The 61,906-nt window shown below is 43.4% G+C and overlaps 1 protein-coding gene and 1 pseudogene across 1 annotated transcript; both read left to right on the top strand.

The window, feature by feature from the left end:
• The first annotated feature begins 30,660 nt into the window (after window positions 1–30,660).
• LOC148086608 (mucin-2-like) lies at window positions 30,661–44,486 on the top strand (annotated as a pseudogene).
• Window positions 44,487–49,580: 5,094 nt separating this feature from the next.
• LOC148086607 (intestinal mucin-like protein) lies at window positions 49,581–52,006 on the top strand. The gene is made up of 6 exons (XM_087783002.1): window positions 49,581–49,827; window positions 50,459–50,557; window positions 50,653–50,781; window positions 50,855–50,894; window positions 50,970–51,084; window positions 51,802–52,006. The coding sequence occupies exons 1-6, from the start codon at window positions 49,612–49,614 to the stop codon at window positions 52,004–52,006; spliced, it is 804 nt and encodes a 267-aa protein (XP_087639128.1). The 5' UTR covers window positions 49,581–49,611.
• The last annotated feature ends 9,900 nt before the right edge of the window (window positions 52,007–61,906 follow it).

Genomic DNA, 61,906 nt, shown 5'->3' with positions numbered 1-61,906 from the left:
GTGTTGGACCCTGATGAGTAGAGCTGAGTCGTCCCTCGATCATGAACAGACCGCGACGAGGAGGACGACTGGCTCGCTGCATGGAGTCGACCATGAGGTGTGTGAGAGCGATCAGGTAAGTATCTCTTGCAGACACATGGCCCTCCAGCAGCACTCGACGGGTTCACCTGAGAGAGAGGTGTTAGTGTGCATGTGTTTCCGCCTGTGAGGCGTCATTAGAAACTTTTGCCGCTAATGCTAAGCTAACATGCTAATGTTAAGCTAACATGCTCCGCCGTTCATAGACGGCGAGAGTTTCCTCTCAGAACACATTTCGGAGGAGGTTTTAAACACCTTCGTCCGGGTCATGCCGAGACTGTAATAACGGAGTCTGTCCACACGAATGAAGGACAGACTCAACCATGTGTTTGTTTCCAGATAAGCAAATGTCCACGAGACCGGCTTGATCAGCTGTGTTTACTTCACTTCCGTGTTCACATGCGCTGACGGGGTTTGACCGCTGATGAGCGTTGTCAAAAAATCCCGGCGCCATGGATGACGTAACGTTTGGCTGAGAAACGCCATGGATGACGTCACGTTTGGCGGAGAAACGCCATGGATGACGTCACGTTTGGCGGAGAAACGCCATGGAACAAACGCACCACGGAGAGGAATGGCCCTGCAGGAGGCGGCGCAGGAGGTGGCGCATCACCTGCATGGCCGTGATGACGAGGCGCGACGAGGATACGGCGCTCGTAGACGGAGATCCCGTTCGTCTGCCTCATTATCTGGTGCTGGGGGGAAAGCGTCACCAGAGACCAGCCACCCCAGCAGCACCAACAACATCGGCAACAGCGCCGGCGGGTGACGAGTGAGCGTCACCAAGATCCGCAGCACGAGCCGGAGAGCCAGCAGCCGCAGCAGAGTCGTCAGCCGAGGGCTCCTCCCCCCTATTCATTCAAGGGCATGTGTCGGGAATAAAACGAGAGAACGTATGACGTTTCTGTGGTTCGTTCTGAGAGAGATGTTAGTAGTGTGCATGTGTTTCCGCCTGTGAGTGTGACGTATTCACAGGTGTCATTAGAAACTTTCGCCGCTAATGCTAAGCTAACACGCTCCGCCGTTCATAGACGGCGAGAGTTTCCTCTCAGAACACAGTTCGAAGGAGGTTTTAAACCCCTTCGTCCGGGTCATGCCAAGACTGTAATAACGGAGTCTGTCCACACGAATGAGGGGCAGACTCAACCACATGTGTTTTATTTACAGAAGCGCAGAGGTCCGCGAGACCTGCTGAGTCAGCTGTGTTTACTTCCGTGCCCAACAGAGCTTGACAGCTGAGGTGAGTGGAACTAGTCCGGACATGTCTGTTGACCGGAGGTTGTTCCTTCCCCCACAGCACTGTCAACAAGCACTGGCACCGTGGAGGACGTCACGTATGGCGGCGGAAAAGAGAAAAAGCCATGGAACTGACGCAACATGGTGCTTTTACGCGGAAGTTTTCTCGCCGTTCTGAGACCAGGCGAGGGCAAGGAGCTTTCGCCCCTTCTGGTCGATCAACTGGAGAGGTGCGTGGTGGTCGGATCTCACGAGTGATGAGGTCAGGACCGCCAGTGGAGCTTAAGAATGTACTGGACTTGGTGAGTGATGCGGTGCCGACGCGCACGCGACCTATTCTGAACTCACATCAGCTCTGGTTTAATTCTCCAGCACATTCCTCCACATCGCGGGTCTTGTCCGCTCCGGGGACACTAAGAAGTGCCCAGGGAGTTGGGAAGACTTCCGGGGGGGAAAGGGAACACGCACGACACGCATCTGAGGTTTCTCACGCGCCCTTGCGCGTTTCTCCCACAGAGCCGGATTTTATGTATGAGAGTGGGGGTTCTAGTGAATCCAACTCGAGTACATGCTCTGTTGATTCAAGAGATAGAGACGCGGCTTGTGTGATGCCCTTTCGTCTACGGCCCGCTCGAAGGACAACCCAAAGTTCGCCAGGGCTGTGGTTCTGACAGAACATTATTCGGCTTGGAGTCGCCTGGTTTTACTTCATTCCAAGAGGCTGGGGGGAGTAATCAGGCGGGGCTATGCGCTCCAATTTGCCTGTCAACCCCCGCGTTTTTCAGGGATTCTCTGGACTCGTGTGGCGGAGCAGGAGAAATTATCCTGTTTGAGAAACAAGGTGTCTACTCTGCTGCAGAAGGAGGTCGTAGAACTGGTTCCTGCAGCCGAGATGATGACAGGGTTTTACTCCCGGTACTTCCTTGTGCCAAAGAAGACCGGGGGTTGGAGGCCCATTCTGGACCTCAGCTATTTGAACAAATTCATAGCTCGTTTCGCATGTTGACGGTCAAGAAACTGCTCTCAGGTCCAGGAGATTGGATGACATCTATCGACCTGACCGACGCGTACTTTCACATACCAATAGTCAAGAGACATCGAAAGTACTTGCGTTTCGCCCTCGAGGATCGTGTGTTTCAATACACTCGACTTCCGTTCGGCTACTCTCTGGCACCCAGGACCTTCACCAAGTGTGTGGAGGCGGCACTGGAGCCACTAAGAGTGAGTGGGGTAAGGATCTTGACCTATCTGGACGACTGGTCGATCATTGCCAGGTCAGAGGCAGAAAGTTACGCTCACACACAGAAGGTGTTGAGCCATATTGCCACCCTGGGGTTCACGGTGAACCTCAGCAAGAGCGCTCTAACTCCAGTTCAACAGTTAGTTTACCTGGGGGTACAACACAGTTGCTGGAAGCTCGGTGTCATGTGACAACAGCAGGCACTGTTATGTCCCTCCTGGGGCTCATGGCAGCAGCTCACACGGTAGTTCGGCTGGGCTTGCTGCATATGAGGGAGATTCAGAGATGGTTTGGTCGTCTCAAGCTAGACCTCAAGCGGGAACAAGGTCGGAAAGTGCGCCTTCCCGCTCGGGTTTTGCAGGACATCCAGTTTTGGAACTCTCTAGCCAACCTCAGACGGAGAGTTCCATTGGGTTGCGTCCTTCATTACACTCAGGTGTTCACAGACGCTTCTCTGACAGGTTGGGGAGCAGCAACACTGTATTGATAATGTGCCGATACTGTGTCACAGAATACTGATATCTGCTGGACGTTATGAATCATTACAAGCAACCTAGTTGAGAGGCTCAACTGAGACTGATTTGATGACACGTATACAATAATATAATTTAAGTCATTGTATTTCACATTGCATCATTTTACATCAATTTGATACACTAAATAAAAATATAAATATGTACATAATGTAAACATGCAAGTGAATGTGTTGAGAATGAGGTTGCTTGTGCACATGTTTTTGTGTTTTACACATTTTTGTTCAAAAAAGAAGCTTCTTCAGTCAGGATGAATTTCAGCAGAACCTCATCTGGCACCTGTTCCTGGAAGCTTCATGGTTAAAATGAGACAATAAAGTAATATAAATTAATTATGAATGAAGCAGTCTTGAATGTTTTGTACAGTGGCTGTTATACCTGAGTTCATCCTGGATGTTTGTGGGACATGTTCGTGCCTGGCCCGATAGTGCCTCACATTTTATTCAAATACGTAAATACGACAATTCTGTCGAACGGATTCAAAACATAACCTATCGAAAAAAAATATGAATAGTTAATACTCACTTTTTAAATTAATTTGAAATAAAACAGACCAAGGGGAAACTTTGAAAAATGAAAACAAACACTTTATTTCCTGAGCCCAGATCAAAGTGGTCCCACACGGTGGAAAGCTTTCTTTTATTGTTGGGTTGCTCCATGATTTAATCTGTTTCCACGCAAACGATCTGCGATCAGTTTGGAAGAAGCATCAACAGATGCGCTTCCTTCTAAACAGTTTGGTGCGGTGACGTCAGAACGATACAGTCCGGGTATCGGTCACGTGACTTTCTTAAAGCGATACACGCACCGACACTGGTGTTGCTCTCTGAGCTAGACACGTGCTTCGATGCATCGGTGTTGCCGGACCCATCACTACTGTTCGCTGTTTATCCTGGACTGCTTTTGACGATCCCTCTGCCTGCTCCTAAATAAACTGTCAAGTTTGACGAACAGACACTTTCTGCTCCTAGGTTTCCTTCCGCACCATGACACAGATGCGGAATTGGAAATTGTCAATGCCGAAAGACAACCAGCAAGACAATCATATATGACAAGTTATCACAGAAACCAAATGGAAATGTCACAGGCATGTGATGCTGAGCCATCCATCCCACCAGTAATAATTCCTAAAGAAATGCCAGCGTCTGAATCCAATGAATCCAACCAGCCTACTGTGTCACAGCCAATCTGCAAAATTAATCTGAAGAGTCATCTGATGATGAGTTAGCCCAAGCAATAAAAGCCAACCTGGAAGATCAAGCGTAAGTGCTGTTGTCAACCTAGTATCTAACCATTTTGGATTTACAATACATTTTTTTTAACCTTTTACTCAACAGGACACCTGATATTCCACCTAAGAAGCTGTTGGGATGCCAAATTGACACAAATGAAAGATGCAGGTTCAACATTAATAGACAGTGTGTCATAGATGGTGCTTTGCATGGCTTAAGGCGTGTGTCATACAGACCAACACACCAGATGTCCATCAAATTTTATGATGATACTGGAACCTGGAAGGAGGCAGTAGAGCTTTGAGGCCCCCAAATATAGTTTTTAAGGTTGTTAATGAAATCATTGGCATAATCTCCAATGTTTGAAGGAAGTGATGGAAAGCTTAACTTGGCTCTGGAAAGTGCAGGTATATTTTTTACATAATCTACAATATTAATGGTCAGCATTCATTGTCATTGATAATTTGTTGAACCAATTTCTAGTAATCTTGCATTGTCTCCATATTCTCCCTTTGCCTGGGTGGTTTAATCCCAGGCTATCTTTTTTTAAATTTAATCCACTTCTGATCTTTTCCGATGTCTCTTATATTTTGTCAGCATTGATAGACGATCGCTATTATTTTGCTGGTCCAGCCCTCGGTCTGCCCCTTTGCTGTACTTCCGCTTGGTTGGCAGAAAATTGGTAAGGCCCATGTTGGAGGATATTGCAGACACAGATCTTCGTGTGAAGGTTAAACTGGTAACAGAGACACACTTATAAACACAGTTCTATTCAAAACATTAGGCACTTTCCTTACTCACTGCCTTTCCCTTTTTTGATTTATTCCTATGAATCGTATCAAGGAAAAAATGAAAAATAACTATTTAAATTCCTCAAATTAGCCACAATTGGATTTCATCTATTTTCTTCATATGAATCTAAAATAGGACGATTAATCGCATATATAACTATTACAAATAATATTGTAAAGAAAATGTGATAACTATATCGCAAGGGTTGCAATTTCATTTAATTGTATGTTCATTTCATTTTCAAGCCTTCATGTCATCACGTGACTTACGAGCAGCGCTAAGCCGAACAATCAGAGAGACTGTATATCTGCTATTGTTATGTATATCTAGTACTGTACTTAGTTTCTTCTTCAAAGTTTTGTTTCTCTAGCTTTCAGAATGCAAGTCTTTGGAGGAGTTTCAGTTAGTGACGGCTTCTCTACAAGACTACATGGTCACATCAGGATGTCTCAGGCCACTGAGATCTGTTGAAGACGATGTTCTTGTGGAAGATATATTGAAAACAAATTTCTAAGAAAAAATTCTTATAATGTTTATTAAACCTTACAGTCAATCTTAACGTTGCAATTTGTATGTGATGGCAAGTAATCATTATATCCCTTACTATGAACGACTTCTTCAATAAAAGTTGTTAAAAATAAATCACACCACGATAAGCTGTGTAAAAAATAAAATAAGTCTACTTGGGTTTTAATGATTTAAAATAAATCATATTTTGTTTGTATATAAATAATGTCTTCATATATAACATTGTCATGACTTTTTTGTATGGGACAAGTTCTTGTCTTTATAGCTGATGTCCATTTTTTGTGTTAAGATTTAAAGAAGGAATGAAAACCCCTGAGTTATCTTCATAAACTCAGGTTCTACGAATTGGTGCAAAGCCCTCTAACCACTTCGCTATTGCTATTGGTGTATCCTCGAGGCCCCGCCTCGTCTCTGAGAAAGCTTATAGAACTCGCCACCCAGCTGGGTGCAGTCCACTTCCTATAAAGGCGGGAAACACCCGCCGCACTGCCTCCAACTGAAAACTCAGCGAGAAAGGCGGCTGCTGGGCGACCAGGTTAGAGGGCTTCGCACCAATTTGTAGAACCTGAGATTATGCAGATAACTACTCTACTTCATATTGATGCTCCGCCCTCTAACCGCTTTGCTATTGGTTTAAACCCAAGGTGAAGCCCAATGGTATCAATGTACCCCCAGCTAGACGCCGCTCCTGACAGCAGCATCACTAGGGCCCCGCCGGCCCAGGATCCAAATCCATTGGGGCCGCGGGCCTGGGGGGGAATGGAATCGCTCAAAAACAGTATGAGCTACTGATCCTGTTGCCATGTCGAGGAGATAGGCTGAGGTGGACGCCCAAGAGGCTCCCAAGACAACACCCCACGAAAGAGCCACTGAAACTGCCACACCACGGGTGAAATGTGCCCCTAATTCGCTAGGAGCAGATCCACCCGCTGCCTGGATAATGGCTGATCTCACCCAATGAGAGACCTCTGAGGGAAGACCGGCTCACCAGGCCAACATCTACCGTGTTAAAGATTAGGGCATCAGAGCGGCCGAATGAGGCCAGGCGCCGCAAAACAAAACCCGCAGGTGAAGACGATCTTGACCTGGGTCCAAGTGGGGCGGCGGTTGGAAGGCCCAAAGCTTGACGAAGGAAAACTGGGATCGGACGCAATGACACTGATGACTCCTCGACTGAAGGAATACACTCAGGGCTAATGGGGAGAGCACAAGCTCACTCGTTCTCTTCATGGATTTAAGGTCCAGAAGGAGTGAAACCTTAAGACAAAATGTCACTCATTTGCAGCAAGTCCAGCAGCCTGTGAATGTCCAGTTGGACTTGCTCAAAAGGCTCAAATGTCAGCTCTGCGAGAGAATCCAGCACCAGCTGGAGATCCCGCCGAGGGCTGGAAGGCCTCACCAGAAGTTGAAGCCTGTAGGCCCCAGCAAGAAACGCACCACCAGAGTATAGGTATGCGCCGAATCACCCGACGTGCCTTGTTGCTATGGCTGATGCGAACACTCAGTGTCGCCACAGTCCGCCTATTATCTGTTAACGCTGCAGGAAAAAACAGAACAGCAGAGACCAATCAGGAGCTGTGGTCCAGGGGCCTGTCTGCACACCAGTGAGAGAACATCCCTCATTAAGAATAGAATAGAATAGAAAGGCTTTATTCATCCCCAGAGGGGAAACACACTTTCACAACAGCGCAGTTGGAAGAAAATAAAGTGCAAGGAGAAAGAAATAGTACAAGAGATAATACAAAATAAAATAAAAACGATCTTAAAAATATACAAATTATTTACAAAATTAGAAATTGACACTATTAACAAAATAAAATAGAATAAAAAATAAAATAAAATAGAAATAAAAACGGAAAAAAAATAAAATAAAAAGCACACAAGAAGAAAACCACGCTACGGATTAGCATCAGGATATTTAAAGTAGAGAGTTAAATATCCTGACACCAGTTGGGATGAAGGACCTTCTATAACGCTCCGTCCTACACTGGGGGTGCCTGAGCCTGCCACTGAAGGAGCTGGCCAGCTCCTCCACGGTCAGGTGCAGTGGGTGGAGAGCGTTGTCCCTGATGGAGGAGAGTCTGGAGAGTGTCCTCCTCTCTCCCACCTCCTCCACCGAGTCCAGCGAGCGGCCCAGGACAGAGCCGGCCCTCGTGACCAGCCTGTTCAGTCTCTTCCTGTCCCGGTCCGTGCTGCCTGCTCCCCAGCAGACCACAGCGTAGTGGATAGCAGAGGCTACCACGGAGTCATAAAAGGTCCTTAAAAGTGGTCTGCACACTCCGAAGGACCTCAGTCTCCCCAGGAGGTGGAGGCGACTTCGGCCCTTCTTGTACACGGCGTTGATGTGTGTGGACCAGTTCAGTTTATTGTTGAGGTGAACACCCAGGTATTTGAAGCTGTCCACCAGCTCAATGTCCGAACCCTGGATGCTCACCGGTTGATATGGTGGGGACTTTTTCCTGAAGTCAATCACCATCTCCCTTGTCTTACCGGTGTTTAAGCAAAGGTAGTTGCTCTCACACCAGTCAACAAAGTCCTTGATGACTGACCTATACTCCAGCTCGCCCCCCCCAGACACGCAGCCCACAATGGCCGAGTCGTCAGAAAACTTCTGGAGGTGACAGCTGCTGGAGTCATAGGTAAAGTCCGCCGTGTAGAGGGAAAAAAGGAAAGGTGACAGCACTGTCCCTTGAGGCACCCCGGTGCTGCAGATGGTCACCTCAGACCTGCAGTCCTGCAGCCTCACATACTGCGGCCTGTTGGTGAGGTAGTCCATCGTCCATGCTGCCAGCTGTGTCCCAACTCCTGCGTCCTCCATCTTCTTCCTTAGCAGCGCCGGCTGGATGGTGTTGAAAGCACTTGAGAAGTCAAAAAACATGACTCTCACAGTGCTACCGGCGGCTTCCAGATGAGACAGTGCCCGGTGCTGCAGGTAGATGACGGCGTCGTCCACCCCCATCTTTGGCCTGTAGGCGAACTGCAGCGGATCCAACGCAGAGCTCACCGTCGTGCGTAGCTCGCGGAGTACCAGCCTCTCCAAGGTCTTCATCAGATGGGAGGTCAGGGCGACTGGTCTGAAGTGGCTCGGCTCCTTCGCGTGTACCGCCTTGGGAACCGGAACCACACAGGAGGTCTTCCACTGGACCGGGACCTTCTCCAGTTTGAGGCTCAGGTTGAAGATGTGTGTGACCAACTCACAAAGTTGATCAGCACAGTCCCTGAGCAGTCTGGGGCTGAGTCCATCTGGTCCAGCAGCTTTCCTGATCTTCAGTCGCCTTAATTCTCTCCTCACCTGTTCCGATGTAACAAAGAGAGGTGGCTGTGGGGGGTTGGGCAGCTGAGGCAGTAGGGCTTGTTGGGGTGGAGAAAGGTGGCTTGGAGGTGAGAACAGTTGGGGGGAGGGGGCTGAAGCAGGGGAAAAACAGCTTTGTGAAGAGTGAGGGGCAGAGGTGGAGGGTGGAGGGGGGCCCTGATCAAACCGGTTGAAATACTGGTTCAGTTCAGTGGCCCATCTTTGGTCTCCCCCTGCTGTGGCTCTGGCTCCACTCTGGCCATGACCTGAGATGTTCTTCAGGCCTTTCCACACATCCCTTGTGTTGCCCTGCGCCAGTTGCTCCTCCAGTTTCCCCTTGTATTCGTCCTTGGCCATCCTGATCGCCTTCTTGAGCTCTCGCTGGACCTCTTTAAGCTCCTCTCTGCTCCCTGAAGCAAACACCCTCTTCTTCTTGTTCAGCAGAACTTGAAGTTGAGGGGTCACCCATGGCTTGGTGTTGGCAAAGCACCGCACCTTGCGGGTCGGTGTGACGTTGCCCTCACAGAACTTTATGTAATCTGTGGAATGGTCATTGAAGGTGTCGATGTCATCACCATGAGAGAACACGCTCCAGTCCGTAGACTCAAAGCAGTCTCTCAGCCTCTCCTTGGCTTCATCATTCCACATCTTAACAGTTCTTTTCTGTGCAGGCTGTCTCCTCACCATGGGAGTGTATTCAGGTCGCAGACGTATCAGGTTGTGATCAGAGCGGCCGAGGGGGGGCAGGGCGGTGGAGGTGTAGGCACCTTTTACATTTGCATATAAAAGGTCCAGAGTCTTGTCCTCCCGGGTGTGGCACTTCACGTATTGTGTGAAAGTGGGAAGAATGGAGGAAAGTGAGGCATGGTTGAAATCTCCGTTAATGAGCAGGAGAGAGTTCGGGTGTTTGAGCTGCAGGTCCGACACTGAGGCGCTCAGCCTCTCGCTCGCTGCGGCTGCGTCCGCAGAGGGAGGAATGTAAACAGTGAACACAATCACATGTGAGAACTCCCTCGGGATGTAATACGGGCGGATGCCCACCGCAACGAACTCTATGTCCTTAGTGCACACTTGTTCTTTAATGGAGACATGAGCGGGATCGCTCCATCTCTCATTAATAAACACCGCCACTCCTCCTCCTCTCCTCTTTCCATCCATGTCCCGGTCCGCACGCACCATCTTGAACCCCTCCGGGGAAACAACAGAGTCTGGGATCTTCTCCGTCAGCCAGGTCTCCGTGAAACATAGAAGGCTGCTCTCCCGGAAGTCTCTCTGATGCCGGGTCAGCGCAGCGAGCTCGTCCGTTTTATTCACAATCGAACGTACATTTCCCATGATGATCGATGGAATAAAGGGACGGTACCTACGTTTCTTCTCTTGTTTCATCCGACCTGCTCTGCATCCGCGTCTTTTTCTCTTGATTTCCACGGGAATCGTCCATTCCGCGCTGAGAGAGAGAGCGGTGTTGCGCAACCCCAACAGCTGATCCCTTGTGTAAACAATAGACCCGCTGAGCGTGTCTGCCGACGGAGTTCCCAAAAGTGACGAAAATAGCAGAAAACCGTATGCAAAAGTTGTAAAAGTGGTCTCGTTTTGTGCACAACGGCAACAAGATCCGACCACTCTAAAGAAAAAATTAAAAAGACGCCAAAAAAAAGGAAAAAGTGTAATAAAAAGTAAGAAGAAAGAGGGAGCTGTTGTAACCAGCTGCTGCTCGTGAGGCATAAGCCTACGTGTAGACGGGGGGGGGGGGGGCGGGCATTCTCCAGCGTGTGGAGAATGTCTGGGTCCAAAGTCCCGCTCAGCTTGTCCCATGCAAGAGCCACACTTTGAGAGGCAGACCCAGCACCAGGGGCGCCGTCAGAGTCCCCCCTGCCCGGGGAGTACGGTGCCATCAATATTTACCTCAGACTTCCCCGCTTTGCACCCCGAAACAAGGGGAGGAGTCGCTGCTTAGGAGGGAAGGCAAACAATAACCGGCAAGCCAACTTAAGTCCACGCCTAGTGGGGGGCAATCAGAGGCCCTGAGGGAGAATCAAATGTCTATCGGAGTTCTCCTTTTTGGCGTAGAGGTCCGCCACCGTGTGACCGAACCAAGACCACATCTTGGCAGCCACGACTCGGACAGACCCCATCCGTCCTGGACAGCCCCTCTTGACAGTCTGTTTGCTACTACATTCAGCGCACCCGGCACATGCTGAGCTCTAAGAGAGAGCAGGTGACGGTCTGCCCACAGCCAAATCTTCTTTGCCACACTCAACAAGGGCTGGGGATCTGACTCCACCCTGGCGATTCACGTAACCGGTGGAGCTCTCTGATAGCACTAGGACGTTGGACTGTGACAGTTGGGGAGAGGGAGGTGAAGCAGGACGTTGTGAATTGCTTTCAACACTAGCCAGTTGAAGTACTTAGTGTCATCGGAGCTAACGAAACCCGATTATATGGAGGGATGTGATGGAGAATTTACCCAGAGCTGATGTGAGTTCAGAACAGATGGCGCGCACGTCGACACCGCATCACTCACCGCATCCAGTACATTCTCAAGCTCTGCTGCCGACCGCCACGCACCTCTCCAACTGCCTGACCAGCAGGGGCGGCAGTTACTCTCCCTCGTCTGGTTTTGGAACGGCGGGAAAACCCTGCGCGTAAAGGTTCCATGGTGCGTCTGTTCCATGCCGTTTCTTCGCCGCCAAAACGTGACGCCATCCATCGGGATTTTTTTGACAATGCTGTGAGGGAAGGAACAACCTCTGGTCAACATAGACATGTACAGGTCTATTTTTACTTACCTCTTCAGCTGTCAAACCCCCTTCAGACCAGCGCATGTCAACACGGAAGTGAAGTAAACACAGCTGATTAAGCTGGTTTCATGGACATTTGCTTATCTGGAAACAAACACACGTGGTTGAGTCTGCCCTTCATTCGTGTGGACAGACTCCGTTATTACAGTCTCGGTATGACCCGGACGAAGGGGTTTAAAACCTCCTTCGAACTGTGTTCTGAGAGGAAACTCGCAGTCTATGAACGGCGGAGTATGTTAGCCTAGCATTAGTGGCGAAAGTTTCTAATGACGCCTGTGAATACGTCACACTCACAGGCGGAAACTCATGCACACTACTAACACCTCTCTCAGGTGAACCTGTCGAGTGCGCTGCAGGAGGGCCATGTGGCCTGCAAGAGATACTTACCTGGATCGCTCTCGCATACCTCATGGCCGACTCCATGCAGCGAGCCAGTCGTCCTCCTCGTCACGGTCTGTTCACGATAGAGGGACGACTCAGCTCGACTCATCAGGGCCCAACATCTCATTTTCTCATCACGTTGGAACGTGAGCTTGTCGAGTGCACCGCACAGGACTGCCATGTTGTTTGTTTTTCTTAAACAACATTGTTTTAACCTGTCATGATCATAATCATGATCTCTGAGGCGGTGTGGGTCGACAAACGCCTCGAACGCTTCCCGTCACTATCAAAAGCCGTGGGAAGCGCTTGGCGGGCCACATAATCAGTCATCGTGTGATTCGAAGCAGACATGTGTCTCCCCTCTTCTGGCAGTCATTCATGCACACACATTTGTTCGCTTCAATATTCGTTCACGATCATTACATTCCACTGTCAGGAGCTTTCTGCAGAGTTGTAAAGGAGGAAGTGCGGTGGATGTTTCCCGCCTTTATAGGAAGTGGACTGCACCCAGCTGGGTGGCGAGTTCATTAAGCTTTCTCAGAGACAAGGCGGGGCCTCAAGATGTTGTGCCTTTTTGGAGGGATTACCTGCAGGATGTGCAAGGTAGTTTATTTAATTGTTTAATTGGAAACACAATTGTGAGCTTAATATTTCTTCTTGTTTTGAAATTTAATTCATTTGTCTTATTTAACAGAACAAGATGGGACAGAAAAGTTGGGAGAAATCCTGGCTTTTACCACTGGGGCAAATGCCATCCCAACGATAGGCTTTTACCTGGATCCATCAATAGAATTTCTGCACAACCATGGTGAAGACTCCAGAAGGCATCTTCCAATCTCCAATGCCTGCATCAACTGCCTAAAATTACCCCTGCCTGTCCTGAATAACATCTGCCTCATTAAATTGGAGTACCCCTCTTTGCCACAATTGCAGTGGAGTTTGCCCGCCCTGTGTTGAGAGGCCATGATTATTCCACTGTTCTTTAAATTCGGTCGCTGCTCTTTGAACTCAAGACAAGTAAATGTAGTGCAAACAAAACAGATGAAGTTCGTCAGTCGAATCAAGTAGTCCTTCCTTTTCCATGTTGGTGAAGAGATTGCCGAAGTGGTAAGAGACAACTTTGTTGAGTTCAGCCCACAGCCTTTCAATTTGTTTATTGTGGACACTTCCAGTTATCACACTACCTCCGTTTAGTCCTCTTCTCTCAAGCATACAGTATATCGAGCGACACATGTGTTCTCCATTCCATGATCACATTGAACTCTCGAAGGAAGACCATAGTTCTGGACACCAATCGAAAAAAGTGCCAACGCACTGGAGGCTCTGTTGTTGTCGAGGCATTGAAGGTAAATAATTGTTCGGTTGAAGCCATCAGCGCATCCGTGGAAGACCATTCTCTATCTAACCAACTTAAGGTTTCCATCACTATGCCTGTAAAGATAAACTTGATTTAACTGCCACTTTTTTGCCTGGCTTCATTGTGGTGTATACTCTTAATGCATTGATTGGGAGTTAGAACATTGTATATTCTCCTTCTGATTGCCCGTCTTCGACTTCGTTGAACTCTGTGTCTGTACAAAGTTCTCCTGTTGATTCCAAAACAAGTTACGATTCTTTGCCAACTCATTCTAGGGGCAATAGATATGCCATTTGTTTAGATGCGATGTCAAATCGAGGCCGTCCAGGGTGGCCAGTTCTCACAATTGGTGGTAGTCTTGTAAACAACGCATTTTGCCACATTTCCAAAGACCTAGAGCGCCGATACAAATCATTCACAGAGCACAGACGTGTAAAGTTCCTCCAATTCGAATAAATGTGGGCTAATGGCACTGGATAGTTCGTTGATCCAAATAAACATATTCACCGTACGTCTGGACTCGTTGAGCTCCCAGAATAATCTATCCAGAATCATGATATCATGTCTTGGACTGTTAATTTCCCTCAAAATAGTGTGAAGACACGTAATTGTATCAATGAAAAAAAAGACGATGTCTTGCTCATTAGTGTCTCCAAACAAAAAATGGAAAAAAATGAGAAAAATGAAGGAAACATTCCTCAAAGCCATGACTAACCTCGTTTTGACAAAACGTTTATGCTTTTTACCAATGTGCTCTTTGCTCAAGATGGCTTTGTGTTTGATCATTGCCGATTATCTTTCACATCCGGCTTGTTGTGACGTCATTTCCTTTTCGCTTGCGCACAATGTTTTGCGTCATTGACTCCAGCCTGTCAAAGACCGAAAGACTGGATATGCGTCGTTCTGCTCGCAACTTTTTATTAAAAAGAAAAAAGTAAGATAACTTGAAATAATTGTATATCTAGTTACCTCTGACATTCTGTAGCATAACTTATAGTATAATATCTATATTTATATTTGTAAATCTAAGTGTCTACTGTAATATTAACATGCAAAAACGTTGAATTATGTAAATTAATAGTAACTCCTGGTGTATACTAATAGTGTGATAGTATTTGCGTTAGTTTTTATTTTAAAATGTTATTTTTATTGTTTATTGATCTTGTGTATGTCTTTCTAACAATGGTTGGTTGTTCTACACTGGGAGCAATCAGAAATACTGTGTAAAAAAGTGTCATGATCAACCTGGGACTGGAAATCATTGAGGTTTGAGATCCACTAGGGACAAGGTTGTTGCTGGCTGTTACTGGACAACTCTCAAAAAGTAAGTGTGGCGTGGCTCGTCCCGTTCGAAAAAACGATCACAAATCTCACATATGGCAAGTCAACTGTGCATTTATTTTCCCAGTCCAATGGTGCTCGATATATATATAGAGAGGAAACCAAAGAAAATCCAAAAATATTTACGGAATGGTGTGTGCTAGGTGCATGATCAGTGCTCTACAGCACGGAGGAACTACAAGACGTTTGTGTTTATCACCTACCACGTACAGAACATCATTGTCCAACACAACAATTTCTTTCCCCACACAGTTTTCTTTTGCCTCCTCAACCTTGGCAAACAAATGTTTTAATGTACCATCTTCCCTCTGCAGTAAAGAGATGTTCTCTGGCACATTCCACAACCCATCCGTTTTTAAAGAATTAGGCTCTAACAGCTTCAACTGCTTCTCAAAGCGGCGCTGTCGACATGACTTTTTGGGGCCCTTTGTCCCACCATTAAACAGACTACGGTCAAAGTCTGAAAACGGATGGACGGAAGGGTCAATGTCAGTGGTCTTTGGGGTGTCCTGCTCACACAGACCGCTGTTATTGTCTGTGAGTGGTGGGGCACCCACCTTAGTCATCGATCGAGTTAACACAGGACAGGATGTATCACCATTACCCTTAATATGTGTTTTCCCAAAAACATTTAGCTTATTTTCCCCCAGCAAGGGTAACAACACAGGAATGTCTACCCCCAGGAGCGCTGCAACCGGCAATTGTTTCACTACTCCAAAGTTCATTAAATAGGACTGGCCATCTACTTTTACTGTCAGTTCAGCGGTAGAATATGTATGCTTATCCCCATGTACACATGTAACCTCCTCTTGCTGGCTATAGTCCAGACAGCCTACAGGGACGAAATCCTGTCTAATTAAAGATTTGTAACTACCACTGTCCAAAAGTGCAGTTACCTCTTGCCCATTCGCAGTAATAGTTTTATAAAAGTGCAATTGCTCAGTCTCATTAGTTTCCGGCCTTGGTTCATAACAGGCTCCAGTCATTTTTGTCTTTCTCACTGGGCACACAGATGCTTTATGGCCCGGTTGTTGGCAATAAAAGCAAACAAAGTCCTTACCCGAGCCACGTTGGTTTGGGGCAGAGTATGGGTTACCTCGTGGCTCCTGGCTCACCGACTCCCACCTCGCAGGATGGTGCTGTGGTGGTGGTGGTGGTGGTTGTTGTCTGGATGCTGCCCCGCTCGCCCAGGAAGCTGGTACTCTCCTACTCCAACTGGCGTTGAGGTACTGGAGAGCCAGTGTAGCAGCTTTGAGCCCATCCGGTGGTTCGTGCTCCTTCACCCAGGTCCTTACATCCGGAGACAGAACACGAAGAAGCTGTTCCAGGATGATGATCTCCCTGACCTCCTCCTTGGTGTGCTGCTCAGGACGAATCCAGCGTCGGTAGAGTCCCTTCAGGCGATGATAGGTCTCCGTGGGGTTTTCTCCTCCTGGCCTTGCCACCGTCCGGAACTGCTGCCGGTAAGTCTCTGGTGAGATGTCGAACTTCAACAGCAAAGCTGCCTTCAGGTCTCTGTAGCAGTGGGCCCTCTCCTCATCCATCGCGGTGTAGGCCTCCAACGCCTTCCCAGACAGAAGTGGAACAAGCCGGCATGCCCACTCAGTCTCTGGCCAATTCCAGGTTTTAGCGATGCATTCAAAACGCAAGAGATAATTCTCAATGTCCTCCCTGGTGTTATAGGGTGGTATTTTGGGGTCACTGTAGTACCTGTGGTTGGCTCTCTGCTCCTCAAGTCTGCTACCGGAATACATACTCGCCGGTGGTGCTTGAGCTGCTGACACTCTGGCATGTGAAAAAGGTTGGCTGGTCCCTGGAAGGCCTGCTTTGATGTTACACAGCTCTCTTAACAGTCCTTCTTCTCTCCTGGTTTGGCCTTCAAGGAAGCCTCTCATCAGAGTCACCAGCTCAGACTCTGGCTGACTCCCTGATGCGGTGGCAAACTTGGCTCTGCTGCCTCCCTCATCTTCAGACGACGAGGGTGGAGCGGTCTCCCATGCTGGACCACCACATCCTTCCTCCTCTTCTTCTTTCTCTCTCTGCTGAGACCGACGTCCAGTGCGGCGTCTTGGCCGAGGCACAGTTTTCTTTCAACTTGCCATATCCCACTTCTGACACCAACTGTGGCGTGGCTCGTCCCATTCGAAAAACGATCACAAATCTCACATATGGCAAGTCAACTGTGCATTTATTTTTCCAGTCCAATGGTGCTCAATATGTATATAGTGAGAGGAAACCAAAGAAAATCCAAAAATATTTACAATAAGACAGAACAAAAAAACATAACCTGATCCCAGTTCTTCCGTAGCTAGGGTTCACCAACAGGTTTGTAACGTTCTCCTCATTAAATGTGGTTTAGATCCTTGTTGCTCCACTGTGCAACTCAGGAGAAAGAGTGACCTCTTCTGCAGCCGACATGCTGCTTTTAGCTGTTAAGCCCATCCCAGGGGTGTGGTTGAAATAATTCCCCAATCATAAATCATTTAACAATAAATGGTAATATTGGGCTTTCATGATGATTAATTATCCTTCATAAACTAAATAAAGACATGTTCCAAAACCAATTATGAAATCATTTACCCGTCAAAATAAAGCAATAAATAAACAATATGACGCCTCAAACCCACGACCAGATTTCCACTTAAGCCCCTGATTAGCTCCGCCCTGTCTTGCCAGTTGTGACTTCTGTGGCGTCATGCCACCAGGTAAGCTCTCTGTGTGTAGTGATGGCGAGATGAAGCCTCATGAAGCACTGAAGCCTCGCAGCCGAGTAGTTCATCTTTGGAGCAAAGCCTCATGAGGCTTCATTTGCACGACCATGCCATCATGTGGACAATTGGGAGCATTGCATATTTTGTGCTCAAATGATTGTGATAATAAAAAAATGTGCTTGACTAACTTGTTTTCTGAAAAACCTATTATTTTTTTATTCAAAAAAAGCAAAAGTGCTTGGCTTCAGTCTTTCTTTTATTTTTTATTATTATTTCACCAGCTTTAGAAGTTCCCGTGCGATTACCGAACCGGTCACGAGATGGTCCGGTTCAAGCAGCGCTGCTCGAACCAGTCACGTGACGGTCCGGTTCGCGAGGCCTCGAACGTCATCACTACGTCACCACCTACGTAACCAACACACGCCTCTATACACGCTTCATGAAAAATTTCCTGCATTACTCGACACACGCTTCGAAGCCTCGACACAGTCGGACACATCACTATCTGTGTGTGTGTGAATGTTTGCATGAACACTAACCAGTCCAGGTGTGCACCCCTAGCTGGCTATGCTAACTGTGGAGGGAGGGAAAGATGAACTTAGTGAGTTTGGTTACGATGAATAAGGAGGGGACAGAAGGAATGAGTGTGTCGTGTATGTGTGTGCATGTGTATCATTGACCATAGCTCTCCGCTTCCTGTAGACGGAGGCACTCCGTCACAGTAAGTAAGTAGGTAAGTTATAGTTGCTGTGGAAGACTGGGTAAGAACTTAAGCACAGTAACTGTATAAAAAAAATGTAATGTCTAATAAGCTTCTTGTCTTTTTGTTCGTTTTTTTTAACAGATGAGGAGTTGTCATCGATGCCAGCTCAAGAACCCCATTAAGACCCAGACACCAATGTTGCATCCGATCAATGTTGTGTACATATTTTTTTTATGAACAAATGCAACAAAGGTGTTTAGATATATTATCTATATTTTTAATAATGAATAATATTCCACTATGTTAACAAAGCTTGGGATGGGTTGACTTGGACCTCATCAGACCACTCCCAGACCTCTGATGACAGATCTCGACACAAAGTGGGCTGTTGCGAGGTCACTGTGCAACAAAAGTGTGAGTGAAGTGTCTTTGCCATAGTCAACAAGCTCTATTCCTATGGTGAGGTCAGGAAAATCATCACTGATCATAATAATGGTTGATTGAGTTATTGATAGCAAAATGAAATGTTGACATCCTGTTGTGTTTTTCAGAGCTTTCCTCAACAAACCACTGTGGAGTCATTAAGCTATGGTAAAAATTGAAGGGTAAGAGGACTTTTCAATCAGCAAACCTATTTTTATACCACCGCAGAAAAACCAGGAACGATCACTTCGGGCATTTCCTTTAATTTGTTTTTAGCGTTATATATTAATTTTGGGGTGAAAATAATTAGAATGTGTTTACTGTAGGATCACTCAGGAACTGTACTATGGATTGATGATAACCAGGTGTTTTCCGCAGGTAGGTGAGGATTCCTTGGTGCCACTGCGTGATGAGAACAGGAAGATGCTGTGACGGGTCTGCTGAATGAGGACGTTGAAGATGACAACTTTTTGGCCGGAGGTCCTTTCATGTTTGGACAGATGGTCGACCACCATTTCCACTCAGCCATGGCCCAGGCTTCCGCTCGTCAGGGAAATGATATATGCTACTCTGGTATGTTTGGTCGGGAATGCAGCAGAGTTCAGTTCAAAGTGCAGGCTGCACTTAACAAATCCACTCACTTCACCAGATTCACAGGATAAAAGAGGCGGGCGGTTGAGTGCGCCGGTGGATGGTGCTGAGACGGCAAGGACGGTGTCTGACTCAACGGGCAGCGGCAACGGGGTAGCCGGTGTCGTGGAAGTCCCGGCAGCGAGGGCAGGCCCGGGGGGCAGAAACTGGGCGGAGAGCATATCTATCTGTTCACCCAGAGCTTGGATCTGAGCCGCCATGGTGGCCACTTGATGACCTGTGCTTTGTCTCAAAACGCATACTTGCTTACTCAAAGTTAGTATTTTTAACAAAAACGTCGGTTTTATCCGACCCGGGTCACCCAGTAATATACAGAGCACTCCCCGACGTCGGATTCAAAGGACCGGGTTACATTTGACGCGTCGCCCGCCTCTTCGTTGCCATGCTCACGCGACGTTACGTGTCGCTGTTGTCATTTAGCTACCGTAATTCTAAAACTGTGAAGCGCACTTGAAATGTTTAATGTTAACAGTGCGATTCTACCCCCGATTGTGCTTAATGACCTCGAACCACTTTGAGGTCGTACCATAAATCGGTAAAAAATGCTTAGTTTTTTTTTTTTTTAAGCTTCGATTGTTGAGTCCAGAGGCTCTCACGCATTAATACATGCTCAAAAGGTCCTGTAAAAGTGAATATATTGTATATTTTTAGGTGTTTCAACTCCATAATGTTGACATTGTTTAATGAATGAGTAAAATAAAGTCTGGATGTGCTATTTCGCTTGATCCTCTTTATAATCTGGTGCGCTTTTCTATGAAAATAGAACCTTTCATTGAGATTGTGTTTATGGACATATGTTTTCTTTTTATTTAGCTGCGATTATGAGCGTCTACAGTAATCGCGATCCTGCAGAGGTGACGTCACACACGCTAATAAACTGATCATGCAGGAATGTAGACCCGTCACACCATAGGAATAAAATGAGATATTGTGCTTGTTTGTTTAAAAGCGATGGAATACAATTGTAGATGTGTGCTTGTATAAAGACCGAGTTAAGTTCTGTAATTTCAGCGTCAGCTAAAAAGATTTAATACTGCCGCACACGCAAAACCTCCGAATGTTGACATAACTTGTTGTTACTCGTCTCAGAACATGCGTTTTTGTCCTAACGTTTGTGCAGTAACTTGACGGAACCAGGTGCGCGTCACTCATCTATTGAGGTAAGATATAATTATTGCTTTAAGTCGACTCAGAAATAATGTTTCATTGCGTGTAACTTTCTGTGGTGCGTTAACACGAGAGCTAGTTCGCTAAAACGTAGCCTTTTAAACTATAATGCATTTGACACACGTATTTTGTTTGTTATTTTGAAAGGACGAAAATATATTTATATTCCAATAAAAAGTTTGCTATATTGGTAGGTCATGATAGGCGATTTATTTATTAATATTCAAGATATTGATTTCATTTATCACTTCCGCATATCAATACAGATAACATATTTAACGTATTTAAGTATATAAGTATACGTTAATTTTAACCCTTTTGGATGAGGGATTTGATCTGTTGTTGTTTTCTTTAAATGAATTAATATATATAAAATAATAATGAAAAGTATTTTAAATTCCAGCATAAAGAGGTAAACCAGATGGAAACACCATAAAACAATGGATGAAGGAAACATGGAGAGCTTATCTCTGAATTATCAAGTATACTTGCTTGTATTTATTTATTTATTATATTTAAAAGGGAGCACTTGTATGTTTTTTTTTTGTTTTTGCATGGAAGTGACCTGCAAGAACTGCCCAGAACTCCAGACCTGCTTGACATGAAACCTTTCTCTCTGTGGTTCCTGCCAAATGATTTCAAATGTGAAGCAAGTGAGTAAGTAATATTTGTAAGCATAGTGAACACAAACTTGTAAACCTACAGCACATCCCATCATGGAAATAATCTAAAATGCAATTCTATGTTATTTTCTAGGTGAGATGGAGTGCTGCATATTAGGTGCTGGACTAACCACTGGCGGTGGAAGGGGTCAATGTCATGTCAAAAGCAGGTGAGGTGGTTACATCATACACACTTAAAATAGTCATGTTTGGTAATAATGTTAAATAAATTTCTGTGGCAGGACGCACTGACATGCTGACGCTTATGGCCAAGGTTTTCTGGGTTCTGTTGTTGGAAACACTTGGCCGTGCTCGCCAAGGTGGTAGATAAACCAGACTGAATAATCTTTTTCAGTAGATTTTACACTTCAAATGATCAGAATCATACGACTTCATTAATACAATGTTTTACAGGTTCTGTTGACTTTTGGACAAAGAGGATTCAACGTTGTTATGGCAATAAGGAGACGGCTCGGACTAGAAGCTACTACACGCAAGTCTTCGCTGAGGATGAGACCATCAACGTCGTGCATATTGACTCTGATGGTTATTTGTGACATTTGTGACGATCTGTGAACAATTGTTTGATATGACACCTGTAATAAAGCACAATTTGATGTCATTTTGAATAACGCTCCTATAGTATTCATCCCAACATGATCGATGCAGTTGTAACTTCAGAGATGCCTATAATTGATACCAATGAATGCTTAAAAAATTAAAATAAAGTTTTTATGATAACAGTTCATATATTTTATAATGACAGGGTGATAAAAATCAGCTCATGTACAATATTCATATTGGAGTTAATAGCTTATCCAGTGTCAAAAGTTAATAGTTTACTACAATTGGAATAATTACATCTACAATCACACATAATCAATATGTATTGCATAAGTACATACATAATCATACATTAGTAATCAATAACATTTACATGAATTAATCAGAGGCTTGATATTGAGGCTAGTGTGAACTATCATTTTCAGACCCCCAGGTGCCCCTGGGTATGAACTGGGGCCAAAAACGTGTTTTTCATGACTGTTGCTCTTTTGCTCTTATTTGACCTCTGTGACCCTCAGACATATGAAACTTGGTCTGTGTGACCTCTGACAACTTTAAAATCATATGCTGGTGGAACCATATTGATAACTCCTCCCAAACCGGAAGTATAACCTCTAAAAGTTTCAGATAATTTAAATTAACAATGGTCGATTTATAGAGCTTCAAAGTCCAGATTTCTCCAAGTTTCCCATGATACCATGGGGCAAAGAAAGTTCAAAACAACATCAAACCACCACAGTTCAACTCAGAATGGAGTCTAGAATAGCATATCCAAATATTAGCTCTGAGGTCCAAGTAGAAAAAAAAGGGAGTGCTTTGTATATTACTGGGTGACTCGGGTAGGCTCTAACCAACATTTTTTCCCCCCTATACCGTCACCCTAATGCCACCTGGGGGCATTGCACGGCGTCGGATGGTATGACGCCTCGGGTGTGAGGACGTGTTTGGTCTTCTACATGGGTGGAGGGTGGGTTCTTTCTTTGTTTTTGTATTCTACCTTTTATTTTATTTCATTTGTGTGTGTGTGTGTCAAAATGTATGTCTTACTATCTAAAAATCAATAAAAAGATGTTTAAAAAAATAAAATTACAGAAGATGAACTTCGATCAGCAATTAAAAGATTAAAAGGAGGGAAATCCCCGGGGACAGATGGATTTACCTCTGAGTGGTACAAAATAATGCAAGATTAACTAATTACTACACTCCTGAGAACATTTAACTGGGTTTTGGAACATAAAATTCTACCTCCCTCATGGAGTGAGGCGATCATATCTGTCATTCCCAAAGAAGGGAAAGATAATATGGAATATGGGAATTACCGTCCAGTGAGCGTTTTGAACATTGATTATAAACTGTTCACCTCCATACTAACAAGAAGAATTGAACCAATCTTACCTAAATTATTTCATGAGGACCAGACAGGTTTTGTTCGAAATAGACAAACGCAAGATAGCATCAGGCGAGCATTACACATTATAAGACAAGATGGGAATCAAAATTTAGAAACGGTGTTACTGAGTCTGGACACAGAAAAGGCGTTCGACTCTGTAAGTTGGTCATTTTTATATAAAGTTTTGTCAAAATTTGGATTTCATGAAACTATAATTGATACTTTTGCAGCATTGTACAAAAAAACAACGACTAGAATTAAAAATAAAGAAGATTTAACAAAATCATTTGTTCTGGAGAGAGGAAGGGGTGTTGTGCGTCGCCACTATTGTTTGCCATTTTCATAGAACCTCTGGGTAAATGGATAAGGCAGAGGACAGAAATTCAAGGGGTCATGATGTCCACGGGGGAGCAAAAGCTTGCGTTGTTTTGGCTGATGATTTATTGTTGACCATAACACAACCTACTCAGACACTCCCCAAAGTGATGGAGATGCTAAAAGAATATGGTCTATTACCAGGCTACAAAATTAATATTGATAAAACCCAAGTTCTAACACTGAACTATGACCCACCATCAAAAATCAGGACTATGTATAATTGGAAATGATTTGCAAAATTCATCAAATATTTAGGGGTGTCACTACCTAGAGACTTGCTGAGACTGTATGACATCAATTACGGACCTTTGAGTGAAAGAATTAGGTTGGATTTACAAAGATGGGCAACTATACCTTATTTAAATGTTCACTCAAGGATACACTCCATCAGGATGAATATTCTGCCACAAATATTATATATTTTTAAATGTCTCCCGGTCAAAATTCCACTAAAACAATTTATAGAATGGGACAGATTAATTTCAAGATTTGTGTGGGAAGGGAAAAAACCCAGGGTCAGATATAAAACAGTGCAATATTAAAGAGAAGAGAGGTATGGGCCTGCCCTGCCTTCAAGATTATTACCATGCACACAGTTGAGGCCCTTCATCTGTCTATGTCCAAAATCTTACACTGCAGGTTGGAAGAACTTGGAAGGTTCTAGCCTAAATGGTGTTCCATTAATTGCTCTCATAGCAGACAACAAGCTACAGGATGAACTGAAGGTTGCAGATCATACTTTTACAAGCATTTTTCTAAAAGGAATTGGTCAAATCATGCCACCTAGGGGATTCCCAGAGGATCTTGAGGTGGTATGCTTTTGACTCCGATTTTGTGCCCAATAAAATGGATGTCAGATTTAAGACTTGGATCTCAAAAGGTATAACTGATTATCAATCATTTATTCACAAAGGGAATTTTCAGAGTTTTGAAAAGCTTCAGAAAAAACACGGTTTAGAAAAAGAGGATTTTTACCAATACTTAGTCAGAAATTATTTTAATCAAAATTTGAAAAAGCCAATTGATGTATGTGGAAAAGGATTACTAGAGATTTTCATTTCATTATTGGAGGCAAATAATAGCAATACAATAGTATCTAAATTGTACAAAGGAATTTGACAATCTAAACAAGAGAACACAGGATATATAAAGCAGCGATGGGAAAGAGATGGATATATTTCAATCACAAATGAGAGCTGGGAAAATATTTGTCATCTACAATGGATTTCAACAAGATCAAATACATGGCGGGAGTTCTGTTGGAAGAATATTATGCTTTTTTTATCACACCCATCCAAAAAAACACATGGGCACGGGTGAAGCATGTTGGAGACTTGACGGGTATAATTTAGCAAATCAATGGCATGTCTTTTGGAGCTGCAGTGGAATCGAAGCTTTTTGGACAGAGATCCACAGCCGTATAAACAACATTTTTGGTGTGAATCTTCCCTGTAAAGGTGAAAACATATACCTGGGTGACTTACTAATCCAAAACTGGAACAATGGAGACAAGAAATTGCTTTTATATTGTTGGCAGCAAGTAAAAAATGTATCACAAGGAAGTGGTTACAAGTTGAACCACCCACGACAGAGGACTGGATAGACGTCATTTACAACATCTATAAGATGGAGAAGTTATCCTTTGCACTCCAAACAGATATGGACAAGTTCAACAAGATATGGACCAAATGGACAGAATATGTCAAACCAATTAGAAACAATTTCATTTAAGGAGATATGTCATTTTATTTTCCATATTTGCCCTGTTTAAATGCATTTATTGATTTTCTTTTTCTAACTCTTGAAAATATATGTATTTTTTAAAGTAACTAGTTTGATGGGTATGCTCCCTGAGGTTTTTTTTTTACTATTATTTACTATTATTTCGCATTTCTTCATATATTTCATCTTTCTTTTCAAATCTGTACTTTATACTCGAATGTACCATTTTGTTCTGAAAAAATGAAAATAAAAAATTTAGATGTAGAAATAAAGTAAGGAAAACATATTAATAGATCTAATATGGAAAAAATATATAAAAAAGCAAAATGAATCCAAACAACAAAACAAATGCGGTAAAAGAAGATGTATTGTTGTCGGCTCATACTGCCAGATAACAGGCAGGAGTGCAATGGACGTGTGTTTTTACTCTCTCAAACCATGGCCAAAATCAGTTGAGGATACAAAAAATCAGGCAAGGGAACGCAGGATTTCCTGACCTGGATGAATAGATAGACGTACACAAAAGAGTATCATCAACCACATTCCAAATAAAAGTTCAGATAAATACATGGGGAAAATATCCAATTCTATTACATTAATAAAAAATTCATGGTCAGAGCTACTCCTGAATGAAGGTTATTTTTTGTTGTTATTGTTATTGTTATTTTTTTGTTTAGGTCGATGAAGATGGACCTTGGAGCAGATGGACTGGGCTCGGGACATGGACGAAGAGGACGGGCTGGACTACGAGGAGGAACAGTCAGACCGACTGAAGATACTGATGATGGACTGGACTATTGAGGACGAGGAAAGAAAGATGAATGACAACTTCAGAATGGGTCCCGAGTCTTACACATTAAAAAATCCTATTGCAGGCAGACTATTGTATTTTCGGTTATACATAGCGTGTGCATAGCGTGTGCAGGTACATAATGATGATATGTTGTTTGGAGGATGATGAATATTAGTTTATGACATGACCTATAAAGGCTACGTCAACAGGGGAGTTGTTAGATTAACATTTTTATATACGTATCCGCCATGCATAAATTAATGGTAAAAGATAATCAAATATAAAGAACAATTTACTCGTTTGATCTAACAGCCGGAAACCTTTGTCCACATACACTGACATACAATCAACATTACTCACTTACTGATTACTGGTTTGAGACCACCGTTGTTGTCTGCGTGCAATCACACCTTTATTTTCTGGGAAGGAGCATTCGTGCACTCATTCTGCTTCTCTGCTCACTGATGACAGTGTTGAGAGGATGACTGTCATCATCCATCATAGACAGTAGTTTGTTCAGTGATCTCCTTTCAGCAACTGTCACCAGTGAGTCCAGCTTCATGCCAACCACAGAACCAGCGCTTCTGATCAATCTGTCCAACCTGTTGACACGCCTCTTGGACACATTTCCATCCCAACACACCACAGCATAGAACAGGACACTAGCCACCACAGACTGGTAGAACATGTAGAGGAGCTTCCTGCAGATGTTAAATGATCGAAGCCTCCTCAGAAAGTACAGTCTACTCTGAACTTTATTATATACAAGGTCTGTGTTGCAGGACCAGTCCAGTTTACTGTACAGCCACACACCGAGGTACTGAACGTAGGTAATGAACTTAACACTCACAGATAAAAAAAATATTGTCCCAGTAAATAATGGTTTAGTAATAGTTTACCAACTGCAGGACTGTTTTGTGCAGCAGCCTTCTGTCTTGTTGACAACTTCTTGGCCTGGTTCAGAACAATCAGGAACTTCTTCTTCAAACTTGGCTCACAATGACGACACTGTCACACTCACAGACTTGGCAATTGGCTGTCCAGGTATCACCAGACTGTTGTTATTTTAACATTCGAAAGTCAAAGGTCAGCATACAAGGATGAAGGAGTCAGCGGGTATTTTATGTGGGATAAAAGGGTTGTTTGGCTGTCTGATTATAGGTCAAATAACCCGGCAAGTGGCTACATGAAGTTGAGCTTCCTCACTGGTGAAGACTATTTATGAATACGTTCACATCTGGGATACGACATTAATCAATAGACAGATTGGCAATAGCAGGAAGTTATGCTGATGTGCTGCATGGTAAAGACACATTTCTACTCACTATGGTGAAAACCAGTCTTGTTATTATTTATTCAACAGTTGACACTGACAAGTTAACAAAACGAATCAAGTGGTATTTATTATCTTCTGGCTCGCTCCCTCAGTCATACCTTTCATAACTCGGGTTGTATGAATAGAACTGAATTGACTCTTCTTAACTGTTGGTTAATTCATCGCCGCTCTGCCTTACAGCTGAGAAAACACAACACATCCAACTTCTGCAATTCATTTTCTTAAAGATTGGCCCATGAGGGGAGGCAGGCATCTCCTAACCAAGATTAGCTATTGGTAAAAACCAAGGTGAAGACCAAGCATATGAGCACTTAGGCAGTATAACAGTATGAGAAATCACCTGCCCCCCTCTATATTTAGATAATGGGAGATCTTGCCCAATGATATTGTGAGGGGTAGTTGGCTCACATAGCTGCCACCTGTCTAAGCAGACCAGCTGTATTATGAATGTATAATTAATCTCTACTTAATCCAACACTGTGTACTTCAAATAGGCCACTTGCGTTATTGGATGTAGATGTTAAAATACTTGCCAAATGCATTGCTCTGAGATTAGTAGGGGTAATGCCAATCATTATTTCAGAGGAACAAAATGGTTTCATTAAAGGATGGCAACTATTTTTTAACATGCGGACTCTCCTTAACATCATCTAATCTATAAAAATTACTGAAATACCAGAAGTTGTGATATCAGTTGATGACGAAAAGCGCCTTTGATAGAGTGGTCCTATTTGCTTACAGTATTAAAGGAATTTCTTTTTTGAGAAAATCTTATTAATTGGTTCAAATTGTTATACTCAAGCAAGTGTACAAACAAATGGCATAAAGCCATTTATTTTCATTTAGAACGAGGCATTCAACAGGGCTGCCCACTTCCCCAATCTGTTTTTGCTTTGGCATTCGAGCAGTTGTCTATTTAAAGGAGTGGTGTGGGACGGAACAGAGTTCCGCTTGTCTCTGTTTGCAGACGTCTTATTATTATACGCAATAGATCCTCTCTTAACTATTCCGGATATATTGTCTAATTTGAACAACTCTGGCTCTTTCTCAGGATACAGGTAATATTCAAAAGCGTGGGTCTTACACTATCAATAAAGCCAGTCTGAATCTCAAAATTAACATATGTCCTCAATTTCTATTTGAAACTCTGCAATTATTTTTGCCAAAATGTTTTTTCGATTCCATTTACAAAATGATAAATAGTTTTAGTTGGTCTGGAAAAAACCCAAGAGCAAGTGCCTTCTTCAAAGAACAAAATTCATTGGTGGACAAATTATAAATTTTATTCTTGGTCATGCCATATTCACAAAAAAATGTTTTTGCTATATAATCCCGCTACACAATGGTGTAAATCAGAAATATTATCCTGTTCACCTGCCTCTTCTCTGCCGGAATTAATATTTGCTTCCATTCTGACCAAATTGTCATTTTATCGTAAAAACCCTTCAATCTTCAACACAATTAAGGTCTCGTATCTAATAAGAAAACACAACAATTGTTTGGGTTTATCCCCTTTAGGTCCAATATATAAAAATTACCTCCTTTTTTTCTTCCACCCAGGACTCAGCTTTTGCTATGTGGCACAACAATGGTGTACACAATTTCCTAGATCTGTACACAGATGGCCAATTAGGAAACTTTATCAACCTGTCTTCAAAATACGGACTACCAGCTAGTAATCTTTTTAGGTATTTTCAAATCAGGAACTTTATTTCAGATAACAGAATCGCGTCAGAGTTTTATGATCGAATTTTAAATTTCAATCCAAAATTAAACTTAAAACTTCCTGGGAAGAAGACTTGTAAATGCAGCTTGGCGAGAGAAGGAAAAAAATCGTCTGTCGAATCCGTTCTGTTTCATCTTGTGTTCGACTGTCGCTAATCCACTTTAAAGTAATCTACAGAATGTTTTGGGAATTGCAATTCAGCCATGCCCATTTACAGCAATTTTTTGGAACCTGGTCGGAGAACATTAATCTAAGTTCTGCTCAGGACACAGTTGTTAACGTTACTTCTTCGATTGCTCAACGACAATTGCTGTTGTTTTGGAAACCTCCAAAACCACAAACAATTTCAATGTGGCTGAGAGACATATTTTTTCTCAAACTTGAAAAAATTAACTATACAATGAGAGGCTCAACACAGAACACAGCTTCTTGGGAACCATTCCTATTATATAGCAAGTTTTGCCAGAATGTGAGTGGTTAACGGTACTACTTTATATTATTATTTTACCTTATCTAAAAGCTACTTTATATTGATAACGTTATGAATGCCAGGATACGGGAAGGGTGGTGGGTGGGTGATCGGTGGGTGTGCTGTTTGTTTTCTTCTAATGCAATGTAAAAAAAAGTTGTGTGATGTACAGTGTGATCTTATTTGTTGTTTTCCAATAAAAAAAATGAAATAAAAATGATAAATAAATAATAATAATGATAATAATCCATAAACTATTTTTGGATCGTGGCCTCATAAAACTAGTTTCCTCAAAGATTTTCCGCCAAACACAGGAAAAAAAGGAAAAATGCTTTAGGTGTAAAAATAAATGCTAATCATAGAACATAAATGTGGGGGAAAAAATGTGTAATAATAGTCTAAAATTATGCAAAGCCTGGCGTGTGTACTATAGTGATTTTGATGTATATTTGTTTTGGCTGAGCCTGAAGCAATGCACATCTAGACAAAGACTTTGTTAGATCTTTATGTAAATAAATTAATTTTAAATGCATCATTCATTTATTAACGATTTTCACTTTTTAATATACTATTATTTGTGAAGAGCATGTATAATGTATGTCAATAATAGCGAAGATGATTTTGTGGGCATTATAGAACAATGTAATTTACATATGTGTATGTTTGACTTTGATTTAGAAGTAAGAAGTAGAAATATGATTTACACATAAGTGACACAATTAAAAAGTAAAGCACAAAGTAAGACTGACGTGTCAGTGATGAAACATTTATAACAGGAAAGGGTGGACCCTTAATACCACGAGGATGCCAATATGTGATTTAAGTTGACCTTTTGAAAACTGTTAACTGATAACTTCATAGGACTAAACTTAACTTAAATTCTTTGAAATTGTACAATGATTGTCTATGTATATCTATCAAGTCCAGATGTGTGTTTTACTCAATAAATAGTTAACCGGATCACCATTACTCAAGATGCCATTTGTTTAATTTGTAATGTGTAAATGTCAATCTACTGTACTGATGTGGTAGAAGTGAAGAGTGAGGATGATTGGAGCTGCCTTGTACACACAAATGCTGACGATGTCAAATGGCTATAAAAGCTAGATTCTTCAGGTAAAGATCGTCAGAGCGGGCCAGTCCTAAGTTCCAACATGGGGACTACAGGACTCCAATCAGCGTTATGGCTCCTCTATCTAATGCTGGTCAGCGTGCTGGCTCAAAATGGTGGGTGACCAAACCACATGGGATTTTACACTCCCTAGATCCATTTTGAGAGTGTTTTAACTGAATGTTGGACAAATGAGTATTTATATATAAATTTTAGGTTAAATGTTTAATACTTGATTTTAGGAAGTTCATCTCATCTCGGCCGAGTCTGCACGACCTGGGGACAGAACCACTGGAAGACATTTGACGGCGACTATTTCCAGTTTTCCTCCTCCTGCACACATGAGGTGGTAATTCAGTGCCAAGGCTCCTTCGAAAACTTTAACATCCAGATGCAACGCAAGCTGGTGGACGGCATCTCCACCATTGACCGTATCTTCATGAAGCTCGAGGCATCAGTGGTTCTGATCACGAATGATGATGTAATCGTCAATGGAAATTCGTAAGTTTAGTCTCTTCAATTTTTCCCCGGTATTTATGTTGTTGTTTTTTTAAATATTAAAAAAAGTAAAATAAAAAATAAATGAAGAAGTTAGATATTGTCTTGTGAGGATTTTAATGCAGCAGCATAAGCATTTCCGCGTTGAAAAAAAAAAACCCACCAAATTCTTTACAGGTAAATTTAAAACGTCCTACTCATGTTCACCAAGTTAATATTGATTTTAACCTGTTATTACTGTGTTATGCAAATAATTTTGAAAATGAAGTTCTGAATAATATTAATTGGGTGTGAATAAATAAGTATAATCTTAACAATTATTTTTTTTAAAGGGACATTGACTCTGCTTTCTCTGCAGGGTGACTCTGCCATATGTTTCATTTGGGTTTAACGTCAAAGAGACAACATCCAGTATAATCCTTGAGTCAAAAATAGGAATCATAATATCATGGAACCGTGATGACTCCATGGACGTAAGTGCCCCCTTGTTTATTGCCAACAAGACGATCAAAGAAAATAAATAAATTAAGACCTATTGTATGTGAAATAGTAAATGCTAAGGATAATTGTCTCCAGATAACAGATTGCTTGTGTATTTCGGCTGATACCAAGTTCAAAGAACTGATTCCTCTAGGTATTTTCTGTAATATAGTGATCAGTCAATCACTACTACTTTGTTCACTTGTTAAAGTAGGTTCGTCACTTTTGTTTTGTACCTTTTGGTGGGATCCCGTTTAACATGGCAATGTTAAAGTTTTGTTTCCTTTTCATGGTAACTCCTTATTAAGATATATAACTGATCCTCGCAGCAGTTATTTGTAAAGACGGCTCCTGAGTGAGAGTATAAACACCATGGTAGGGATGAATAAGAATTCACATAGATACGTTGGCCTGAGAGGTTTTTGGGCTGCCAACGCAAATATTTGATGTTCTTGTAAAATATCTTGTAATGTTAACCCTCTGAGTATGTAAATACTGAACCAATCTTGTACAATGTTACCATTTTATGTATTTCTAATATTTTATGAATAATATTAATGAATGATCTGGCAAGGCATTTCATCTTCCTTGTCTTTATAGATTGAGATGGATAAAGAGCTCAGAGGGCAGACTTGTGGACTTTGTGGAAACTTTGATGGAATCAACAATGAATTACCCAAAGATGGTATATATCCCAACAAAAGATGTTTTAACAAAATTCAATACTAAACAGATTTTTTTTTTCAGGATCCCTTTCCATAATAGATTATGCTGAATTTAGCAAAGTCAGTGATCCAGTACGTGTTTGTGTGGAACCAGAACAAACTGTTCCAAAGCTCTGTGGAACCAAAGTGAGTTTGTCCTTCTCTACTTATGTTTACTTTCATACTAAACTGTGACTCTCCTTCTATTGCTCAACACATGGCTCAGTTTTATTCCTTTTCTTCTTTTTCTGGTAACTTTGTTTCACAAATGCACTAAATTAGTTTTTTTCATTTGAGTTTATGAATTAAATATTCTTGAGACAATATGGTTTGGAAAGTTACTTTTCTAAGAAATGTGTTTAACACTCTACTGCTGTTTTAATATTAACAGAAGTTGCAGATGTATCAGTGTAAGACGTGTGTTTCTTTGCATAACACTGACTGATTTATCTATTTAACATTTATTTTACAGGCTGACTGTGAGGCTATCTTCTCCAGAGCTTCATTTAGCAGTTGCCAAAACCTCCTGGACATAGACTCCTTTGTAACCGCCTGCATGTCTGATCTGTGCAGCAGTGACAAATCTGTCCTGTGTAAAACAATCTCAGAGTACTCGAGACAGTGTGTCCATGCAGGTGGACAGCCACAACAATGGAGGAGTTCATCTTTATGCCGTAAGCATGCTAACCCACCCTTTACCGTGGGTTTTTACAATTTCATGGCAGCTAGAGGTTAAACCTGTTGTCTTCACAGCTAAGTCATGTCCAGCTGGCATGGTGTTCATGGAGTGCAGCAGCTCATGTCCCAACACTTGCTCCAACCCTCAGGCCACCCAAACTTGTGACACCCACTGTATAGATGGTTGCAGCTGCCCTGCTGGTATTTCACCAATAATATTACTCAAAAAAATAAAATCATACTTACATTTTCAATCTGAGATTTAAAACCCCATAATGATGTTTTCTTTCAGGAACTGTCATGGATGACATCGGTAAAAATGGCTGTGTAGCAGTTGAATCTTGTCCATGTTTGCACAACGGCAATGTCTACAAATCAGGGGAAACATTTGAATACTACTGCAAATCTTGGTAAGACATAAACAAAAATGTACATGTGAGATGTTTACGATGTCACTGGTCAGACTTTCACCAACTTACAAAATGAAAACCTTCCTGGTCATATTAACAAGAATCAACATGCGTCTGTATTTACAGTGCGTGTCAAAATGGTCTGTGGTCTTGCACTGAAAACGATTGTCCAGAAACCTGCTCAGTAGAAGGAGGCTCCCACATTAACACATTTGACGGCAAACTCTACACGTTTCATGGAGACTGCAGCTACATTATGGCACAGGTAGTTCAATCTCTGGTCTTGTCGACAAAACCAGTGAGACATTTTTCATGAAGTGATTCAATGTTGTGGTTTTGAATTTTGCAGGAGAAAAGTGGCTTGTATGTAATAACAGGAGATCTCGTCGAGTGCGGTGTGGTTAAAGGCAGAACCTGCCTTCGAGCTGTTACTTTGTCTCTGAACAGCAACGAGATGGTAAGTGTTTTAAAAGTTGAAGTCTTTACATCATGATGATGATTGTTAGCTAAGCTAGCATGTGCATTATATTTCTATTGTATAAAAAACTATCCTCACTGTTCATCTTTATGATTTTAAATAGATTCCACATTGGACATTGATGTATAACATTTCTGTCTACAATACGATGTTAGATTTTTTTATTCTGAAACATAACACATTTGTTTTATTTTTGTCACAGGTAATTAAAGTTCAATCTGCCGGTCAGGTCTTTGTGAACAAGATTCTGTCTCAGCTTCCGTTGTTTACCTGTGAGTGGCTACAAATAATAACAAAGTTGTTTGAAGATTTATATGATTTATTACATCCAGGAACATAATTTTTTGATTCGTATCCCTCTCTTTTGCAGATAAACTGAGCGTCTATAAACCTTCATCCTTCTACATTCACATCAACACCAGGATAGGCCTTCGATTGATAATCCAGCTCAGCCCTTTGATGCAAGTCTATATTTTAGCAGACAACTCACTCAGAGGGACCACTTCAGGTGTGCCTTCAATGATTATTAAATTGAGCCGTTGTATCTGTTGTCTAATAACATATCTTTGTTGCAACTGCCATTTAACAGGTTTGTGTGGAAACTTCAACAACATCATGAGTGATGACTTCAAGGTGAGCAGTGGTCTTGTGGAGGGTACAGCAGCAGCCTTCGCCAATGCCTGGAAAACAAGAGCATCTTGTCCAGATGTTTCGACACGGTTTACACACCCTTGCACACAGGGAATCAACAAAGGTACACATTAACTCTGCCTTTTATGTAGTTTCATCCATATTTCTTTGTTTTTTGTTACATTTTTGATGACTTTTCCAGAGGATTTTGCTCAGTTCTGGTGCTCCAAACTAACTGACCCCAACGGAGTGTTCGCTTCCTGCCACAATGTTGTTAGCCCAACAAGCTACAAAGATGTATGTTACACATTGAAACATATGAATCCCATAGTTTCACCCTGACAAGTGTTTAATCCTCTCTACAGAACTGCATGTATGACACATGTAACTGTGAAAAGAGTGAGGACTGCATGTGTGCTGCTGCTTCTTCATATGTCTACGCTTGCTCAGCTGCAGGAATCGTGATCACTGGATGGAGGGACGTTATGTGCAGTACGTTCTACCTCAGGACTCTTCTTTAAACAGTTGATAATCAGCAAGAATAATCTGATAATGTGTTTTTGGATATTGTTTTGCAAGCTGTTCATTAATAACTAGTACTCTTTAGAAAGATTTAGGATAAATGATGAAGAGAAAGGTAAAAATATTAACCAACATATATTTCTGCTGACACATGTTCTCCTCTCATCCAGGCAAATTGAGCACTTCCTGCCCTGAAGGAACTGTGTATGAATACAGCATGTCGAGCTGTGGCCGTACTTGTTACTCCATCAGTCAAATGGACTACAGTTGTCAATCAAAGTTCCCATCAGTTGATGGTTGTGGCTGTTCAATGGGAACATACATGGATGAGAATGGTCTTTGCATCCCTGGCACAGATTGTCCTTGTTATGACGGAGACAACATAATCCCAAGCGATCAATCCATCACCAAAGACGGTGGAACTTGGTAAACATTATTTTCCCCACAAGTGTATATTATTTAGAGTTTGTAGATCAGTTCAGGAAAATATATATTTTCAAGAATTGAGTAGACAGCACCAGCAAAATGTAAAGATCGTAGTTAAATAATTTGTTAGGAATAAATATAATCTATGCAGTGTTCATTTTGTTTCTTACATTCTTGTTGTTTCACAGTTTCTGCAGAGAAGGACGTCTAAGCTGCCAAGGTCTTCAAACACAAGGTACGTTTTTCGTTTTGTGGACGTACTTTATGTCTAAGATTACAAAATACATCAACTTGTGTTCATTATGTGCATGAATTAAGCAGAAATACACATCAACATGTTTTCAAATATAACTGTATTTGCACAGTAACACCAACATGCAAGAAGCCCATGTTTTATTTTAACTGCTCTGATGAGGCACCTGGTAGTGTTGGAGTTGAGTGCCAGAAGAGTTGCGGTACTCTGGACATGGCATGTGTATGTACACGAAACATTCATGGTTATTTGCTTATTTCCTATCGGGCTCACATGATGTCAATCTGGTTTTGATAGATAAGCGCTGGGTGCGTATCAGGATGCATGTGTCCCGATGGTCTGGTCGCAGATGGACTCGGAGGTTGTATCAGCAAGAGTAGCTGTCCGTGTGTGCACAATGGAAAGAAATACCAACCAGGAGAAACACTTACTGTTGATTGCAACACATGGTTTGTATAGATACTTCTTCAGATTAAATTATTCATGCAAACAATTCTCATTGCTTTGAAAATGTATAATATCCTATCCTATCTGGACACAGAAATGACCTGTGGACATGGACTTTCTTAATTGAGTAGAGTTAAATTAATTAACTTTATTGTAAAAAGTTGATATACCTTGGCAAACCTATCACTGTGTATAACTAGAAATTGTCGAATTAATTATGTTTGATTAATCTTTGTGTGTGTCCTTACAGCTCCTGCCGCAATAGAAAGTTCACTTGTACCACCAACGTCTGTGATGCAGTTTGTGGTATCTATGGTGATGGTCACTATATAACTTTTGATGGGAAAAGGTTTGACTTCAGTGGAGAATGTGAATACGCTCTTGCACAGGTAAACTTCATGGAATTAACACTAAAACAAGTTGAGATTGATTTACAGGTGATTTAAGGAAACAGGTTTTGAATACTTTTCCATGTTTGTGTATAAACCAGATACATTTGCAACAGGAATAAACTGATAACGTGAAAACAGTCTATGTTTATGAAAATATAATTTAACCGTGTCAAACCAACTCACCATCACTCCTATTGCTTCACTTAGGACTACTGCGGCTCAGAGAATGGAAGCTTCAGAATTGTCACTGAAAATGTTCTTTGTGGAACCACTGGAACTACCTGTTCCAAAACTATCAAGATCTACCTTGGGGTAAAATAACTTTGAATTACTTTTATTCTCTGTCTTTCAATATATGAATCTGCGCAACTAAGTTAATGATTGTATGAGGGACACAAAAACCTTTTACTGGTCGATGATAGCAAAACCAGGTAGGTAGTCTATACCTATTTGTCTTAGAACAAGGACAAGCATGTGATGTTGAGGTTGCAAATCCCTGATTGTTAACATTATATTTTAGTGTGCTCGTTTTCATTCTATTTAACAATGAATTTGTGGAACAGGATTAAGAACACACATGTATATCTCTGTCACTAATGACTTTCTTTCACATCTACAGAGTGATGAGTATCAACTTAAAGATGAAACCATTCGTGTGGTCAAGGGCAGCAGGCCTTCTCAAGTTTCCAAGATGGGCATTTACCTTGTGGTGGCCATCAAGCCAGGAATTGTGGTCATGTGGGATAAGAAGACCAGTCTGTTCATTAAACTTGGTCCACAGCACCAGGTAAGACCAACAGTTCCCAATTCCAAATCTACATTAATATAATTCATATTTCTACCTATAACTTCCTTTATCAGGAAAAAGTATGTGGACTATGTGGAAACTACGATGGCAATAGCAAAAATGACTTCACCACACGCTCCCAGGAGACAGTAGCAGATGTTCTGGAGTTTGGTAACAGTTGGAAGGTCTCGTCTGGATGCCCTGATGCCAAGCTATCAACAGATCCCTGTACCAAGAACAGATACAGAGCAGCTTGGTCCCAGAGGCAATGTAGTATCATCACCAGTGTTACATTCCAGGACTGCCATTCAAAGGTAAACATTATAAAGAAGAAGGTACTTTCTGAAATGGTACTATAATAAGCATGATTTATGTATATCTTAAGATGTAAATAGCCCTAATGTTTTGACATATGTTGTTCAAAACTGTAAAATTAAATGATCTTCACATATAAGTCAACCTCAGCGTGAAACAATTTACTCACAAACTGTATTATTTAATCCAAGGTGGATCCTGGTCCATACTACGACTCATGTGTGAGAGATTCTTGTGCTTGTGACACTGGTGGGGACTGTGAGTGTTTCTGCACAGCTGTTGCTTCCTATGCAAAATCTTGCACTGAAGCTGGAGCCTGTGTGAGATGGAGAACTCCAAAACTATGCCGTGAGTACGACTACATGACCATCAAGAAACAAAACATCAGTAATTTAGTTACCACAAGTCAAGAAACTTGATTATTATATCCTGAAAATATAGTGAAATAGCACAACATCAAGCATAACTTCCATAATGTAACTTGTTTTTTCAATACATGTCGTCAATAGTAACCAAATGTATCTCTTGCAGCCGTTTTCTGTGACTACTATAACTCCCCTGAAGGCTGTGAGTGGCATTACAAACCTTGTGGCGCCGACTGCATGAAAACCTGCCGGAATCCTTCTGGGAACTGTTCTGCTCTCATAACTGGCCTGGAAGGTATGATTGAATTGACATTTGATAACAAAAAAATCTTTAGATTCATCAACCTCTTATTTTGAAGAAAAAGCTTCATGTACAGCTTCAAAGTTCTGTATATATAACTAATGATTGACTTGTTTTTGCAGGATGTTACCCACAGTGTCCACCAGCTGCACCTTTTTTCAACGAGGACGCTATGACATGTGTTTCCTTGGAACAGTGCGGCTGTTATGATGACCAAGGCACCAATTATGCTATTGGGGATTATGTTCCGTCGGAAAATTGTTACCAATGGTATGTTTTAGCCGTCAACAAATCATTTATATATAATTTACTATCAACATGTATAATATACATTATTCTTTGTTTTTTAAATACAGAGAGGTTCCCTAATTTGTAATAAAAAAAAACATTGTGCTTTTTTTTTACAGCTCTTGCACACTGTCTGGAATTAGGTGTAAATATGATGTGAACTGTGAGTAAATATAGATAGTTGGAGATACGTCCAATTATTTTATTTATATACTGAAATATGTTTCCTTAATCTGCAGATTGCTCATGCTTTGTCAATGGAAGAACATACAAGTACGGTGAAACAATCTACAACACTACAGATGGCCTTGAGAGTTGTATCGAAGCTGTCTGTGGCCCAGATGAGGAGGTAACAAGGGATGTGTATCCTTGTCCTACGACTACACCGCTTCCTACAACAACTCCATTTAAATTCACTACAGGTAGTGAAGATATAAAGAATATTTGTAAATTTGTCATGAATGATAGTTTAAAGTTGTAATACATGTATTTCAGTTGTTACAACGCCAGTAAAAAAGAGCACAGCTGTGGTCACAACCACACCTTCAGTATCAGAAACCCCGGCTCAAACAACAGGAACCGCTGCAACAACTCAACCTCCAGTTGTATCCACAGGTCCAGTTTCCACAGCTACCACACCTGTTGTCATCACAACAACTAGAGTTCCAGTTGAGACAACAGCAGGACCCACCACTGTGGTTGTTACTTCAACACCATCTATTGTCACAGGGACAACCAAATTACCAGAAACAACTCCACAGGTGGCCACAACTACCCCTTCAGTAACAGAAACCCCAGCCCCTACAACTGCTACTGCTGCAACAACTCAGCCTCCAGTTGTATCCACAGGTCCAGTTTCCAAGGCTACCACACCCGTTGTCATCACAACAACTAGAGTTCCAGTTGAGACAACAGTAGGACCCACCACAGCTGTCGTCACTTCAACACCATCTATTGTCACAGGGACAACCAAAGTACCAGAGACAACTCCACAGGTGGCCACAACTACCCCTTCAGTAACAGAAACCCCAGCCCCTACAACTGCTACTGCTGCAACAACTCAGCCTCCAGTTGAAACCACTGGTCCAGTTTCCAAGGCTACCACACCTGTTGTCATCACAACAACTAGAGTTCCAGTTGAGACAACAGCAGGACCCACCACAGCTGTTTTAACCACAACGCCATTTGTTGTCACAGTATCTACCAAAGTACCAGAGACAACTCCACAGATAAGGAAAACAACCCCTTCAGTAACAGCAACAACTATGATTTCCCCCATTACAAAGACACCCCCAACCAGCACAACTCAGTTTACTTCTATTTTTACAGCTACTACCTCAGTCCCTCCATTCACCACGTCACCAATATGCACATGCATTGTGAATGGTACCTCTTATAATCCTGGTAAGTCATTGATTTAAATGTGTATGTTTCTTTGTCTTTTGTCTCATCTTCAGTATGCAAGACTATATCAAATAACATTGTATATTCATCTTTACAGGTGAAACTGTTTACAATGTCACAGATGGCTTGGGCTGGTGTTATATTGCATACTGTAATGCATCATGTAAAATTGACACACAATCCAGTCAATGTGTTACTCCTAGCACAACCGCTCCAGCTTTCACAACTGTATTCATGAGTACTATCACCACCCCACAATTTACAACTACTCTTGATTGTACACACTTGGATCCACCTCGGAAGGTTTGTCAAGTTTTTTCTCTTTCCAATTAAGCTTTTAACAGTATATAGTCGATAGTATTCCCAAGGTTTTTTCGAATCCTGCTCAGCGAGGAACTTTTCTTTTTTATTCTTTCCCAAATAGAATGGTGAGTCATGGAAGACTGATAATTGCACAACAGCTACATGCGTTGAAGGAAATGTTGAAGAGGTCGCTAGTATTTGTACCACACCGAAGCCAATTGTGTGTGCCAATGGACGTGAGCCTGTCTCGGTCACTGAAGATGGTTGCTGCTACGAAAATCAATGCCGATGTACGTACCTTCATACATTTTTTTATACATACCTTGATAAAAATCTGTTTCAGCAGATTATTGTTTGTTGTATTATCAACATACTGATAAAGAAATATTATTATTTACACTTATGGTTTTCTTTTAGGTATCTGTAGTACCTGGACGAAAAACCACTACAAGACATTTGATGGATTTAAATATGATTTTAAGGGCCAGTGCTCTTACTACTTGGTCAAAGAAATTGTAAATAATTATGAACTTAGTCTTATTATAAACAAGGCAGACTGTCAAGCTGGAGACCAAAGCTTCTGTCCCCAGTCCCTAAAGATTACATATGGAGTGCATTCAGTATATTTAACTCACAGTAATAATTCACTTTTGCAAATAACTAATGAGGTAAGTTTTCATTAAACATTTAATGGTTTTAGACAGTTTTAATTAAAATTAACGTCATCTTTGTCTTCATTTAGGTTTATTTAGATCAGAAAAGAATGTACCCTGCCTACAGTAATTCTGGATTGCGCATTACAAGCTCTGATATGGTCGTTAAAGTGGAGATACCTGATATCAAGACCGAAGTTCTCTACTCGCCGACTGTCATCCTTGCCTCACTTAATTATCAGATATTTAGTGGTAAAACTGAGGGACTTTGTGGTGAGTTGCTCTGACAGGCAAGTGGAAAGGAAACCAAGTGAAAAGGCCTAACTGTATAAAAACATCTTTCAGGAACATGTGACAACTCACAGGCCAACGACTGCCGCTCTCCCAACGGTCAGGTGGGAGATTGTCCTACTACCTCAGGAGAGTGGACTGTACCAGGAGAACCTTGTGTCCCTACAACAACACCTGTTTATACAACAACAACACCAGTATTTACAACTCCACCACCTCTTACAACCCCACCAACTCTTACAACACCTTCACCACCCTCAACACCATCATTAAAAACCACACCCATTGCCACCACGACACCCACTGTTTGCAGTCCTGCCATTTGTGACCTTTTGACTAGCAGGTGAGAACTTTTTATTATAAAATAAAACATTTTCTTTTGCCTTGCTCACTGAATGTCTTGTTTTCCTTGCAGTGTATTTGAGCCTTGCCGTTCAATTGTACCACCTGATCCTTATCAAACATCCTGTGTCACAGACAATTGTGATAACAGTGGTAACACATGTGAAAGCCTGGTTGCATATGCGACTGAGTGCGCTAGGGAAGGCGTCTGTATTGAATGGAGGAATTACACCAATGGGCAATGCGGTAATTTAAAAACTTGTATTTTAAGGGATATCAATATTATTGTTAAATCATGCTTCTAAAACAATTAATTTCCCGCAGAGCACACATGTCCTACAAATAAAGTGTACAAGGCCTGTGGTCCAAATGTTGAGCCCACATGCAATGACAGGTAAATTATACCTTAGATAATCTTAATTCTCAATGATCCTGAAGGTATAGAAGTTTGCCTCCTGATCTATTTGATGTTTCACATCACACCTTCTCTGGGAACAGGTACAATAAAAAGTACGAGGCAGACAACTTCGTCTCCACCAACATGACAAAAGAGGGCTGCTACTGTGCTGAGGGCACAACCTTGTTCAACACTGTCTATGACACATGTGTTGAATATTGTGGTAAGAACTAAGTCCCTCTTTTTGACTGAGATCCTTTTGTAAGCACAGATGCATAAACACTGGTAAACCTTGTCTCAATTCCAGATTGTGTTGGCCCTGATGGACGCCCAATGAAAGTAAGAAACTCTTCAATCCATGTTAGATCCTCATCAACACATTTAACCAAGCTCACAGTTATATTGTCGAACCACGTAGGTGCATGTAGGATGATAAACAAATTAAATCGGTTGCAAAGGTTTGGCTGCATAGGTGATTGATTCTTTTCTAATGGTGATGGTGGTAGATGTTTTATAATTTGCAACATTGCAAGATTGGACAGAAATTAGATTTTTCAGAACCAAATTAGTGAAGCCAAACTTAATTTAGAAGAAGATTTACTGTAATTAATGTTTCAATTACAACAGCCTGGTGATACCTGGACAGCCAATTGCCAAGTCTGTGAGTGTGAAACCAACGTCATGGGCATCCATTGTCAGCCAGTGAAGTGTGAAGAAGAAGAAGTTCTGGATTGTTCTGAGCCAGGCCAAGAGCTTATTAACAAGACAGAAGGCTGCTGCACTAAACAGTCCTGTGGTTGGTTATCATGTTTGATTATTTTGATGTTATCTTTTTTTATTGATTTTAACATTGATCTACTGGCACTGTAGTTCAATACATTCAATACTTTGCTGTCCTAAACAGTTAATCCAAAACCTAGCCTGTTTTTTAAATACATTTTTATATTTTTTACTTAGAAGAGGAGCTTTTTTGAACATTAAACCCATTTGTTGATAAAAATGGAATTATTTAATTTCAATTTACCACCAACTTTATTTGAAGACGAATCATGGAACATCAATCGAGCATTTAGACTTTTATAACCTTTGAACAACTATAATCTGATAATGATTATACGTAGTAACATTGTTATTTCTTTACGATTCAGAATGCAATGTAAACCTTTGTCCTGAGGAAATCATCTGTGAATTGGGATTCACTCTCAACATAACCAACAATGGAACCTGCTGTCAGACGTACAGCTGTGGTAAGATCTTCAAATTAATTCTCTTTTCATTGATTACATAAGTCAATCAAATTCAATTGGTCTAATTATGTCACCTGAATGTCTTTGCAGTGCCAAAGGGTGTATGCGTCTACGACATGACTGAATTCGAGGTAACAAACCTTTTGGGATTATTTCAAAGTAATTAATCTCTGTTAAAACTTCTCAGGTTTCGTACAAATAATACCATGGGAGCTTATTGTGTATTACTTTGTTAAACACATCATACAATAAATATATTAAAAAAAAAAACACTTTTACAAATGTTTATTGGTTCACAGCAGAAGTAAAAAGTCCTCAAACTAGCATTAAAACTATTTAAAAAATAGTTCTAAAGCTGCTATTTTCTTTCCAAGCCTGGTGAGGAAATACCAGAAACTGAAGCTACAACAGGGCCTCCAACAGTGCAACCCCTCAGAACAACACCGTCACAAACTGTACAACCGTCAAGAACAACAGGAAGAACAACATCTGGACCATTAGAATCAGTAAAGCCATCAGAAACAACATTGGGAAGAACTACCAAAATATTACCACCAGGTACAAAACCAGTATTCACTGGTCCAGGAAAACCTTTCGAAACAACAGTAGCCACAACAGCACCTCCACCTCAACCATCTAAACTTCCTGTAACGACACCAAAAACAACAGGACCCCCATCTGCCACAACAGCAGCTACTACAGCACCGACCCAGAGGCCAGGACAACCTTCAGGGACAACACCAAGTTCAACAGCACCACCACCCGGACCCACTAAACCATTAGGAGCTACACCAAGAACGACACCTCCCCCAGCAGGGCCAAGTCAACCCTCAGGTACAACACCAAAAACATCAGCACCTCCACCAGGACCTGGTCAACCTACTGGTACAGCAGCACGGACAACAGGACCTCCACCAGGACCTGAGCAGCCATCTCAAACAGAAGGGACAACAGCACCACCTAAAGGACCTGCACAGCCATCTGGCACAACCCCAAAGACAACAGCACCCCCACCAGGACCTGGGCAACCAACTGGAACAGCAGCAGGAACAACAGCTCCACCTCCTGGCCCAAGCCAACCTTCTGGCATGACAGCTGCCACAACAGCACCACCACCTGGACCTTCTCAGCCTTCTGTAACAACACCAAAAACAACAGGACCCCCATCTGCAACAACAGCAGCTATAACAGCACCCACACAGAGGCCAGGACAACCTTCATGGACAAGATCAACAGCACCACCACCAGGACCCACTAAACCAATTGGAGCAACACCAAGAACGACACCGGCCCCACCAGGGCCAAGTCAACCCTCAGGTACAACACCAAAAACATCGGCACCTCCACCAGGACCTGGTCAACCTACTGGTACAGCAGCACGGACAACAGGACCTCCACCAGGACCTGAGCAGCCATCTAAAACAGAAGGGACAACAGCACCACCTAAAGGATCTGCACAGCCATCTGGAACAACCCCAAAGACAACAGCACCACCACCAGGACCTGGGCAACCAACTGGAACAGCAGCAGGAACAACAGCTCCACCTCCTGGTCCAAGCCAACCTTCTGGCATGACAGCTGCCACAACAGCACCACCGCCTGGACCTTCTCAGCCTTCTGTAACAACACCAAAAACAACAGGACCCCCATCTGCAACAACAGCAGCTATAACAGCACCCACACAGAGGCCAGGACAACCTTCATTTACAAAATCAACGGCACCACCACCAGGACCCACTAAACCAATAGGAGCAACACCAAGAACGACACCGCCTCCACCAGGGCCAAGTCAACCCTCAGGTACAACACCAAAAACATCGGCTCCTCCACCAGGACCTGGTCAACCTACTGGTACAGCAGCACGGACAACCGGACCTCCACCAGGACCTGAGCAGCCATCTAAAACAGAAGGGACAACAGCACCACCTGAAGGAACTGCACAGCCATCTGGCACAACCCCAAAGACAACAGCACCCCCACCCGGACCTGGGCAACCAACTGGAACAGCAGCAGGAACAACAGCTCCACCTCCTGGCCCAAGCCAACCTTCTGGCATGACAGCTGCCACAACAGCACCACCACCTGGACCTTCTCAGCCTTCTGTAACAACACCAAAAACAACAGGACCCCCATCTGCGACAACAGCAGCTGTAACAGCACCCACACAGAGGCCAGGACAACCTTCATGGACAAGATCAACAGCACCACCACCAGGACCCACTAAACCAATTGGAGCAACACCAAGAACGACACCGGCCCCACCAGGGCCAAGTCAACCCTCAGGTACAACACCAAAAACATCGGCACCTCCACCAGGACCTGGTCAACCTACTGGTACAGCAGCACGGACAACAGGACCTCCACCAGGACCTGAGCAGCCATCTAAAACAGAAGCGACAACAGCACCACCTAAAGGATCTGCACAGCCATCTGGAACAACCCCAAAGACAACAGCACCACCACCAGGACCTGGGCAACCAACTGGAACAGCAGCAGGAACAACAGCTCCACCTCCTGGTCCAAGCCAACCTTCTGGCATGACAGCTGCCACAACAGCACCACCGCCTGGACCTTCTCAGCCTTCTGTAACAACACCAAAAACAACAGGACCCCCATCTGCAACAACAGCAGCTATAACAGCACCCACACAGAGGCCAGGACAACCTTCATTTACAAAATCAACGGCACCACCACCAGGACCCACTAAACCAATAGGAGCAACACCAAGAACGACACCGCCTCCACCAGGGCCAAGTCAACCCTCAGGTACAACACCAAAAACATCGGCTCCTCCACCAGGACCTGGTCAACCTACTGGTACAGCAGCACGGACAACCGGACCTCCACCAGGACCTGAGCAGCCATCTAAAACAGAAGGGACAACAGCACCACCTGAAGGAACTGCACAGCCATCTGGAACAACCCCAAAGACAACAGCACCACCACCAGGACCTGGGCAACCAACTGGAACAGCAGCAGGAACAACAGCTCCACCTCCTGGTCCAAGCCAACCTTCTGGCATGACAGCTGCCACAACAGCACCACCGCCTGGACCTTCTCAGCCTTCTGTAACAACACCAAAAACAACAGGACCCCCATCTGCAACAACAGCAGCTATAACAGCACCCACACAGAGGCCAGGACAACCTTCATTTACAAGATCAACGGCACCACCACCAGGACCCACTAAACCAATAGGAGCAACACCAAGAACGACACCGCCTCCACCAGGGCCAAGTCAACCCTCAGGTACAACACCAAAAACATCGGCTCCTCCACCAGGACCTGGTCAACCTACTGGTACAGCAGCACGGACAACCGGACCTCCACCAGGACCTGAGCAGCCATCTAAAACAGAAGGGACAACAGCACCACCTGAAGGAACTGCACAGCCATCTGGAACAACCCCAAAGACAACAGCACCACCACCAGGACCTGGGCAACCAACTGGAACAGCAGCAGGAACAACAGCTCCACCTCCTGGCCCAAGCCAACCTTCTGGCATGACAGCTGCCACAACAGCACCACCACCTGGACCTTCTCAGCCTTCTGTAACAACACCAAAAACAACAGGACCCCCATCTGCAACAACAGTAGCTATAACAGCACCCACACAGAGGCCAGGACAACCTTCATGGACAAGATCAACAGCACCACCACCAGGACCCACTAAACCAATAGGAGCAACACCAAGAACGACACCGCCTCCACCAGGGCCAAGTCAACCCTCAGGTACAACACCAAAAACATCGGCTCCTCCACCAGGACCTGGTCAACCTACTGGTACAGCAGCACGGACAACCGGACCTCCACCAGGACCTGAGCAGCCATCTAAAACAGAAGGGACAACAGCACCACCTGAAGGAACTGCACAGCCATCTGGAACAACCCCAAAGACAACAGCACCACCACCAGGACCTGGGCAACCAACTGGAACAGCAGCAGGAACAACAGCTCCACCTCCTGGCCCAAGCCAACCTTCTGGCATGACAGCTGCCACAACAGCACCACCGCCTGGACCTTCTCAGCCTTCTGTAACAACACCAAAAACAACAGGACCCCCATCTGCAACAACAGCAGCTATAACAGCACCCACACAGAGGCCAGGACAACCTTCATGGACAAGATCAACAGCACCACCACCAGGACCCACTAAACCAATAGGAGCAACACCAAGAACGACACCGCCCCCACCAGGGCCAAGTCAACCCTCAGGTACAACACCAAAAACATCGGCTCCTCCACCAGGACCTGGTCAACCTACTGTTACAGCAGCACGGACAACAGGACCTCCACCAGGACCTGAGCAGCCATCTAAAACAGAAGGGACAACAGCACCACCTGAAGGAACCGCACAGCCATCTGGAACAACCCCAAAGACAACAGCACCACCACCAGGACCTGGGCAACCAACTGGAACAGCAGCAGGAACAACAGCTCCACCTCCTGGCCCAAGCCAACCTTCTGGCATGACAGCTGCCACAACAGCACCACCACCTGGACCTTCTCAGCCTTCTGTAACAACACCAAAAACAACAGGAACCCCATCTGCAACAACAGCAGCTATAACAGCACCCACACAGAGGCCAGGACAACCTTCATGGACAAGATCAACAGCACCACCACCAGGACCCACTAAACCAATAGGAGCAACACCAAGAACGACACCGCCCCCACCAGGGCCAAGTCAACCCTCAGGTACAACACCAAAAACATCGGCACCTCCACCAGGACCTGGTCAACCTACTGGTACAGCAGCACGGACAACAGGACCTCCACCAGGACCTGAGCAGCCATCTAAAACAGAAGGGACAACAGCACCACCTAAAGGATCTGCACAGCCATCTGGAACAACCCCAAAGACAACAGCACCACCACCAGGACCTGGGCAACCAACTGGAACAGCAGCAGGAACAACAGCTCCACCTCCTGGTCCAAGCCAACCTTCTGGCATGACAGCTGCCACAACAGCACCACCGCCTGGACCTTCTCAGCCTTCTGTAACAACACCAAAAACAACAGGACCCCCATCTGCAACAACAGCAGCTATAACAGCACCCACACAGAGGCCAGGACAACCTTCATGGACAAGATCAACAGCACCACCACCAGGACCCACTAAACCAATAGGAGCAACACCAAGAACGACACCGCCCCCACCAGGGCCAAGTCAACCCTCAGGTACAACACCAAAAACATCGGCTCCTCCACCAGGACCTGGTCAACCTACTGGTACAGCAGCACGGACAACAGGACCTCCACCAGGACCTGAGCAGCCATCTAAAACAGAAGGGACAACAGCACCACCTGAAGGAACTGCACAGCCATCTGGAACAACCCCAAAGACAACAGCACCACCACCAGGACCTGGGCAACCAACTGGAACAGCAGCAAGAACAACAGCTCCACCTCCTGGCCCAAGCCAACCTTCTGGCATGACAGCTGCTACAACAGCACCACCACCTGGACCTTCTCAGCCTTCTGTAACAACACCAAAAACAACAGGACCCCCATCTGCAACAACAGCAGCTATAACAGCACCCACACAGAGGCCAGGACAACCTTCATGGACAAGATCAACAGCACCACCACCAGGACCCACTAAACCAATAGGAGCAACACCAAGAACGACACCGCCCCCACCAGGGCCAAGTCAACCCTCAGGTACAACACCAAAAATATCGGCACCTCCACCAGGACCTGGTCAACCTACTGGTACAGCAGCACGGACAACAGGACCTCCAACAGGACCTGAGCAGCCATCGAAAACAGAAGGGACAACAGCACCACCGAAAGGACCAGCGCAGCCATCTGGAACAACCCCAAAGACAACAGCACCACCACCAGGACCTGGGCAACCAACTGGAACAGCAGCAGGAACAACAGCTCCACCTCCTGGCCCAAGCCAACCTTCTGGCATGACAGCTGCCACAACAGCACCACCGCCTGGACCTTCTCAGCCTTCTGTAACAACACCAAAAACAACAGGACCCCCATCTGCAACAACAGCAGCTATAACAGCACCCACACAGAGGCCAGGACAACCTTCATGGACAAGATCAACAGCACCACCACCAGGACCCACTAAACCCATAGGAGCAACACCAAGAACGACACCGCCACCACCTAGACCAACTCAGCCGTCAGGAACAACTGCTCCTCTACCTGGCCCAAGTCAGGCTTCTGGCACAACAGCACCACCAGCTGGAACTTCTCAACCTTATGTAACAACACCAAAAACAACTGGACCACTGTTACCAAAAACAACAGCAATTACTCTTCAACCATTTACATCAACAGCCATACCATCAGAAACTGAACGACCTATCACAACTCCAGCACCACAAACAGTTTCACCTGGCCCACCATCACCAACAACAGCAATGACCACAACAATGACAACAGGCCCAGTGCCACCAACTGGTGCAACCGTGGGAGCAACACTGCCACCATCTCAAACAGCACCATCTGGAACACCTACCCCACCTTTTAAGTCAGGACCTTGCACAAAATGTTACTGTGGTCCAAAAATGGATCCAGAGACAGGACTCAACATAATTTCTTGCAAGCCTATCATCTGCAACACAAGCTGCTCGGAGGTAAGTGCATTTAATTAACCTCTACATCCGTTTCATCAGACTTTCAATAAAAACCGAACCATTTTGGTACACCCTTCTCACATAAATTATATTTGTATGACTAATCAAAAATACCTGAATTCATCTGATCTCATCAACTTCCTGAAACCTCTACTTTCTGCCTCCCTATTTTTTACACAAATGCAATTTTATTTATCTTATTGGTTCTCTTCTATCCATCTCAAACCCTTTGATTAATCCCCAATTTACCTTATCTGTCCACCAAGAAGGGGCTAGGACCACGGGGCCAAGCCTTGGTGTCTCTCTGATCTCATATATGTTCATCACAACTGTCACATAATTTTTTACTATTTCATATAATGTTTTCGTATTCTATAGTTCTACAAAGACACTGGCACTCGTCTCTATGCTTAACTCACATGTTAATTTGCAACCTTCTTTTTTCTAATACTTACTTACGTCTAAAAATGCTTCCAACATTTCTATTTCTTGCATTCTCAAGGTACTTGCCTCACTCATACACTTCCTGAATATCCAGATCCTACATTTAATCATGAGCTGGGCCTTCACTGTTTTCTTATTCCTCGTCAGTCACTTCAGAACCAGTAAATTGATAACATTTTCCATACAGGGCTACGAATATGAACCTGATCCTGACAAGTGCTGCGGAAAGTGTGTTCAGAAGAGCTGTCGTGTTACTGCTCCAGATAATTCTACTCTTTTCATTGGGGTACGTATTAACTTTGTTTTATTAAATAAACAACTTTTTGACCAGAATTATGTATACACATTGAGTCATTTTGTGGTTCTCTAATCCTCCCACAGCTCAACGAGACTTATGTTTCCCCTGATGATCCTTGTGTCAAATATACGTGTGATAAGATCAGTGGTACACTGGTGACCCTTGAGAAAATCAAGTCCTGCCCCCCGTTCAACCCAGATGACTGTGAACCTGTGAGTTTTGTCAACACAATTTTACATCAGAAAACTGTTACCTCTAATCTTTTAAATCTTTCTCAATGTCCAGGGAACAGAGAGAACTGACGCTGATGGATGCTGCAAGTCTTGTAAGTTACTTGTCAAACTGAACATTTTTAAAATTAACAAATTGTTTTCTAACTTTAGACAATTCTCTGTTGTAGGCCAGCTGCGCAGTGTCTGTGAGGTAAAAACTGAAGAGATCATTCTTGAGGATGACAAGTGTAGAACGCCGGTCAACGTCACCTACTGTGCAGGCCACTGTGGAAGCACATCTATGTAAGTGAACTAAATTTGTAATTTTTATTTAAATACTGAAATGAAAAATATATCATGAAAGAAATATCTACAAAAATTGCCTTCAGTTCAGATATATCTTTAAATCACATATAATTACACTTTGTTAAAGCTAAAGAAATGCATGCACAGGCACCGATACCTTAAACGCAAGCTAAATAAATTGGATTTTTTAAAGAAGTTTGTGTTTAAATCACATGATTAATACATTTTCGTAATATGGAATAATCTAATCATATAAATCAGGTTCAGTTCATTGAATCACATTCACCAATCTGAATTTATATCTATTTAGTTGTTCAAGTGAAAAAGTATGATTTTTTGGGGGCATAGACAGTTTTATATGCAAATTAAAACAATATTGCATGTTTTATTTTAAAAAAATGTAATTCTAAATATCTAAATTCACTACTTAAGACACCACAGGTTAGAGAGCTAACATAAATCACAGCTACAGACTTCAAAAAAGGCTAAAATGACAATGTTTTAAACAAGAATTAGACCATTATACACCTCCCCATACTTTAGAAACAGTAGTTTATTTAGAAGAATGATCTGAGGAATTGTTAAGTGCTACACTGATTGAGCATCGATTTTTAAGTTAAGTTTCAGCCCATTACACAGTTTCTGTTTCAGCCTTTCAAAAATAAAATAGAATCTATGATTTTACAAACTTGTTTTCTCCGTGTGTGTTTTCAGATATTCTGCTGCATCGAACTCAATGATGCACCAGTGTGAGTGTTGCCAAGAAGATGTTACCAAGTATAAGCAGGTAGAGATGACCTGTGAGGATGGAACCAAAATCCTGCACACCTACACCGTGGTGGAATCATGCCGATGCACCAAAGCTGAGTGTGTGCCAGGAGCACGTCCACGCCTTAGTAGACAACGAGCACAGACCTGACCTACCTGGAAAGACGGGAATGATTGACACGTTTTAGAACTGTAACTTACCACTTTCTTTTTGTCCTATCACATTTTGACAGAATGTCATGTTAACTTTCCTTAACTCTTCCTAAAATGGTGAATATTAAAACACATTTCCTGCAACATGAAAACTGGTGTTGATGTTTATTTACATATGAACCTAGTATGTTTGTTCGCTTGTTCTGTTGTGGTCACAGCAGTCTGCTGTGTTTTCCTCCTCCTGGTCTTCCACTCCCCCTGTCTTCTCACCTCACACCTGGTCCTCATCTTCAATCATGCTCACCTGGTCTTGATCCCCAATCAACGCCCTTCATAAACCCTTGGATTCCCCGCGGTCGGCGCCAGATCGTACTACGCACAACCGTGTTACCAGGATCACTCACTCCAGCTCGCCCACCTCGCTCTCCCTCCGGCTTCCTCATCCACTACCTGCTCCCCTCCTATTCAATAAACCCTGTTTGTATTCCCTTGAACATCGCCTCTGTCTGCTCTTGGGTTCAGCATCGTCACACCTAACAGAACGATCTGGCCAAGATGGACCCAGCAGACATGGCCAGAGTCCACGGAGCTCTCGCCGCTCAAGGCACTCAGATTGCCGAGCACAACCAAGCCCTCCGGGACGCTATGGAAGCCTTCAAGAACATCGCTACCCGAGTCACTCAGATGGGCGCACAATTGGATGCATTGGTTCCCCACACACCGGAACCCCCACTGCCTACGACTCCTCCGCCTGCCTCCACTTCCCCAACACACCTGCCACGAGCCCGAGAGCCACTCATTCCTGCGCCTGAACGCTACGCTGGGGACATGGGTATGTGCAGGGCCTTTTTGATCCAGTGTTCCCTAGTTTTCAGCCAACAACCCCTCACCTACCCCACTGAAAGGGCTAAGATTGCTTACATTATGGGGTCACTTAAGGGTAATGCCTTAGCGTGGGCCTCAGCTTTATGGGACAGTGATTCTCCAGTTAGTGATAATTTTGATCTTTTTGTTGCGGAAATGAGGAAGGTTTTTGATCACCCCGTGGAGGGAGGGGACGCCGCCAAACGCCTTATTTCCTTACGCCAGGGCTCCCGCAGTGTAGCTGAGTTCTTCGTAGAGTTCAGGACCTATGCAGCAATATCGGGCTGGAACGATAAAGCACTACGTGGGCTTTTTCTTTCCGGTCTCAGTGAGTCCATCAAGGATGAGCTGGCTACTAGGGAAGAGGCTGAGACTCTGGACGAAATGATCTCTGTTTCCATCCGGCTGGATAATCGCCTACGCGAGCGGCGTAGAGAGAAGACAGGGAGTTCCGTACCCCCAGCACTCTCTACTTCCTATTCCCCACACTTCCCGAGAGCTACCCTCTCTGCCCCCGTGAGATGTGCCGTGCCCGAAGAGGAACCCATGCAGCTGGGGTGCACTCGTCTCACCGAAGCTGAGCGGTCCCGTCGTTTAAGGACCGGAGTGTGTTTGTACTATGCAGAACCCGGACATCTCATCTCCACCTGTTCGTCACTGCCAAAAGACAAGGCCCAGCAGTGAGACTCGGGGCCCTGCAGAGCCACCCCCCCTCCGTCCCCGTTCCTCTCGGTTCACGCTCTCTGCTGGATGCCACTCTTCTGTTCCTCGGACGTCCCTTGCCGGTATCCGCCCAGGTGGAAAACTTCATTGACGCCAAGTTCGCATCTCAGGTTGGCATTATTTTCGAACAATTACCCTCGCCCCTAAACGCTAACGCCTTAGATGGCCGCCACCTGGCCCTTATTACTCATCGTACCAAGCCCCTTGAATTAATTGTTTCTGGTAATCACCATGAGAAACTTCAGTTTCATGTCATCCGGTCTCCTCCTACCCCTCTGGTCCTGGGTTACCCCTGGCTCAAGGGGCACAACCCCCATTTCGACTGGTCGTCTGGCAAGGTGGTGGGTTGGAGCACCTCTGTCATTCCACCTGCCTTCAATCTGCCCTGCCTCCAGCAGAGGGAGGTGTTTCCTCGCCCCAGGTACCCCCCGACCTCTCCTTGGTTCCCCCAGCCTATCATGACCTAGGGGAGGTGTTTAGTAAGTGTCGTGCGGTCACCCTGCCCCCTCATCGCCCCTATGATTGTCCCATTGATCTCCTCCCCGGCGCCCCCTTGCCCAGTAGTCGCCTGTATAGGGAGGCCATGGAGAAGTATATCAAGGATTCTCTTTCGGCTGGCCTCATAAGACCCTCCTCCTCCCCTGTTGGTGCTGGTTTCTTTTTCGTCTCCAAAAAGGACAAGTCTCTTCGTCCATGTATCGACTTCAGGGGACTCAACAACATTACAATTAAGAACAAGTATGCCCTGCCCCTCATCAGTTCCGCATTCGAGCCACTGCAGGGCGCTACAGTCTTCTAGAAATTGGACCTACGCAATGCCTACCACCTGGTGCGCATCCGTGAAGGGGATGAGTGGAAGACCGCTTTTAACACCCCCCTCGGCCATTTTGAATACCTTGTCATGCCCTTCGGTCTCTCTAATGCCCCTGCTGTGTTCCAGAACCTTGTAAATGACGTCCTCCGGGACCTCCTCAACCGCTCAGTTTTTGTCTATTTAGACGACATACTTATTTTTTCTCGGAACCAGGAGGAGCACTGCCAGCACGTCTGACAAGTTTTTCAGCTGTTCAGGCTGTTGGAGAACAAACTGTATGTGAAGGCCGAGAAGTGCGAGTTCAGTGTCACCTCTGTATCCTTCCTTGGGTTCATCATAGCGAGCGGGCAAGTGAGGACCTGCCCCGAGAAGGTCAGTGCTGTGACAGACTGGCCCATCCCCAATTCCCGCAAGAAACTGCAGCAGTTTCTGGGGTTTGCAAATTTCTACCGGAGGTTCATCCGGAACTACAGCAGGGTTGCAGCCCCTCTCACTCGTCTCACCTCTCCTGCCCTCCCATTTTCCTGGTCACCCGATGCGGAGACTGCCTTCTCGGATCTCAAAAGACTTTTCTCGTCTGCCCCCATTCTCATCCAACCTGACCCCTCCAGGCAATTCATCGTGGAGATTGATGCGTCTGACACGGGGGTGGGGGCGGTCCTGTCCCAGCACTCTGCCTCTGACAAGAAGATTCACCCCTGCGCGTTTTTCTCTCGGCGGCTGGCACCTGCTGAGCGCAACTATGATGTTGGTAACAGAGAGCTGTTGGCTGTGAAATTGGCGTTGGAGGAATGGCGCCACTGGCTTGAGGGACGTTCGTTGTTTGGACCGACCACAAAAACTTGTCCTACATCCAGGCAGCGAAGCGCCTTAATTCCCGCCAAGCCCGATGGTCCCTGTTTTTTGGGCGTTTTAATTTCACCCTCACTTACCGTCCGGGTTCCCGTAACGTCAAGCCTGACGCCCTCTCTCGTCAGTTCAACCCTGAGGACGCACCGGCTTTCCCTGACACTATCCTCTCTCCTTCCTGCCTCAGGATCACTGCCATCACCTGGGGGATCGAGTCCCTCATCCGGGAGGCCCAAGTCACCGAACCGGATCCGGGTAACGGTCCTCCTAACCGTCTCTTCGTCCCCTGTGCGGTTCGCTCCCAAGTTCTGGTGTGGGTCCACACATCGCGCTTTGCCTGTCACCCTGGCGTGGTCCGCACCCTGTCCCTCCTGAAGAGGTACTTTTGGTGGCCAGCGATGGACGCTGACACTCGGGCATTCGTGCTCGCCTGCACGGTTTGTGCTCGGGCCAAGTCCTCCCATCAAGCTCCAGCTGGTCTGTTATGCCCCCTTCCCGTTCCTGGTCGGCCCTGGTCTCACATCGGCCTTGACTTTGTGACCGGTCTTCCTCCCTCTAGGGGCCACACTGTGATACTCACGGTGGTTGACAGATTTTCGAAGGCAGTTCACTTCATTGCCCTCCCCAAGCTCCCCACTGCCACCGAGACTGCCTGGCTGCTTGTGCAACATGTCGTCCGCCTCCACGGGATTCCCACTGACCTCGTCTCCGACCGTGGCCCCCAATTTATCTCCCAAGTTTGGAAGGCTTTCTGCCGAGCGCTTGGAGCCTCTGTCAGCCTGTCTTCAGGATTCCAACCACAGACGAATGGGCAGGCTGAGAGAGCTAACCAAGACCTAGGGACCGCACTTCGTTGTGTGGCTGCGAGTAACCCCTCTGCATGGAGCGACCATCTCTCTTGGATCGAATATGCCCACAATTCCATGTCCTGTGCGGCCACCGGCATGTCCCCATTCGAATGTTCCCTGGGGTACCAGCCACCCTTGTTTCCCGCCAAGGAGGAGGACATCTTCATCCCCTCGGTTCAACACCATCTCCGCCGTTGCCGCAAGATGTGGAGGGTCGCACGCTCCGCTCTGCTGCGCCCCGCCGAGCAGAACTGGCGCATTGCCGACCGCCACCGGGCTCCCGCTCCTGCCTATCGGGTGGGCCAACAGGTGTGGCTGTCCTTCAAGGATCTCCCCTTAAAGACTGGCTCCAAGAAGCTAACCCCTCGTTTTGTTGGTCCTTTCCCCATTGTTTCCATCGTCAACCCCTCAGCTGTCATACTCAAGCTGCCTCCAGCCATGCGCGTACACCCCACCTTCCATGTCTCTCGCCTTAAGCCAGTCTCCAGATCGTACTACGCACAACCGTGTTACCCGGATCACTCACTCCAGCTCGCCCACCTCGCTCTCCCTCCGGCTTCCTCATCCACTACCTGCTCCCCTCCTATTCAATAAACCCTGTTTGTATTCCCTTGAACATCGCCTCTGTCTGCTCTTGGGTTCAGCATCGTCACACCTAACATGTTCATGTCTGTGTGTGTGTTTCAACCTAATCTAAGAGACTTCCAAATTTACCATCTACAATTCTTTCGGTGAGGGTTTGAGGGGTGCCACACTCTAGAGTCACAGGGGATTGCAACAGGCCCTGATGTTAGGTATATAGATGAACTTTATTAATCCCTCTGGAGATCTCCTTCGGGAAATTGTTGCTTCTGTAAGGAAATGACAACTTTACTGTAATCAATCACCTAGATTTAACACACATTTCAAATAGTTACTTGATTAACTGATAATCTTACATATTTAATTCATATTAAATAATCCTATTCTTGCATTGCATTCACTTAAACTAAACTCAGGTTCACAACTCAAAGGCCGAGGTCACAAAGCCTCACACACACAGAAAGACTAAACAATCCCAGATTCCAAGAAGTCAGTGTGAACCTGTTTGAGAATTCACACTGAAGGACACAAGTCGCTGGGAAGAGACAGATTCTAGAAAACAACAACCTTCAGTAAGTTTCCACTACGATCACGTGCGACGGCCATCTTAGAATCAAGTGTTTAGAGTCACTGACCAATCCTACATTCACATTTGACTAGAGGTGTTAACCTGAATATTCTACTATTAAGATCCTTATAAGAGATCTTTGCGTTCTGGCATTCGAAGACGTCTGCGATAGATCTCTCTGCTTGCTAGCACCCGTGTTCACGTAAGTTTGTCTCTGACTTTTGCATAATTCACTAAACGAGCATTTTTCTTAAACTCATCCATGTGTCTGTCCTTCATTCCACCAACACGTACGAGGCTGGGGAGGGGTCGGTTCATCGGAACACAAAAACCCCTAACAACTTGGTGCACGTGACCCTTGGCGTGGACTGATGGTTTGAAGGCCTTTTCGATTCCGAGACGAACTCTGAGCTGATTGTTCTCCAGGCAACCAGGGTACCCACTTCAGGAATCAGGTGAGAAAGATTTTATCTTATTTTTTTACATAGATTTTTTAAGTTTATATTTTAAGTTAGGAAAGCTTAGATATTTTTTAGTTTTGGTTGCCTGGACGAATAAACGTAAGTCTCTGGTTCTGTCACAAATTTAGATTATAATTCTCAATAGTGCTTTTATAAGCTGAAGCTCATTTTTTGGGGTATTGCATGGTCAGTTGTTGTTAGTTGTTGTATTAAGTGTAGACGACATTATCGTGTCCCGGGTTTAAGTTTTGAAGAAAAAAACGTTCTTTAAGTTGAATTGATAGGCAGAGGAGACGGTTACACGACCTGGTAACCCTGGGGAATTCAGAGTAGGGGTGGAAGTATAAGTGGCTCCCTCTACGGGGCGTCTGAGATTATTAATTTCAGATTCCTAAACTAGTTAGGATACTTGGCCTATGGTTGATTATGGTAGACGTACCTTTTCGGTAAGCCGAGTAGCTATCATAAATTTGGGGATATGTGGGATTTGAGAGGCTCTCCCAGTATCCTGGTCTGAAGACTCTGCCAGTTGTGGGTGTGTAGGCCAGTTAGATCTCATTGTGTTTCTGTGTTGAGAGGCTCCCCAAAATTGGCAGTATAGTTAGGGCTAGTTAATTTTCCGAACAATCACGGTGATGGACAAAGTCTCATTGGTGATTAGTTTAGTGTTAGTTCAACGGGGGTTGAAATAGAATGGAATAGTTGAGAGGCTGCTATCCAGGGTGTTTGGAAGCTAATTGAGCGGTTTGAGAGGCTCCTGCCATTATGACTTCAACACTTTAGACACGACAGGCTGGTAAGAGTCTCGTTCCACCTAGCATAGTGTGTCTCTCTGGCCTGTTTTGGTAAAATACTGTTGTCGTCGTATTGTCATGACATATTGTTTGTTTAAATTGTCTGTGTCTGTATATTTTTATCTTTTGAATATTTTTTTTTTCTCGCTGCGGTACTTGTAAAAATTAGCATTCATTTGTGTGAGATCTCTGACTTTCTGTGACTCAGCTGAGAGTCCAGGTTCGTGTGTCTTTGGACACTATCTCTTGCTGATAAGAACACTGCTGCTTGGCAGACGTTGTCTTTTCAGCTGCTGCAAGTCCAAATGAGCTCCGAAAGAGTTTTTCCTTGTTAGTGGGAGTGGTTTCGCTTGGAGGTTGAACTTTTGAGACTTCCTACTTTTCCTCACTGACCCTCCCATTGTATTCATGTGTTCTCTAAACGCACACACATTCTTATGTCATCTTGAATTCTATTCACTATTGGGTTTGATATAATTATCTTTTCTCTTTATTAAGTAACATTCTTTGTTGACTTTTACTATTAATCCTGTTTCTTAATTGAGGTATATACGAATATATACAGTTAATTAGTGGTATAATTGGTTTCAGAAGAAAAACAAACCAACTCACATTTAGATTTTCTCCTTCTTCTGCTGTGTTCAATAACAATAACACAATTAACATTGATTGTTGGCACACTGCTGTATGTATTAATGATCTTGACCATCCTCTCTTCCTATTTCACGTTGTCAATTTGATCAACTCACAATTGGTCACATTGAGTGTAACTTTTGTTGTTTTGTGTTGCTAATACTGCTTATCTAAAACAAGTGTGTCACTGACTGCTTGCACGTGTGTACGTTTGTTGATATGTAGTTCCTGTTTTCTCTTCTTCTACTCTCAATTTCTGATCTTTGGTGTTGTATTTGCTATGCTGCCCCCTGCTGGTTTTCTCTTTTGCTTGATTCTTAATTGACTTTTGTTCTGACTCAATTGGTGTAATCATTTAATTACTAATTAATTGAATCAATTGCAGTTTATTCTGTTTTCTTAATTTTTCAATTATTACTTTAAATTACATTTTATTATTTTAACAATAAGTTAAATTTACTACTGTTTTATTATTTTTAGTAAATTAGGGATTGGATTTTTATCTTTTTAATTATTGGAGGAATATTAAGTTATATGTTGTATTTGGTCTTTAAACGGTCACTCTTATTCCTCTTTGTCAATTGTGCTATATATATATATATATATATATATATATATATATATATATATATATATATATATATATATATATATATGCAACTAATTAGGAAGTTAAATAAATAATAAAAAATAAATTAATAAGTTGTTAATTGACAATTGTTTTGACTTGAATAATTTTAATTAATTAGTATATATGTGATTAGATCTAATTGCATTTATTTTCAAATTATTCTATTAATTTTTAATTTTTTTTATATTTGTTTATTCTTTTTATTATTAATATCTTAATTTACTATTTTGTTTTATTTATCTCGGATTTTATAATGGATTTTAAGTTTAATTAAAGTTTTGGTTCTTAATTTAGATTTTTCCTCTTTTATATTTTCATTTAATTGTTTATTTTGGTAATTTCTTCATTACCTATTATTATTACTATTATTATATTTAAAATTATTATTAATATTATTATTAATTTGTTGTATTCATTTATTGACCTCCTCTTTCAAGACAAAAGTAACTATTACTATAGGTGACAAGTTAAAGCTCCTGACAGGAAAGAAAAATAAGAAACGTTACTCTGTTTTTTAATTTAATGGTAAATCTTATGAGTAGGTTACTCACATCAATGATTTCTGAGAATTCATAATAAATAAAATAGTTAAACAAAGTGCTCTTATTGAGCTCTTGAGCTAGCTTGATACAGCTAATTAAGATTCAAATTAAAGACTTGAAAGAGCTTCTCTAAAAATAGAGAGATGATAGTTGATGATAGTTCTAGGGTCCTATCATAGCTCCCTATTGGCCACTGGCAGGAGTACATGGGTGTGGCAGGAGAAGAGGACGAGGGTATGGAAACAAACAAAGAATTTTGGTCAACAATGGCAAATTTTTGGCTTTTAGTCCAGGAACTTTGGTCCAGTTCCCTATTGGTGACACCTACGATTGAAGCAATTTTCTGAGCTGTACAAACAAGAACTCAACCTCAACAACTCTCCACCAAGAATGAACTTCTGCTCCAGAGAGGGAGGCAGCTGTACTGGTCCAACGTGATTGAACATCTGATTTCCCTGATCTTGAAAAGACTTTTGAGACTTCATTCCTATGATCCACATTTGGACCCCCCACACTGCACTATGAACTATATCTGGGATGATGATGAACGTGATGATGAAGACAAATGGCACGATCTGGTCGCAAACATGAACTTGACTCTTGTCTGCGGTGACATTTTTGTGGTCCTGATGGTGAGGCTGCAGAACTAACAAACAAACAAGATGTTCTCTATGCTCTCTCTGACACTTCTGTCCCTCGTGTTGCTCCTGCTGTGGTTACTGGTGGAGAAGCTAGGGCCCTGAGACACATGATTAAGAAATGCAAAGTTGTGCGTCATTTGACGAAAAAATTAGACAAAGCTAAACTGTTAGAGACATGATATCTTAAATTGTAACAGTAAACGGTTAATCCCAGAATAACATACTCTGATTGCTCCACTCAGAGCTATGATGAAAGCAGCCATAAGGCAATAAAAAAATTAAAAAAACTTGTGTGGTCAACTGATGCAGAATTTTATTTTTAACTAATTAAAAGTGACTCTGTCTAGAGCTGCTCACTTGTCACCTCCAGAAACTAGACTATAGAGACTAGACAATAAAGAATATACTATAGAGACTAGACTATACTATACTAAACCATTCCATCTTGATGTGAGTGAAATGTATGATATTGTTCTTTTGGAATTAGACGAAAATGGAAAAAATAGAGACTAAAATACTGTAGGAGGAAAGGTCAAAGAAAAAAGAATAGATTAAAAGATAAATTAAAAGAAACACTGAAAAAATAAGTATAACATTCTTCTCTCTAGTAGCATAAACCAAACACCTATAGACCAAGAGGAAATCTCATTGAAGTGAATATTAATTAAAGAAAACTAGTTAAGATAAGCAAAATAGTAATCTAGAATAGATACTGTATTTCTGTTGTGGGTAAATAATTAAAGAGGTCTGACTGACACCTGATCTAATTAACCATTACATTCATAAAACACATTTGAACTCACACAACACTCTCAGACATTCACATAGATATTACAAATAACACAGTGATCACAGAGATAAACAAACAAAAACATGATGTTTTCAATTTAAATTAAATAAGATTTAAAAAAAAAGTGTCACTGCTTCAACCTGCTCCCTGTGAGTGAG

Source organism: Callionymus lyra, chromosome 2, assembly GCF_982586985.1.
Source record: "Callionymus lyra chromosome 2, fCalLyr1.hap1.1, whole genome shotgun sequence".
In the NCBI taxonomy this organism is placed as follows: domain Eukaryota; kingdom Metazoa; phylum Chordata; class Actinopteri; order Syngnathiformes; family Callionymidae; genus Callionymus; species Callionymus lyra.
This window is presented reverse-complemented; position numbering and strand designations above follow the sequence as displayed.

Coding starts and splice junctions, on each gene's coding strand:
- LOC148086607 (XM_087783002.1), top strand. CDS start 49,612: ATGACCACAACAATGACAACAGGCCCAGTGCCACCAACTGGTGCAACC. Junction 49,828..50,458: donor GCAACACAAGCTGCTCGGAG/GTAAGTGCATTT, acceptor TTTTCCATACAG/GGCTACGAATATGAACCTGA. Junction 50,782..50,854: donor ACCCAGATGACTGTGAACCT/GTGAGTTTTGTC, acceptor CTCAATGTCCAG/GGAACAGAGAGAACTGACGC.